The sequence below is a fragment of the Vipera ursinii genome (genome assembly GCF_947247035.1).
Source record: "Vipera ursinii genome assembly, chromosome: 2".
NCBI classification, from domain to species: Eukaryota; Metazoa; Chordata; class Lepidosauria; order Squamata; family Viperidae; genus Vipera; species Vipera ursinii.
This window is the reverse complement of record NC_139513.1, coordinates 23,953,339-24,025,427: the sequence shown is the minus strand read 5'-3', so window position 1 is coordinate 24,025,427 and position 72,089 is coordinate 23,953,339. Positions and strand designations below refer to the sequence as shown.

Genomic DNA, 72,089 nt, shown 5'->3' with positions numbered 1-72,089 from the left:
AGTGAGTCCTTCCTTCTCATTAGGTGGCCAAAGTATTTGAGTTTCAACTTCAGGATCTGGCCTTCTAAAGAGCAGTCAGGGTTGATCTCTAGGACTGACTGGTTTGATCACCTTGCAGTCCAAGGGACTCGCAGGAGTCTTCTCCAGCACCATAGTTCAAAGGCCTCAAGTCTTTCGCGCTCAGCCTTTCTTATGGCCCAACTTTCCACAGTTTGTCTAGTCTCTTTTTAAAAATCTCTGGCGATGGGAAATCCACAACTCTTGTAGGCAAAATATTCCATTCTTATTCTTGTACACATCATCAGGAATGTTTTTCCTATATTTAAGCACAATCTACACAGCCGCAACTTATACTCATTATTTCTGGTCTGAATGTCTGTCACCATGTAGTTTCCTTGTCATTTCCCTTTATGTACTTGAACTAATTGTCTCCCTGAAGTAACAGGAATTTCCCACCTCATTAATAGTGAATTAATTAAGGAAAAGTATCTTGATATGATTTTAAACACTTTTTCCTGGGTTTCCCGCCACCTGAACTAATATGGCATTTATGAGAAAAGACAGGATAAGATGTTGATGATGAGATGATAATGAAGGCAACTCACTTTTTATCTCTTGGTTGCCTATGGAGATTCTCAGTCATCAGGTCATAGTTATCCAAAAGGTGCTTTTTCATGAGGCAGCTGGACCCATTTGCACTACTCAGGTGACCCTAACAATACATGTTGTGATTCAGGGTCAGCCTGTGGGTTCGGCAGTTGGGTCGGATGACTCAGAGGAGGAGGAGGGGGGTGTTGAAGACCTTGCTGAGGGGGTTGAAGATCTTGCTGATGAGAGCCCTCAGCCAGCCCCTCCCACTTGGTCACCATGGAGACCCAGCTGTGTGAGCCTGACAGCGTGGATGAAGATGACCCACAGCTGGCCCTGTTCAAGGATGCCCGATGCAGGAGGCAGTCAATTAGGAGTAAACAGAGGAAGGCAATGGGGCTTCTCGGAAGGAGGCAGAGAGAAGCCACGCCCTGAACTCTATATAAGGGGAATGTGTGGGGAGGGCTGGTTTGCTGAAGACAAACACGTGGATAGTTCGTGTTTCTTAAAGCTCCTGTTTCTTGGTTCGTGTCTTGTTTGTTTTTGTACCTATAAATTTGGCAGGCGTAATTCCAGCCTCTTGCCATTTGTAAAGGGGTCGTCCCTGCTTTTGCTGCAGGGCCGGTAGCAGGCTGGTACAGAACAATACAGATAAACCTCCAGGTGACCTGAATGACTCTCTAAAAGAATGCAAATGACCAACTATCATTGGAGTATAATAATTGTGATGATGATGATGATGATGATGATGATGATGATGATGATGACAATGACGACGACGATGATGATGATGTTGAAGTTGGAAAGGACCTTGGAGGTCATCTAGTCCAATCCCCTGCTCAGGCCAAGCCTTCCATTCCCCATCACCCAGTCAGAGCGCAAGAAGCTTCTTGGATGAAAAGCAAAACATCTTCAAAGAAAAACAAAGTCCAGTTGCCTTGTGAAAAAGCATCTCTGGGTTATCTCTTAACTGTTAACATCTTTTCTTTCTTCTATTCCTTTCTTGGCTTCTCCATCATCTCTCCACATGCAGTGAACTCCTCTGGCAGATAAAATCTGGTTTCAAATAGCATTAGTCACTTGTGCAAGCGGAAAATTGTGCAATTGCTGTCACCTTCCCTCCCCTCACCCCCCCCACACAGACCATTATCAATGTACTGTAGTCTCTCCAGTCTTTCTGGGGAATTTGCTTGCTCAACAGCAAATTCTTAGACATGCCTCAGCTTGTGTAAATACTTTTCAGGAACACCTTGAGTTATGACTCTAATGGAGCCTGCCATTGTGTGATCACTCTGATTTTACAACTTTTCTGTTTTGTTGTTAAGTGAATGCTGTAGTCATTAAAGTGAAGGCTCTGGTTATTAAGCAAACCAGTGGTTAGCTACAGGTGGGGTTTCACCAAAAACTGGAAGTTGTAAAATGCAGTCAGGTGACCATAGGATCCTGCAAAAGGCCATAAATCCATCTCTGTTGCTGAGTGCCTGACATGTGGGTCATGTGACTGTGGGGGGGAGCACCCACTAGGACTTTGGATTTCAGTCGTAAATCCTCTTTTTTGGCTCCGTCATAACTTCAAATGCTCACTAAGTGACCAGTCGTAAGTTGAGGACTACCTGTATTGCAGGCAAGAAAGAAGCCAGCTGCCACAAAAGATAAATCTATTGCAGAACATAGCAGTCACCACTTCTCTCTCTGCATGTATGTATGTGTGTGTGTGAGAGAGAGAGAGAGAGAAAGTGTGAATGTTTCAGGTTTTAAAATCCTCCTTGACCTTTCTTTGGGTCATTTTCTTCAAGGACAGAGAAGGCAGCTGGAATTTATTGACATAATAATTCTCAATAGTCTGGGAAACACCGCTCCTTGCTCTATCAGCTTCACTCCTAACAATTGACATTTACTGCACTGTGGTCTCAACAACTACTTAGAAATAGTTCAGAGTTTCTAAAACTTTATACAAATCAATGTTCAAGTACTGTCTGTATAGTAAAATATAACAGAATAAGAGAATTGGAAGGGACCTTGGAGGTCTTTTAATCTAATCCCTTACTCAGGCTTGAAACCCTATACCATTTCAGACAAATGGTTGTCCAATCTCTTCTTAATAAGTCCAGAGTTGGTACCCACAATTTCTGGAGGCAAGTTGTTTCACTAATAATAATAGTGATAGTAATAATAATAGTAATAGTACTAGTAAGGTTGGAAGGTACTTTGGAGGTCATCTACTTCAACCCTCTGCTCAGGCAGGAAACCCAATACCATTTCAGACAAATGGTTGTCCCGTCTCTTCTTAAAAACTTCCAGTGTTGGAGCATTCACTGCTTCTGGAGGCAGGTTGTTCCACTGATTCATTGTTCTGTCAGGAAATTTCTCCTTAGTTCTAGTTTGCTTCTCTCTTTGGTCAGCTTCCATCTGTTGCTTCTTTTCCTGCCTTCAGGCACTCTGGAGAACAGCTTGACTCCCTCTTCTTTGAGGCAACCCCTGAGATACTGAAACACTGCTATCATGTCCCCCCTCATCATTCTCTTCATTAAACTAGACATAGCCAATTCCTGCCACCGTTCTTCATATTTTTTAGCTTCCAGTCCCCTTCATGGATTACTGCCTTGTCGTGGTGAAGGGGCTTGCGTAATTCAATGAAGCTATGAGCTATGCCATGCAGGGCCACCAAAGACAGAAAGGTCATAGCCGAGAGTTCTGACAAAACGTGATCCACTGGAGAAGGAAATGGCAACCCACTCCAGTATCTTTGCCATGAAAACCCTATGGACAGTACCAAAAGGCAAAACGATATGACGCTGGAAGATGAGCCCCTCAGGTCGGAAGGCGTCCAATATGTTACTGGGGAAGAGCAGAGGGCTAGTACTAGTAGCACCAGAAAGAATGAAGCAACTGGGCCAAAGCCGAAAGGACGCTCAACTGTGGATGTGTCTGGTGGTGAAAGGAAAGTCCGATGCTGTAAAGATTTTTTCTCCATAGGAACCTGGAATGTAAGATCCATGAATCAAGGAAAGCTGGACGTGGTCAAACAAGAGATGACAAGACTGAACATCGACATCTTAGGTATCAGCGAACTAAAATGGACAGGAATGGGTGAATTTAATTCAGATGACCATCAGGTATACTACTGCGGGCAAGAATCCCTCAGAAGAAATGGAGTAGCCTTCATAGTCAATAAAAGTGTAGGAAAAGCAATACTGGGATACAATCCTCAAAATGACAGAATGATCTCAGTTCGAATCCAAGGCAAACCATTCAATATCACAGTAGTCCAAGTCTATGCCCCAACCACCGGTGCTGAAGAGGATGAAATTGACCAGTTCTATAAAGCCCTACAGCACCTTATAGAACTAACACCCAAAAATGATGTCCTTATCATCATGGGGGATTGGAATGCTAAAGTAGGAAGCCAAAAGACAACTGGAATAACAGGCAAGTTTGCCCTTGGAGTACAAAATGAAGCAGGGCACAGGCTGATAGAATTTTGTCAAGAGAATACGATGGTCATAGCAAACACTCTTTTCCAACAACCCAAGAGACGGCTCTACACATGGACATCACCAGACGGTCAACACAGAAATCAGATTGACTATATGCTCTGCAGCCAAAGATGGAAAAGCTCTATACAGTCAGTAAAAACAAGACCAGGAGCTTACTGTGGCTCAGACCATGAGCTTCTTCTTGCAAAGTTTAGGCTTAAACTGAAGAAAGTAGGGAAAAGCACTAGGCCACTGAGGTATGAATTAAATCCTATCCCTGTTGAATATACAGTTGTTGTTGTTGTTGTTGTTGTTAGTTGCGAAGTCATGTCCGACCCATCGCGACCCTATGGACAATGTTCCTCCAGGCCTTCCTGTCCTCTACCATCTTCTGGAGTCCATTTAAGCTCACGCCTACTGCTTCAGTGACTCCATTCAGCCACCTCATTCTCTGTCATCCCCTTTTTCTATTGCCCTCAATCTTTCCCAGAATATACAGTAGAGGTGACAAATAGATTTAAGGAATTAGATCTGATAGACAGAGTGCCTGAAGAACTATGGACAGAGGTTTGCAACATTGTACAACAGGTAGCAACCAAAACCATCCCAAAGAAAAAGAAATGCAAGAAAGCAAAATGGCTGTCTGAGGAAGCTTTGCAAATAGCTGAGGAAAGGAGGGAAGCAAAAGGCAAGGGAGAAAAAGAAAGATACGCCCAATTGAATGCAGAATTCCAGAGAATAGCTAGAAGAGATAAGAATGCCTTCTTAAATGAACAGTGCAAAGAAATAAAAGAAAACAATAGAATAGGGAGGACCAGACATCTTTTCAAGAAAATTGGAGATGAAGGGAACGTTTAATGCAAAAATGGGCATGATAAAGGACCAAAATGGCAGGGACCTAACAGAGGCAGAAGAGATTAAGAAGAGGTGGCAAAATTACACAGAAGAACTATACAAGAATGAGCCTAACGTCCCTGATAATCACAATGAGTTGGTCACTGACCTCGAGCCAGACATCCTAGAATGTGAAGTGAAGTGGGCCTTAGAAAAGCTGAGCAACAACAAAGCTAGTGGAGGTGACAGTATTCCAGCTGAGCTATTCAAAATCTTAAAAGACGATGCAGTAAAAGTGCTACACTCAATTTGCCAGCAAATTTGGAAAACTCAACAGTGGCCACAGGATTGGAAAAGATCAGTTTACATTCCAATTCCAAAGAAAGGCAGTGCCAAAGAATGTTCAAACTATCGCACCATTGCATTCATTTCTCATGCTAGTAAAGTTATGCTTAAAATCCTACAAGCCAGACTCCAGCAGTATGTGGATCGAGAACTACCAGAAGTACAGGCAGGATTTCGAAGAGGCAGAGGAACTAGAGATCAAATTGCCAACATACGCTGGATCATGGAGAAAGTTAGAGAGTCCCAGAAAAGCATCTACTTCTGCTTCATTGACTATGCTAAAGCCTTTGATTGTGTGGATCATAACAAACTGTGGCAAGTTCTTAAAGAGATGGGCGTACCAGACCATCTTATTTGTCTCTTGAGAAACCTATATGTGGGCCAAGAAGCAACAGTGAGAACTGGACACGGAACCACTGATTGGTTCAAAATTGGGAAAGGAGTCCGGCAAGGCTGTATACTGTCGCCCTGCCTATTTAACTTATATGCAGCGCACATCGTGAGAAAGGCAGGGCTAGATGAATCAAAAGTTGGAATTAAGATTGCCGGAAGAAATATCAACAACTATGCAGATGATAGCACTCTAATGGCAGAAAGTGAAGAACTAAAGAGCCTGTTGTTGTGGGTGAAGAAGGAGTGTGCAAAAGTTGGGTTGAAACTTAACATTAAGAAAACCAAGATCATGGCATCCGGCCCTCTCACCTCCTGGCAAATAGATGAGGAAGAAATGGAGGTAGTGACAGATTTTATTTTCCTGGGCTCCAAGATCACTGCAGATGGGGACTGTAGCCAAGAAATTAAAAGACGCTTGCTCCTCGGGAGGAAAGCCATGGCAAATCTAGACAGCACACTAAAAAGCAGAGATATCACCCTGTCAACAAAAGTGCGTAGAGTCAAGGCTATGGTCTTCCCAGTTGCAATGTATGGCAGTGAAAGCTGGACCATAAGAAAGGCTGAGCGCCAAAGAATTGAGGCCTTTGAACTGTCGTGCTGGAGAAGACTCCTGCGAGTCCCTTGGACTGCAAGGCGATCAAACCGGTCAGTCCTAGAGGAGATCAACCCTGGCTGCTCTTTAGAAGGCCAGATCCTGAAGCTAAAACCCAAATACTTTGGCCACCTAATGAGAAGGAAGGACTCACTGGAGAAGAGCCTAATGCTGGGAAAGATTGAGGGCAATAGAAGAAGGGGATGACAGAGAATGAGGTGGCTGGCTGGAGTCACTGAAGCAGTAGGTGTGAGATTAAATGGACTCCAGAAGATGGTAGATGACAGAAAGGCCTGGAGGAACGTTGTCCATAGGATCACGATGGGTCGGACACGACTTCGCAGCTAACAACAAAGTCTCTGTGTGTCTGTGTGTGTGTGTGTGTGTGTGTGTGTGTGTGTAGGGAAGAAGGGAGAGAGAGAGAGAGAGAGAGAGAGAGAGAGAGAGAGAGAGAGAGAGAGAGAGAGAGGGTTAGGAATAATTTATTTATTTATTTATTTATTTTTATTACATTTATATCCCGCCCTTCTCCGAAGACTCAGGGCGGCTTACAAGCTTAGCAATAAGGTGGGGTCGGGGTTAGGGTTGGGATTTGGATTAGGATTAGGGTTAGAGATGGGGATGGGGTTTTTCCAAATAACATTTTCAATATTTAGCAAACAGCATAATGTCTGGGTTCCTGTGTTTAACAAACAATAATAGATATAGTTAATTATCATAAACAATGTGTTATTTAATCGCTCAATATCCTTCTCCTTGCTAATATATATTCAAAGTTACATATCACATTTCTTTCTCTCTCTCTCCCTGCAAATTTCTTAGCAAGGTTTCAGGCGTGGTGTGCCCTTGCCTCTTTGCTGGTGCTGAGAGAGACTGACTGGCTCAAGGTCACCAGCTGGCTTTGGACCTAAAGCAGGACTAGAACTCACCGTCTCACAATTTCTAGACTGGTACCTTAACCACTACTGTACACCAAACTGGCTCTTCCTCCCCCCACCAAAAACCAAAAAAACAAAAACGCATCCCGATCTTATACCAGTTTTCTAAATACAGTAAATATCAGTGAAATAGTTCACCAGTACTAAAGCAATTTGTTTGCTGTTACTGGCAAACCTATTCAGTGCCAGTAAAGACAATACCCATCCGCACACAAGGGCTGTACTAATTTCAGATCTTTTCCCATGATTCTATGCTTTTTTGGAAGCGGAATGCCGTATCTACTCAGCACATGTTCCATAGGAAATATGACAAAGAGAATTTTGCAGCATTTCCTCAAGAGCTGCAGGGCAGATGGTTTCCTATTGGCAAAAACTTCTGCTTCATCGTCTGTGGCGACTCTCAGTCATCCAGGTCATGGTTATCCCAAAGGTACTTTTTTAAAAGGTGCTTTTTTCAAAAGGCAACCAGACTTTCTTTGTTTTTCATGTTAATGAACTGGAGGAGCCTCTTGGATGAGAAGCGAAACATCTTCAAGGAAAAAACAAAGGAAGTCGACTTGCGTTTTGAAAAAGCGCTTTTGGGACTTCTGCTTCATCCCATTTCCAGCTCCTAATCGTTTTCCCTCCCTTTTTCTTCTGCAGCCAGAGGTACCTTGCCCTCAATTTTCTGTTTGCCCCAATTGCCCCTCAATTTTTGGAGTGTCCAGAGGCCACAAGAGAGCCCACCCTGTCCTTGCATGGCTTCCAGCGTCTCTGAAAATGACACAAAGGTAGGGCTTGCTTTTGAGAATAGTTGTTATTGGGTGTTGATGAACACTGGTGTATCACCCAAAATGTGTGGTGTGATGCCTTAGACACGCATGTCACAGGTTCACCATCACCGATCTAGAAGCACCTTGAGAGAGAGAACTTTTCAGATACAAGTGTGGATGGAGGGAAGACTTGTGAGACTGGGAAGATGGATCCAAACAATCCTCTAAAGCAGACATGTCAAACACAAGGCCCGGGGGCCAGATGCAGCCCGCGAAGTGGTTTCACTTTGGAACTGTTGGTGAGACCGTTAAAAGTCGTTGGCACTGTTGTGTCTGTAAATAGTTGCAAACAAGGAAAATAGTAGATTGCAATAAAGCAGGGTTTAGAGCGGGAGATTCCGGTGCAATCATTGGTTACAATAAGCAAGAAGCGGGAAAAGAGACTCTGATGATTGGTTACAGTTCAAACAGTTCCACTATAAAAGCTTGCAACATTTGACAGTTGCCAGTTGACTTATGTGTATTCAATAAACTCGTTCATTGTAAAACCACTCTGAGTCCTCGTCTATCAGAACCAAACAATTGGCGACGAAGGTGGGATAGACAGAAGACCAGAGAATTGGCGAATTGTTGCGCAAAGGTGGCAATTTCGAAAGCGTGTCACAGTCAACCGAGCGGCCGCGGCGGAATAAAGAAAAATTCTCCGAATGGCGCAAATAGGGTCATTGAAAGAATTCGACCCAAACTTTCCAGAGGATTGGGAAGAATACATCGGACAAGTCGAAGGGTTCCTGCTAGTGAACGGAATCACAGACGACCGGAAAAAGGCGGCAGCATTATTGACAATCTGCGGCACACCGGTTTATCGAATCGCTGTTGGACTGTGTCAACCGCAGCCGGTCTCGAGTGTGCCATATGCTGACCTCCTAGCCAAACTAAAGGTTCACTTCACACCTAGAAGATCTGAACTCTTCTGGCGGCGCATTTTTGAGAAAAGGAACCAGAGACCGGGCGAATCCATACAAAAGTTCGTTGCTGCCGTCAGGGAAGCCGCAGTACGATGTAAATACGACAATTTAGAAATAAGAATTCGGGACCGAGTAGTACTGGGCTTGCGAGACGAGCAGCTGCAAAACAGAATAATCGCCAAACCCACCGGCGATCTACAGGAAGTGCTGGATGAACTTTTAACGTACGAATCCACCGGGTATCGCGACCCCCCCCGCAGTAGCATGGCAATGTCGGCCGAGATCAACCAAGAAGGCTATGTGGACTGCGGGGAGGTGGACCAGCAGTGGGAAGAAGACATCGCTGAAGTCTCCAGACGATTCGGAAAATTGGCGCCAAAAACATCCCGAAGTGAGGGGCCTGAACCTAACCGCCGTCACCAATCCGCAACACCGCAAAGACAAGCGATAGGGGCCCAACGACCATGGAGGGACACCACAACCAGACCGCGCGACAACGATAATCAAAACCGGTGTGGCAGCTGCGGAGGCAACCATCCCCGCGCCTCTTGCCAATTCCGTACCGCAAAGTGTAGAGCGTGTGGGAAGACCGGCCACATCCAGGCCATCTGTAGGAGCCGTGCTCGCGACAACCGCCTTCACGAAGTCGATGTGTGGCCCGAAGGTAAGGTAACCCCTTACTTTAGTGGCAAAGAGACCCCTAGACCCAAGGTTAAAATTCCAACCTAAGGGGAGGTGGCACGCATCAATCGCAGTAGAAAGGGAAAAAATAACAATTTTCCAGAAGGAAAATTAAAAATCATAGTCCATCTGCAAGGGGTTCCTTGCAGAATGGAAATAGACTCAGGGGCTTCATTGTCAATAATATCCAGTGAAACCCTTGGTAGGATTGAACAAATAAGTGGAAGGAAAATTCCACTTAGTTCAACAAAAATTCAATTAACCGATTTTCAAAAACCCCCAATAAAAATAAAAGGAAAGATTAGCCTCAGTGTTAAATTTAAGGGGTTTAAGGGGGTTTTAGATTTAATAGTCACTGAGGGACAAAGAACTAGCTTAATTGGCCTTAACTGGTTCCCAGCCCTGGGCATTTGGATAGGGGGAATAAACTCAGTGATTAAAAATAAGACCCTCGAATCAGTCTGCAATGAATTTGCAGACGTATTCGATGGATCTCTAGGTAAATACAAAGGGCCCCCAATTAAATTTAATCTAGACCCCTCAGTTAAACCTATCAGGCTTAAGGCCCGAAGGGTGCCTTTCGCCCTGAAGGAAAAAATCGAGGCCGAGCTCGACAAGCTTGTAGGCCAAGGCGTCTTAGAACCCGTTGAGGGTGGTTTGTGGGAAACGCCGATTGTCACACCCCTCAAACCCAACGGGGATGTGAGAATCTGCGCTGACTACAAGGCCACCCTGAACATTGGAATGAAAAAACATGCTTACCCGGTCCCGACGGTGAAGCAGGTCCTCGCCACGATCCAGGACGGCGCCATGTTTGCCAAGCTAGACTTGGCGCATGCGTACTTACAATTGACTGTTTCTGAAGAGGCTGCTGAAGCACAGACGATTGTTACCCACAAGGGGGCGTTCCGAGTCCACAGACTGCAATTTGGTATTGCAGCAGCTCCAGGCATCTTTCAAGAAGTGATGGAGAGGACCTTAAAGGGCATACCTGGTGTATGCCCTTACTTTGATGATGTCTTGATTGCTGGAAAAAATGAGGAAATGTTAGTGGAGCGGCTTGAACAGGTACTGGGAAGATTCAGGAGGGCTGGATTGAAACTAAAAAGGGAAAAATGTTGCATTGGGGTTAAGTCCACTGATTTCTTGGGGTTCAGGATAGACAAAAATGGAATCCATCCTACCCCTGATAAAATTAATGCAATCAAATTAGCTCCTGAACCAAGGAACAAGGCTGAACTACAAGCCTTCCTTGGCTTAGTAAACTTCTACCATACATTTGTGCCACACAAGGCTGCCATTGCAGAACCCCTCCATAGACTATTAGATAAAAAGACTCCTTGGCAGTGGCTGAATAAACATAGAGTTAGTTTCCAAACTTTAAAGGACATTCTGTCCAGCCAATCAACAGTAACCCATTTTATCGAAAATAAACCAATTTATCTAGCATGTGATGCTTCACCTTATGGTGTGGGGGCTGTTATCAGCCACTTAGACAACCAAGGTATACAAAGACCAATCGCATATTATTCCCGGACGCTAACCAAAGCAGAGCGGAATTATGCTCAGATAGACAGGGAAGCATTAGCAATCGTGGCAGGAGTAAAAAAGTTCCACGACTACCTTTATGGTAGGAACTTTACCATACTGACTGACCACAAACCCCTATTGGGACTGTTTACCACAGATAAACAGACTCCCCAAATCATGTCACCCAGAATGCTGAGGTGGTCCATTTTTCTCTCGGCATATTCATTTTCTCTCCAATACAGACCGGGCAAGGACATGGGACATGCAGACGCCCTTAGCAGACTGCCATTAAATATAACCGAGGAAGACCCTGCCCCTGTGGGACAAATAATGTCCATCCTGGACATTCAGGAATGGCCTTTAACCGCTAAAGATATAGCTGTGGCAACAAACAATGACCATACTCTAAAAAGAATAATGGCCTGGGTCCTGAGTGGGTGGCCAAATGCCAACCCTGATGCCAAGTACATTCCTTATTTTAGAAGGAAAGATGAACTGTCAGTTCATTTGGGATGCTTACTGTGGGGAAACCGTGTGGTCATTCCCGAAATCCACAGATCAGCTATTTTATTAGAGTTACATGAGGGGCACCCAGGAATAGTACGTATGAAGGCGTTGGCTAGGAGCCACTTGTGGTGGCCAGGACTAGACAATGACATTGAGGAATGCGTTGCCAATTGCTATTTGTGCCAACGCTCTAGGCCAGAGCAACAACACACTCGTACGCATAAGTGGGAGTTAGCTAGGAATCCTTGGTCCAGGATTCATATTGACTTTGCTGGACCTTTCCAAGGGTTAACATTCCTGGTAGTAGTGGACAGCTTCTCTAGATGGCTAGAAGTAGTACCAGTCAGTTCATTAACCTCAGGTAAAACAATACAGGTATTAAGGGGCCTCTTTGCCACTCATGGGTTACCTGATGTAATTGTGTCTGATAATGGGCCCCAATTCACCTCTGTTGAATTCCAGGATTTCCTCAAGGCCAACTCGATTAAACACAAGACATCAGCACCCTTCCACCCATCCACCAACGGCTTGGCTGAACGAAATGTGAGGACCACTAAAGACGCCTTAAAAAGAATCATTCGGGGCGACTGGCATCAAAGACTGGCCGAATTTTTGCTGACCCAACATACGACCCCATGTACAGCTACCGGCAAAAGTCCAGCTGAAATGAGGTGGGGAAAGAGACTAACCACCAAATTGGACAGATTACACCCTGACAGACTTCTACCAAGTGCAGAACTGGACATTCCAAGTAGATCATTCAAAGTGGGGGATTTAATCTGGGCCAGGAACTATGCACAAGGGGACAAATGGATCCCAGGGGTGGTTACTGAAATATTGGGTCCCCTGTCTTACACTATTGAGGGGGAAGGGAATAGGATCAGCAAAAGACACATAGATCAGCTGAGAAAGAGAACTATAGGTTGTTTGCCAGCAGATGGGGATCAAAGTATACTTGGGGGGAACAGTACATCTAGATCCAGTGATAACAACACGCCAGATAGCAGGGTAGCAAATAACTCATCCCCTGGTAATCAACAACAACAATTTAGTCAAATTGATTGGGAAATACCCCTTCGGAGTAGGCCAGCGACAGCTAACATTCAAACACAACCAAATCCACAAAACAGCAACAGGGAAGCGTCAGAGTCAGGTAGCCAAGAGTCCAGGCCCAACAGAGGCAATCAGCCAAGCAGACAACCAGAAAGAAGTGTCCCTAGCAGCCAGAGCAATAGATACCCTTCAAGAGTCCATAGGCCACCAAAATATTTAAAGGATTTTGTACATAAATAACAACAACTGGGGGGTAAGGGGTGTTGTGTCTGTAAATAGTTGCAAACAAGGAAAATAGTAGATTGCAATAAAGCAGGGTTTAGAGCGGGAGATTCCGGTGCAATCATTGGTTACAATAAGCAAGAAGCGGGAAAAGAGACTCTGATGATTGGTTACAGTTCAAACAGTTCCACTATAAAAGCTTGCAACATTTGACAGTTGCCAGTTGACTTATGTGTATTCAATAAACTCGTTCATTGTAAAACCACTCTGAGTCCTCGTCTATCAGAACCAAACAGGCACTGTTTGAATTTGTTCTACCAGCAGCAAGATCTGACTGCTGGCCCAGTGATGGATTCTACTGCAAATCAGGGCTGTTTCCAGAGGAGGCAGAGGAGGAGAGGACCTGGAGCTTATGGAGCAAAGGAACCGGATGAGGCTGTCGGCAGGCCCAGAGGAAGAAAGAGAGGCTTTTGGAGGACTTGGTGGTGGCGGCGGCAGCAGCGTGCTCCAGGGGCGAAAAGAAGCAAGGCCTCTTTAAGGAAAAGGTGGAAGAGTCAGGATCAAAAAAAGGAAAGAAGGCAAGGTTGTCAGAATACAAGCGAATTTGAGGGCTAATCCACATGGAGCCCCATTTCCATCTGTCCTGTTTGCCATCGTTCACTCCCTAGAGACTAAAATGGACAATGTGAAATTTGAGCGGGCCATGAACAAGGATTATATATTGGAGGTGGTGACCCTTTGAGAGCTGTATGCAACGAAATTTCATTTTGATGTATGTCGATTGGTGTACATTCAAAGTGACAATAAAGTTATCATCTTCATGTGGGCCGCAAAGCCATCCTGGAAACAGTAAGGGAACGGCCCCAGCTGTCTTGGCCCCGATCCAGGCTGGCCAGGAGCCAATGTACAATTTTGTGGTGGTCATCTATGCTGAAATACATTCAGTCTTAGCTCCACAAGGCCATCTGGAAACAGCGAGGGACCGGCCCGTGCCATGTCAGCACTGCCACCTTGGCGCATGCTGGGGAGGTATCACCCTTTGTGAGGAATGAAGAAATGCACCATCGCTTGGAAGTGGCCATACCCACCCGGCCCCCCAAGGGCAACCGCAATGCTGATGCGGCCCTCAATGAAATTGAGTTTGACACCCCTGCTATAAAGAATAATAGGGACATAAAGATGGAATATTGTTTCTTCATTCATTCAAAATTAAATATTTTAATGTTACGTGTGATAGGATTCCTATGGGGGAAAATGAGCAATTTGCTTATATCCTATTTGTGGAAATCAGTGGAGTTTAGAAATGCTTAATTCGGTGGCACTGTGTTTTTATTTCAATATTGGTCTCCATGTGATGTTCGATTTCAGTTTATGTTTCTTCCCCTACTAAGTCAGGGCCGCTTGTGGTTATTTTCACTAACATAAATGAAACTAAATTTCCGGTTAAATGTTCACTCTTGATTTTTCTTAGAAATGAATTCTGCGCTCATACAACAAAGGTGCTATCATACTGACACCTCTCGCTACTAAAATAGTTCTTTGTTTTATTTGCTTAATTTTCCTTTCACTGTTATGAACTCGGGAGATTCCCTGCAGGAGTACATTTCTTCACATATTTTTTTTAATGAAAAAGCAAAAATCAAGTGTGCAGTTCAGTTCATAGGAAGTGTTGTGTACTGGGTTCGTTGTGCAGGAATGAAGACGAGGCAAGTGAGTTCAGCAAATAACATGGTTTATTGCTTGCAGGATCTGAACTGGAGAACTGGGCTGCAGCTGCAGCAATTTATAGCCTGGCCCCTAGGCGGCAGCCAAAAGGTTTGAAGTAACCTATTGCCGCCTAGGGGCAGCCAATAGCAGCACTGGAGACAGGGTGTCTGATGTGCTGGGAGCTTAGCTAGCTTTAGCTTACAATCAAGCCCAATACATTACAGGAAACTTCTCCAAAGGGCTTGGTGTAACCTGGAAAACATTTTTACTGCAGCGCCCCAGAAATCCCTCTTGGCTTATTAAACTGTATGATACTGTCCCTTTCTGGGAATTCATCCTTCACCAGCCACCAACATACACAGGTGGTCCTTGACTTATGACCATAACTGAGCCCAAAATTTCCATTGCTAAGCAAGACACTTATTAAATGAGTTTTGCCTCATTTTACGACCTTTCATGCCACACTTGTTAAGTGAATCACCGCAGCTGTTAAGTTAGTAACAGTGAACCTAGTTCCCCCACTGCTTGTCAGAAGATCCCAAAAGGTGATGACGTGGTCCTGGACAATGCAATTGTCCCAGATATGAGCCAGAGGACTGCCCAAGCAGAAAGGTATCCGTGGGTGTGCTACAATCACACGCAAATGCATCTCTTTAAGATTTGACCTGATACTGTGCTGCCACAGGGGCCAAAACATAACATATTTCAGTGGGCCAGCTGGCAGTTAACTGTGGAAAGGACCAGATCAAAAGTTAAAAGAGCAATTTTTGTAATTCATCAAGGGATTGTATGAATTGGTCAAATGAGTGAAAAAGAAAACTGTGTCTCAGGAGAGAAGAAGGCTGAAATGCATTTCTGAAGAAGATGCTCAGCATTGAGAAGGCTGGTTAGATCTTCTAATCTAGAGCCCTGGTGGCACAGTGGTTAGAAGGCAGTAAAGGTAAAGGTTCCCCCGCACATGTGTGCTAGTCGTTTCCAACTCCAGGGGCCGGTGCTCATCTCCGTTTCAAAGCCGAAGAGCCAGCGCTTGTCCGAGGACGTCTCCGTGGTCATGTGGCCAGCATGACTAGACGCCAAAGGCGCACGGAACGCTGTTACCTTCCCACCGTAGTGGTCCCTATTTTTCTACTTGCATTTTTTACATGCTTTCCAACTGCTAGGTTGGCAGAAGCTGCGACGAGTAACAGGCACTCACTCTGTTGTGCAGCACTCGGGATTTGACCTGCCAAACTGCCGACCATCTGATCAACAAGCTCAGCGTCCTAACCCACTGAGCCACCGCATCCCTTAGAAGGCAGTACTGCAGGCTAATTCTGCTGACTGCCAGCAGTTCAATTCTCACCGGCTCAAGGTTGACTCAGCCTTCCATCCTTCCAAGGTCTGTAAAATGAGGACCCAGATCATTGGCGGCTCTGTAAACTGCTTAGAGAGGGCTGTAAGTCTAAGAGAGTAGGTCTAAGTGCTATGGCTATCTTTCACAATACCCATGTGCAATCATATGAACTTTGGGATAACAGCAACTGCTAGCACCAAAAGTTTTAGGTTCCTCAGAAACCAGCAAATATATGCCCAAACGATCCTGGCATAGGATGGAGAAAGATACAGTGTCCAATGGGTTAACCTCACTTCTTAAACAGGACTTGCTGTTTCCTGATAAAAACTATTTTTTTCCTTCCACAAACTTCTGAGCCAAAATGGTGCCAGCCTCTGAGTCTCTTGCTTCTAAAAAAGTCTTCTCATTTCCTGTTGTTGAATTTGTAGTACTATTTTTGTGTGTCACACTAAAACTGGTGTTATGTGTTCTACTCTACTCCCAAGCTAGTGAGAAGTCACACCACAGCAAAATATAAACTCCTTGTATTTATGGCTTCAGAACTATAAAAAACTTAGTTTGTGGTGTCCAATTCTTTCCCCAGAAGGAAATACCCATTATGTACACACATCAAGTATGAGAAGCCCAAAAGCACGTATATGGCTAACATTTTGGCAGATTGCAAATGAGGCAAAAATGTTGTAATACAGATCTATAAAGGGCTTTGTTTTGACTCAGAAATGCTTTGGAATAGAAACACACATGCGTGCAGCTCCATTATAGTGTCCAGTATTAAAAATGCTTGCAACACTGATCATTGCTGCGCTGTCAGTGAGTCTGTTACTATATACCGAATTGCTCAATAAAATCAAAATGTAAAAAAAAACCACACAGAGAGAGAAAGGAAATGTAGCTCAAAGCCCATTTTGTCAATTGCAACATGCCTGTCATCGCTGTGAGGTAGTCCAGACAAGAAGCACACCTAGGAGTACCAGGTGTATCTTTTTTGTAATGTTACATTAACAGAATCTTGTAAATCTGAAAATATATCTCTTCCCCCTTCCACCCTCTCATCTTTATAGTCCAAGAAGTTTAAGGAGGGTCCCTTCTGAGATGTTTGCCATGCCCCATTCCTTCTGCGGGCTTAGCTGCCTATTATCTGACCATTGCCTAACTAACTTGTGACTTTTCCTCCTGTCTCCCAAGACCATTCTCACTGCCATTTAAATGCCCTTCCACACTTTCACTAATTATGCAGAGAATGCTGGAAGTGAGAGTGAAAATTGCTTTCGGTCTGTTAAATAACCTTGTGTACTTAGAATGATTCTGCTCAGGGTTGCTGTAAAACTTCCCCAAAAGATCTTTATAACCTGTAATTCCATTCTTCTACGGTATGAGTTTTAACTACCCCAAGAAAGAATTTGTACATACAGTGGTACCTCGATACTCACTGTTAATTGGTTCCGGGAGGCACGATGAGTACTAAAAACAAGTACCAAACATTTTTTCCCCATAATGAATAATGTAATGAGTCACAAGGCAGCCGACACTGACGTGTTCTAGCTTGTCAAATGATGAGCACCAGGACAAAAAATTTTTGCATCAGAAAGCATTGAGTATCAAATGCAATGAGTTTCAAAGCAGTTGAATGCCAAGGTACCACTGTACAAAGGTATGTATATGTATGTGTATATAGCCTTCCAAAAGGGCCTGAAAACCTTGATCTGGCAACTGGCTTTGGGCCCCAATGGGGATGTTCCACTTTGGGGTGGTTAGTAGATATGGGGAAAGTTCCTTCTCCATCCCATTCTTGTATTGGTCCCTTAATCTCTTGTCAATCTTTAATGGTCACCACGATGTAAAAAAAATGTTGAGACTCTAGAAAGAGTACAGAGAAGAGCAACCAAGATGATCAGGAAACTGGAGACTAAAACAGTGGTGGCGAACCTACGGCACAGGTGCCAGAGGCGGCACTCATAGCCCTTCCTGTGGGCACCTGCGCCATGCCTCGGAGGTGGCAAATGTCCCTCTTCAACCAGCTGCCCCCCACAGGTGTCCCTCCCTACGAGCGAAATTGAGGTGACCACACTCACCTTGGCCACACTCACCCAATCTTCCATGACCACCACAGACACACCCACCCACACCCACGCAGTAGGCCACGCCCACCTGGCACCCAGTGATAAATAAGTGGGTTTTGGGTTGCAGTTTGGGCACTCGGTCTCTAAAAGGTTCGCCATCGCTGGGCTAAAACATACAAAGAACAGTTGCTGCAATTGGGCGTGTCTAGTTTAATGAAGAGAAGGACAAGGGGGGACATGATAGCCGTGTTCCAGTATCTCAGGGGTTGCCACAAAGAAGAGGGAGTCAAGCTATTCTCCAGAGCGCCTGAAGGCAGGACAAGAAGCAACAGATGGAAACTGACCAAAGAGAGAAGCAATCTAGAACTAAGGAGAAATTTCCTTCATAACTTCGGAGCAAGCATCTGAGGAAGTAGACTGAAATCCTCAGAAATACATAAAGTGATAAATAGACCAATTTTCGAGGTATCACAAGATTCTTGTTTGCTTGGCTGGCTGCAAGAGACCAATATTTTGGAACATGAATTGGAAACACATAATAAATAAAAATAAACATGGCTACATCTCCAGAAAAAAGTTATAATGTTAGCGAAACACTAGAGGGTACCATAACACCAAGCACCAAGCGTAAGGAGCACATTACATTGGACCAACAGAGCCATTATAGTAATAGCTAATTCCCCAATTTATTTTGACAGCTTACAACACTACACTGGTCTACACTGGTGATTACCCTAGTAAGTTGCTCTTGTGCTAGATACTTAAAGGTGGACGGCCATTAATTCATTGGATCAGCCAAAGGTGGTCATATTAGCCTTCTTTATCCAGCTGTGCTGATTTAATTCCTAGAATACGTATAATACTGAAACCACTATAATCAAGTTTTCTTAGGATCACAAAAGCAGTCTCACTGTGGACGCCACTGCTGGGAGTCTTACAAATTCTGGTTCAATGTAGGCTATCTGTAAAGTACCAGAATACACTGCTGGGCTAAGGCAGTCTGGTAAACTCCAGAGAGCAGGAAGTGGTGGGTGGTTGCTTAACAATTGTTGAAGTGTTCCCCTGTGATTTTCTGTAGCTGCATTCACAGAGACGTCATAGTGGTTACTGAATGTGCCCATTTCCTGGCTTCACACAGTACGCTGAATCATAAATTAACCAACTGATCATAGATTAGACACCTTCCAGAAGCTCATCTACGCTATAATTAAGCTTACTATCATATATGTTGCAAATAACGTTAAGTGAGCTCTGCTACAAATGTTGTTTTGGGGAAACTGGAATGGCTTTTTATAATCTTGGACATTTGTTACTTGTACTTCCAATTATGTTTAGTTTTAATTCCTGCCCACCACCCAGAGACATTTGTCGTAAGACGGGCAGCCATATAACTTGTTTAATCTAAATAAATAATACAGCCACTGCGCTTTTAATTAAACACTGTTAAAGCCTGGGTTGGGAATATAATCTCTAAGAAAAAGAAACCAGCTTATGAAACATGTAGAATTACATCAGTCAACTGGCAATGCCCTACAAATGTCCTCAGAAGATGAGTAAGAATTCTGGAATCTGCAGCATCAAGATTTCCCGATCCTGAAGGGATGCAAGCCCCATATGGGTCATCATTATTCAAACCATACCAAAAATGCATATCACTACTTTGTTGGCAATCATTTCATACCCTGCAGAACTCAGAGCAAAATGTTAATTCTTCTCTTCATCTTCCATTGGTCCATAAAATCAGATGTCTCTGCTGCCTCCAAGAAATTCCGGCTGTCAATTCTTTTATTAAAAGCCCAAACTTAACGTGAGAGATAGAATCAAATCGCTCTCTTCAATCATCTACAAAATGTTTTGGTGTACTCCAAATCTTTTGCACAACATGCTTAATTAGACCCTTTAAGACTCTCTCTGGTTAGTTTCAACTTTGGTTAGCTTTCTGTGGTTTAGCACTTTGTACAAGCCCTACTCGCTTAGTTCGTTTATAATTCAGAGTTTTTTAAGATCTCAGAAAAGGTTTAATTCAAAGACTAAGTTGAAAAAAACCATGAGGTGAGTACAGCTGGGGAGCTCAAACTGGAAAGTACTGATTTCTATTTTTATTGCCTATATTTTGAAGGCCAGGTTTCCAGATGAAAAATATCTAATGTGATCTAAACGCAAGTCCATGCAATAAAATGCTAATCTAGCACAAAATATATGCAAGCAATTGATCAAAGATGTTGATTAAAAATTTCGAACAGCACACACCAAGATGATCAACAATAAAGATTTTAAAATCCATTTGCAGTAGGAAACCAGTCACTGAAACATGGAATAATGCAGTTGTTAGAAGAGGATAGAAAAGTAGCAGAGAAAATGAATGAATGTTTTTCTTGTCTTCATGTGTAGGACACAAGATGGGCATCTACACCTGAGCTGATTTCTTCAGGAGGAAGACTAGACTGTTTGCAACAAAGTGAGGTACAGTTTGGTTTTTTTTAAAAAAAATGTAGCTAACTTTTGCTGTATTTGCTAAATTAGGCAGATCCTGGTTACTCATCATGATATCACTATCAATTGTAATACACTGCTATGTCCTGTCCTGTCCTGTCTTGTCCTGTCCTGTTCTGTTTTGATTTTATTCCAATATTTAACTTTGATTTTGGTCTGTGACCATAACAAAGATTGATTTAAAACTGCAACAAAAAAGAAGTAACAAAACATGAAGTTGTAAATCAAATGGACAAACTAAAAACAAGTTCTCTGAGACCAGATGCCATCCTCCAAAGAATTTTTGATATGAAATTAACATACTTTTCACAAAAATATGTAACCTATCTAGTTTTCCAGGGATTGGAAAAGAGCCTCTGTGACTGTGTTTTTTTAAAGGGATTAAATAACTTTTAAAAGAAACGCTGGGCCACTTTAGCTAACAACCGTGCTTAGAAAAGTGGCTAAAAATATTATGGAAGAGAAAATAAGGAAATTCCTAAACAGTTTTGCTGGGAAGGAACCAGCATGGCTTCTGCCAAAGTTAAGTTTTGACTTACAACTTCCAGACTTGTTGATGTTGTCAACAAGTGTGCAATCAAGAGTGACCCAACAGCTCTTATTTACTTCCAAAACGCCTTTGACTCATTTGGTCCCTTCTGACTCTATAATTATGATCATCATCATCATCATCATCATCATCATCATCTTGGGAAGGCTATCTGACTGAATGTGCCAAAGGTGCTTTTCCAAAAGGCAACTGGATTTTCTCTCTCTCTCTCTCTCTTTGAAAATGTTTTTCTTTTCATCCAAGAAGCTTCTGAACTGAAGCTGCTTGGTTGAGAAGTGAGATGTTTTCAAAGAAAAAAAAGAGAAAGTCCAGTTGCCTTTTGGAAAAAGCACCTTTGGCACATTCAGTCAGATTGATTGATTGATTGATTGATTGATTTCTCAAGAAAGAAAGTGCAATGATTCCTTGATTGTTGCTATTTCTTCTTCCTGCTTTTTGCAGAATTCAAGGCAAGCTCTCCCAAGATAGCTCCTCCATGAACAGGCTACGTCCCATTAGGAGCTTTGTTACTTTGTTTGTTTGGGGGGGGGAGAAGTACCTTCAGAAAGTACTTTGTGCTTAAGTGTACTTGAGTTGTAAGCAATCTTCCTGGATTCTTCGAACAACTATGAAAGACGGATCTTCATTAGCTCTCTGTCCTGCTGATGGACTGCACCAAGAAAGCCACAGCTCCAGCTCAGTGTGGCAACGTCGGGATGCAAAACATGGTTTGTAGTAATGCTGGCCCCGGATGGCTTGGAAGATATGCAAAATCTAACATGTATTCAGAAAACAGTGTCCATAGATCACGTGGTGAAAGCCCTGGATGTTTGCTTTTACAGTTGCTACATTTCTGGTAAATATAGTATTTAAACGTGGGATGCATATAAGTAGTCCTCAATTTACGACCACATTTGGGAACAGAATTTCAGTTGCTAAGAAAGCTGGCCACGCCCAATTTTCCCTTTTTTGCCCTCTTCGTTACACAAATCACTACAGTTGTTAAGTGCATCACATATCCGGTTTCTCCCATTGACTTTGCTTGTCTGACTCCAGCTGTAAAGGTAAAGGTAAAGGTTCCCCCGCACATGCGTGCTAGTCGTTTCCGACTCTAGGGGCCGGTGCTCATCTCCGTTTCATAGCCAAAGAGCCAGCGCTTGTCCGAGGACGTCTCCGTGGTCATGTGGCCGGCATGACTAGACGCCAAAGGCGCACGGAACGCTGTTACCTTCCCACCGTAGTGGTCCCTATTTTTCTACTTGCATTTTTACGTGCTTTCGAACTGCTAGGTGGGCAGAAGCTGGGACGAGTAACAGGCGCTCACTCTGCTACGCGGCACTCGGGATTCGACCTGCCAAACTGCCGACCTTCCGATCGACAAGTTCAGCGTCCTAACCCACTGAGCCACCGCGTCCCTCGACTCCAGCTGAGAAGGTCCCAAATGGCGATCACACAACTCTGGGATACGGCAACCAGCATACAGGGAGTGCAGAATTATTAGGCAAATGAGTATTTTGACCACATCATCCTCTTTATGCATGTTGTCTTACTCCAAGCTGTATAGGCTCGAAAGCCTACTACCAATTAAGCATATTAGGTGATGTGCATCTCTGTAATGAGAAGGGGTGTGGTCTAATGACATCAACACCCTGTATCAGGTGTGCATAATTATTAGGCAACTTCCTTTCCTTTGGCAAAATGGGTCAAAAGAAGGACTTGACAGGCTCAGAAAAGTCAAAAATAGTGAGATATCTTGCAGAGGGATGCAGCACTCTTAAAATTGCAAAGCTTCTGAAGCGTGATCATCGAACAATCAAGCGTTTCATTCAAAATAGTCAACAGGGTCGCAAGAAGCGTGTGGAGAAACCAAGGCGCAAAATAACTGCCCATGAACTGAGAAAAGTCAAGCGTGCAGCTGCCAAGATGCCACTTGCCACCAGTTTGGCCATATTTCAGAGCTGCAACATCACTGGAGTGCCCAAAAGCACAAGGTGTGCAATACTCAGAGACATGGCCAAGGTAAGAAAGGCTGAAAGACGACCACCACTGAACAAGACACACAAGCTGAAACGTCAAGACTGGGCCAAGAAATATCTCAAGACTGATTTTTCTAAGGTTTTATGGACTGATGAAATGAGAGTGAGTCTTGATGGGCCAGATGGATGGGCCCGTGGCTGGATTGGTAAAGGGCAGAGAGCTCCAGTCCGACTCAGACGCCAGCAAGGTGGAGGGGAAGTACTGGTTTGGGCTGGTATCATCAAAGATGAGCTTGTGGGGCCTTTTCGGGTTGAGGATGGAGTCAAGCTCAACTCCCAGTCCTACTGCCAGTTTCTGGAAGACACCTTCTTCAAGCAGTGGTACAGGAAGAAGTCTGCATCCTTCAAGAAAAACATGATTTTCATGCAGGACAATGCTCCATCACACGCGTCCAAGTACTCCACAGCGTGGCTGGCAAGAAAGGGTATAAAAGAAGGAAATCTAATGACATGGCCTCCTTGTTCACCTGATCTGAACCCCATTGAGAACCTGTGGTCCATCATCAAATGTGAGATTTACAAGGAGGGAAAACAGTACACCTCTCTGAACAGTGTCTGGGAGGCTGTGGTTGCTGCTGCACGCAATGTTGATGGTGAACAGATCAAAACACTGACAGAATCCATGGATGGCAGGCTTTTGAGTGTCCTTGCAAAGAAAGGTGGCTATATTGGTCACTGATTTGTTTTTGTAATGTTTTTGAATGTCAGAAATGTATATTTGTGAATGTTGAGATGTTATATTGGTTTCACTGGTAAAAATAAATAATTGAAATGGGTATATATTTGTTTTTTGTTAAGTTGCCTAATAATTATGCACAGTAATAGTCACCTGCACACACAGATATCCCCCTAAAATAGCTATAACTAAAAACAAACTAAAAACTACTTCCAAAAATATTCAGCTTTGATATTAATGAGTTTTTTTGGGTTCATTGAGAACATGGTTGTTGTTCAATAATAAAATTAATCCTCAAAAATACAACTTGCCTAATAATTCTGCACTCCCTGTAAATATAGTGGGGTTGTCAAGTGTCCATGTTTTGATCACCTGACTGTGAGTCATAAGCGTGAGGACCGGCAGTAAGTCATTTTTGTAACTCCCAGTGGTCATTAAGCAAATAGTTGTAAGTCAAGTACTACCTGTATTTAAAGCCCCTACTATGACCATCACAGGTGAGGGAGAACCTGGGAGTTGTGCTTGAAGGCCTGACAGAAGAAGTTGGTGTGATGTTGTGAATTTTATCAAGTACCCAGCACTTTTTAGTATTTACTATCTGGCACAGAGGTTGTCAACCTTTTCTTCACCATAGGAATCCCCCACCCTTTACATATGCTTTGTGGCCACCAGGGCTTTTTTTGTCATAGAACCCTCAGAACGGAGTTCCAGCACCTTTTTTGGATGGAACCTTGTAGGGTAGGCAAGGCGGGTTGTATGACATGTGTGAGTTCCGGCACCTTTTTCTTTTACAAAAAAAGCACTGGTGGCCACCGACCCCAAGACTCAACTCAAGATATAAATCATAACATTTCTTCAAGCCTTTGCGGACCCCCGGGATGACATTGCCGCCGCCCCCCCCGGGTCTGCGGACCACAGATTGAGAACCAACTAGACTAGCTAGCAAGGGTGCTTACACCTCAGAGGAAATGTAACACGTGTGACACACCAGGACTCCCCCAACCTGATCTTTTCCAGCCCAGTAGGGCTGTCAACAAAAGTGCGTATAGTCAAGGCTATGGTCTTTCCAGTTGCAATGTATGGCAGTGAAAGCTGGACCATAAGAAAGGCTGAGCGCCAAAGAATTGAAGCCTTTGAACTATGGTGCTGGAGAAGACTCCTGCGAGTCCCTTGGACTGCAAGGCGATCCAACCGGTCAGTCCTAGAGGAGATCAACCCTGACTGCTCTTTAGGTCAGTTCCTGAAGCTAAAACTCAAATACTTTGGCCACCTAATGAGAAGGAAGGACTCACTGGAGAAGAGCCTCATGCTGGGAAAGGTTGAGGGCAAGAGAAGGGGACGACAGAGAAGGAGGTGGCTGGATGGAGTCACTGAAGCAGTAGGCATGAGCCTAAATGGACTCCAGAAGATGGTAGAGGACAGGAAGGCCTGGAGGAACATTGTCCATGGGGTCGCGATGGGTCGGACACGACTTCGCCACTAACAACCACAACAACAGGACTACAAGTCCCATCAGACCCAGAGCGGCTGTGGATGATGCAACCCGGCGTTCTGTGCCTTGTGTTTGCGCCAGGGTCTGCGTGGAGCGGTGGGATTGGAAGGCGTCCACGGATTCCGGCCGCGGACGGGCAAAGAAGAGGCAGCCACCATCGGCTTTTACGGATCAGAGGAGGCCCGTCTGATTCTACGGGGGGGGGAGGGGCAGCATCTCCTCGTCGGTCTCCGGTGTGTAGTGGGGAGGGGGTGGGGGAGGAAAGGAAAGAGGTTGGGGGTGTCGGCTTTCCGGGGTCCCAGAGCCGGAGAAGCCCTGTAATAATAGGAAACAACATCTCAAATGAAACATTTGCGACAGACCCAACTCCTCCCTTCCTGTCTTCACAGCCTGCCTGCCTCTTCCCCCCCCCCACCCGCCACCCCGCCCCGCCCCGCCCCTTTTCATTGTCCTCCCCTTCTGTTTATACACAAAGACACCCCCTCCTCATCCTCCCCTTTCCTCTTTCTTCCCCTTCTCGGGCTCCGACCTCCCTTCGCTTTCGATCTTTCCTCCCCTTCACATTCCTTCCTTCCTCTCTTCTCTCCTCCACCCCCCTTCTCTCTCTCTCTCTCTCTCTCTCTCTTTTTTTTTTTTTCTCTCTCTCCCGTCTCCCTTCTCCTCTGAAAGGATTTGAGCAGCCGGGCGGAGGTGGAGTTCGGCGGCAGAGGATTAGGAGTGGATGCGCTCAGAGACCGGCAGAGATTTCTTTTTTTTTTTTTCCCCACCACCCGCCCCATCGCCCGCCCGCCCCTCCGCCTCGAACCGGCGACCGCGTCTTCTTGGAAAGCGGCCGAAGAAGGGAGGAGGAGGAGGAGGAGGAGGAGGAGGAGGAAGAGGATCGGAGAGCGCCCCAACCCTTCACCTCCAGCAAGAACCCTGACTCAGATCCGCCTAGATCCCTCCCTTCCTTTGGACAGGCAAACAGAATAAAAAATAAAAAGGGAAGAGAAAGCGAGGCGGCTGGGGGAAATTTTTTTTTTCCCAAAAAAAAGTCCCCTCCATTCCGAGCCAACGGCTCGGCTGGAGCCAAGACGAGCTTCCTCCAGCCATGGACCGAGCGAAGGATCTAGTAGTCTCTCGCCCGCCTCGGGCTTCCAAGATCCAGCTGGCTTGAAAGCGTACGTACGCGCGCAGGGATCCCTCGCTTTGCTCCCTGCTTCGAAGGATCGGGTGTGTGTGTGGGGAGATTCCTAGGGGGAATCGAGGAACCAGGGCTTCGGTCGGGGGGTTCTCCTCAGTTGGCGTGCTGGATCTCCATCTGCTCCGCCTTCAGATCCCGCCCGATTTCCCTCTGGATCTTTGGAAGCATTCCTCCAGAGGCGGGAAGAGGAGGGGAAGAAAGGGTCTTGGGCTCTCCCTCGCCTGCATGTACAGTACACGTGTTGCTCCCTTTCTGACGTTTCTGCGGATCCAGTCCTAATTCTCCGGAAGCGTATTTCCCCCCCCCGCTCCCTCAAAAAAAAAAGAGGGGGGGGTCTTTCATCTTCTGCATCGCTTGTGCGCATCTGGGGACGGTGGGACACACCAACGTTTTAAGAAGATTATTTTAAGGCTTATTTTCCAAATTCCTGGACGTATCCGTTCTTGGAAGTTTCTGGTTGCACGCGATTCCTTTTCCGGGAAAATTACCAAGCGGCATTAATCTTTGAGGCTCCTAGATTCGAAGTGAAGACTGGCCATCCCCATCGTCTGGTTCTCTGCCTTGGCTTTCCAGAATATAAAAGTTGGCTTGTGGTACCAAGGCGCACTTAAGCGTTGTTGCCTTTTGTTCCATCAATGGTTTTTGTAGATCTTTGAACAGCTGGAATTAACGTGAAATTCCGAAGCTCGGATTCTGGTAATTTTAAATTCTATTTATTTTGTTCACCTTCCTTTCGCAAGCCCCTTTCTGTCCCAACTTTGGGGGTTTCTTTGGACCCACCCAAGAATCTCTTTTCTTTAACACACGGTCACTTTCATCCAAATTTCCTTTTCAAAATTCTAACATTTATCACTGTGTTGCTCCGTTTCTTGTAAATACATCGGAAGTCTGATTTCTGCCAATTTGCCAATTATGGGCTCTTGAAACCACCTCCCAGTCTGGCTTCCGATTAAAAACATGTCCCCTTTCACTCTAGAGGTCTGCGCAAACATTTGTGTCTGAAGTGCCAGTTTTATTTAAACAGACAAGGAGAAGGAAATTCACTCTATTCCTCCTGGATCACGGTTGTTTGCAATCAGATTTCCTCTCCCGGGGGTGAACAGCCTCCTTGCTGCAATCCTATACACCCCTTGGCCTGTGAGGTTATTCTCACCGCATGCTTATTTCTGAGCTGATGGCATAAAACTGCACCGTAAATAAACCTGCCCCATTGTCGTCTTCTTGCAATAACCCTTGCCTCTTCATATCGCTGCAGAAGGCTGTTTTATCTAGATTGCTTACTCAGGCATAGCGATGTCCCTAGCGTTCTTTTTTTATTATTAACGGCCATTAAGAAAGGTTAGATTAGAACACCGATAGCAATACAAAACACAGGGAAGGAAGCTGTCGTGGTTTTTTGTTTTTTTTTTAAAAATTGTCTTATAGTTCCTCTTCCCCTTTTTCCCCCATGCTTTTAACTGCCTTGAGCTGGCCATCAAGAGGGGGGGGGTCAAATCTTGTAAACAAACCTAATCACCTTTGCCTCTGCTTCCTCGCAAAGAGGCCTGGATTCATTGTGTAAAGAGCCCGGGTGTCGAACTGTCACCTCCCCAACACACCAGAGACAGTGTGTGTGTGTGACATGAGTTGGAAAGAGTGAGCAGATGAGAAGAGGGAGGGGGAAGGGAGAAAAACATCAAAGGTTGAGCCTGAAGGAAGCCCCCCCCTCTCTTTCTCTCTCTCATTCTCTCTCTCATTCTCTCTCTCTCATTCTCTCTCTCTCTCTCTCTCATTCTCTCTCTCTTTCTCTCTCTCTCATTATCTCTCTCTCATTCTCTCTCTCTCTCTCTCTCTCTCTCTCATTCTCTCTCTCTCTCATAGCTAAAGGGACTTCATGTTGCAATGTCTTCTGACAGATCATCTTCCTCTTCCTGATCCTTCAAGCTACTACTACTCTTTCCCATTGTCTTTTTTCTGAATGTTTTCTTTTGCACTCTCCCACCTTTCTTATCTCCTTTTCCAATCCAGCTCTCCCTCATTTCACCTCCCATCTGTCACTTCCTCCCTCTGGTCATTTTTTAAAAATTATTATTATTTCTGAGCCTCCATTTTCTGTTCCTCTAATATTGTCCTTCCTCTCCTTTCCAACCGCTGCCCATTTCTCTCAACCCCCTTCTACCCCTTGACAATTCTCTCCCAGATCCTTTCCTCTCTCTTTCTTCACTTCCCTCTTTTACCCCATTCTTTCCCTTGCCTCTTTTGTTTTGGGGTTGCTTTTCGTGTCCTTTTAAGTTGCTCTCCCAAGCCACTTCCCCCCCCCTCTGTGTTTTCCCTTGCTTTGTACCTTCTCACCCCCTGAACGTATCCCACCCAATCTTTTCTTTTTTTTCCCCCACTCCTTTTTAAATCCCAGATTTCCCTCCTGTTTCCTGCTATCTCACACCTCCACCAAAGATGTCTTCAACTCCTCCGCTGCCAGAATGGAAACTCCAGTTACTGGAGCGTCGGCGAAAGGAGGAAGAGGAAGCTCGGCGGCGGGAACAGGAGCAGCAAGACCGTATGGCTAAGATGCCAGCTTGGAAACGGGAGATCATTGAACGACGCCGGGCCAAGCAAGGTTCCAGCACTTCTTTTTCTGAACCAAACGGACCAGGAGAAACGGAGAGTGGCCCAGCCTCTCTGCCTGCTGCAACGTCATCCTACCAAGAGGGGGAGCCAGAGAGTTCTGTGCTACAGGAGAAGATTGGCCCAGTCCACCAAAATCCTTTCATTCAGCTGGAGAAGCGCCGCCATCATCAGGAGTCTGGCCCTCCAGAAAGTGAACTTGCGAATACCAAAGCCAAACAAATAGTGGATCTGTGTGGGCAGATTCCAGGTGTCCGGACCCTACGGGCAGACAATGTCATTATAATAGAAACAGCCCATGGGGCACCACCGGCGCAGCTGGCTAGTGACCGCCACTCAGGAGAAGCCAAATCAGGCAGCATGGAGTCCCTCAATGAGCTGTTGGCCCGCCGTGGGGGCAGCGTGACTGAGATCCGTGCAGGCGAGGTCTTCATCGTCAAGTCGGCTTTGAGCCGCAGCGTGGAGGATCTCAACGCCGTGGGCCGAGCTGAGCATCGGGCATCGCTGCCCGAGCAGCGCCGAGGGCGGGTCAGCAAACTACTCAGCCGGTTCAGCCAAGAGGATGGTGGAGGGGTGGTGATGCCATCACCCCCGGTGAAGTCCCTCAGCACTGAGAATTTAACGGAAAGCACCTTTGGAGGAAAGAAGCCAGCCCATTCTCCAGCAGACTTTGCCCCATCCCGGCTGCCTTGCATCAGTCGCCTCCCCAGCCCTCCCTGTGACCTCCCGGGACTGACGTCCCCAGGGCCTTGCACTGTGGCATCTTATCGAAGCCAGTTCGAAGCTAAATCAAGCGGTGGGGAGGGCTGGCCAGATAGCCCTCCAAGGCGCTCACCCAGTGGGAAAAGGTGGGGAAGGGAGGCTGTGTCCCCAGACAGAGGACCCAGGGCGGAGAGCAGTGATTTGGAGGTGGCAGTGGAAAGCCACCCAGCTGAGGACGATGTCCAGGGCAAAGCCTTGGCCAACCTGCACCTCCACTCCAGGAACTCCTTCATGGTTGTGCCACTGCGGGCTTCAGCCTCCCCTCCCCCAGAACCCAAACAGGAAGCCAGCCCTTCTCCTCCTTCAACCAAGCCCCCAGTCCCCACTTCCTGCTCTTCACCCAGCTGTGAACAACTTCTCCCGGACGCCGTGGAGGAGCCGCCGCCCGAAGCCGAGGCCATGAGACGGAGCAGCAACAGCAAAGTTAAGGAGGATGTCAGGATGGGAGGCCTGTGCCGGGTCTCATCCCCCCATCCAGCAATGCAGCGTCGCAGTGGCAACACCATCACAATCAATCCTCGGAAGGTCTCCGTGTCACCTGTCATGGCTGTGGAGAATGGCATCGAGAGCTCTCCGCCACTGGCTACGATGCCCATGAAGAAACGCTACCCCACAGTGGAGGAGATCCAGGTGATTGGGGGCTACCTCTCCCTGCAGAGATCTTGTCTTGCAAAGAACGACCGACATCGGAAAAAGGTAGGCATGGTGCTCCTCCAAGCCCCTCTGGTCAGCTATTTGCTATTTGCAGCTGTTTGCATTTTGTAAACATCTGCACTTTTGCATTTCTCTTGTTCTATCTATGGCCTTTGGGTGGCCACAACTTTTTCAGGTGCTTGCTTGTTACCCCCTCCACAACCACCATCCTGTGATTGCTATCGCCTTTTCCTGCATTCTTGTTCCTTTATTCCTTTATTTCACTGACACGGTTGGAGATATTCACCTCAAAAAGTGAGTATTTCTAGAACAATTCCTAGAAAGGATGCAGAATTCAACTCAAAGCTGGTAACCCAACTACTCTTTTTGCCTTGTTAGAACTTCATATTTTTAATGTAATACAAAACTTTGGCTTCTGTAAGGCAGATCCCCATTCCTCCCCTTTTACAGATGAGCAAAAGAAGCAAAGAAAATTGAGTTTGTTCTTGGTTGGCACACAGGTTCAGGACACACAAGGCTTTAAATCCCTGTCTTTCACAGACTCAAACTCAGTGCTTTAGCCTACAGTCCCTAAATTTCCATTGACAATGTACTTGTAATACTAACCTTTCCTTTTATGTTAACTACAATAGTGCAAAATATTTCTTTTGTCTGTTGAAAGGTCCTTGGGATACCAAGCAATTTCACACCCGGCTACACACAGTAAAACAATTATCTAGTACCTCTGATCACTTGTTCTACAGAAGTCAGTGAAGTTGCCTCCAAACTGAAGACTTGGAGATCCAGTGGAGTGGAGTGGAGTGGAGTGGAGTGGAGTGGAGTGGAGTGGAATAGAATAGAATAGAATAGAATAGAATAGAATAGAATAGAATAGAATAGAATAGAATAGAATAGAATAGAATAGAATAGAATAGAATGGAATGGAATGGAATGGAATGGAATGGAATGGAATGGAATGGAATGGAATGGAATGGAATGGAATGGAATGGAATAGAAGCTGGAAGACCTTGGAGGTCTTCTACTCCAGCCCTCTGCTCAAGCAGGAGAACCTACATCATTTCAGACAAGTGATTGTCTAGTCTCTTAAAATCCTCCAGTGATGGAGCGCCTGTTCAAGGATTCTGTGAGGTGTTCCTTCCACAGTAAGAACAAAGGTGGAAGAAGCCATACAGAAAACCAGCACCATCATCCCAAAATTTCATGAATGATTAAATCTTCATCCAGACACACTGCCTTTTTCTTCTTCTGTGCAATTTTGTCCCCAGTTGCTCTCTGTTTATCTCTTCCCACGGTTCTTCCTTTTAATTTCCTCCTTACCTTGAGTTGTCAGCAATGCTCAGAGGAAGACAGCTACATCCTGTAAATTGCATTAAGGTTTCCTAATGTACAATTAAAAAAACATTCTGGATTTGAGGCTTAATCCATAGTTCTTGGTAGGGATGTTTTAATTCAAGCTGCAAAATACACTTTGGAGCTTCCTTTGTAGAGTTTCAGGGTTCACACAATGCCTAATCAAAATGAAATAACCAATGTAGGCAGGTAGAATTATTTTATTCATTTGCAAATTAGTTTTGCAGGCCAATTTTTAATGGCCTTTAGACATATGTGATATTTATAGACAGACCTCAGGAGTGGGAACTGAAGGCCAGCTCCTTTGTTGTGTTGACTGCATTTTTCAAGCATGCTTCCAGAATACAAATCTTGGCTTACTTCAAAGAGTGATCAATATCGTAGTTGTAGTTAATGTTCAACCGCTTGTTCATCCGAAATTTCATCAGGTGTTGGCTGTGACCACTTGAAAGCAATTCCTGCTAAAAAGTCACTCATTCCTATTATGGAATGAGACTTTAAGGATGTTGGAATAACCATGATCTCTGTTCCTATACATGAAGCTGGCTAGTACTTTTCTGGCTAGTACTTTTCTACCATAGAAAGTCTTCAGTGAACCATGTGTAAGGAAGTAAGCCATAAACCCAGAAAACAAAGAAACCTAGGAGAGATGTCATTGGCTACAGCCAGATAAGGGCATAATCACAGTATTCCTTCACACCATTGGCTATTCCATTTAAGGCAAATTCTGACGCCTCCTGCAGATGATTGGTCATTACTGTATTTGAATCTACCATTAACACCAATGTCCATTTAGGATAGTTTAGAAGAACACATGTGTAACCATGATTGGTCTATTTGAACAATAATAAAATGTGATTGGTTGCTTTTGCTATAAATAAACAAGGTCCACTGCTCCTCGTGGTTCAGAGTTCAGGGTGCATCCCAGGAGCAGCGGGGCCCTTCCCCCGAGAGATCTCTGTGTCCTTCTTTCATGGGCGCCAACCCTGGGCAGGAGCAGCCTCTGCCCAGCTTTACCAGCAGCTAATTTCTCAACCCGGCTGCACAAACAGCAGCTTCCCAGCAGCAGCAGCATCCCAGCAACAGCAGCTTCCCAGCTTCCTTGCATAAGGGGACCTCTTCTCCAATGCATTTATTCATTAGGTTTATGTGCTACTAAATCTATATAGATTCACAGTGATTCATGGCACATGAACAAACTTAAAATATAACTTTATTAGTTAATTCTAAACCAACAACAAAATATAATACCACTTCAACATTTTTTCTGAGCAATATATATACCTTAACATTCCCACATGTACTTGTACAAAATGATAGAATAGAATAGAGACATTATCTAGGAAAAGAAAAGTTTGCATTTTCTGAGGAGTATGTCAAAGATGGGAGTCTTTTGAAGCTACAATACTTTTTTACAACTACATATGACATTCGAGCACTGATTTTCACATATTCTGCTTAGAACCAAGCATTGGGGTGGAGATTGAGGTCTAGAAACTCTGTTCGCTGTTGAGCATGGCAGGATAAAGAAATAGTGAGGAAGGGTGATTTGACTTCCACCGTACAGTGTCTCCCCTTAACTTTGGTTTCCTCCTATCATCTGCTTGCTAAGTGCTTGCTTAGAAACTTTCCCAATTTTCAGAGGAAAATATGGTAAAATATGAATAGAAGAAGAATGAAACACCTGCGTAACATTACTTTTTATCTGCCGGTTCTCCCATTTAAGATCGCAGTGCTGCTTTAAAGTGGTCGTGAAAGTCTAAAGCAGAGGTCCCCAAATTTTTGGGCACCAGGGACCGGTTTCACGGAGAGAGGTTTTTCCGGGGACCATGGTTTAGTGTGCTGCCTGCATCCCACGGATGGGGCTTTGCTTGTTTGTGTGGATCGGTTGCTGGTATGCTGCGGTCCGGTACTGGTCCACGGACCAGGGGTTGGGGACCCCTGGTCTAAAGTTTCTTGACACAGCCCACTATCAAGCATTTTGTTTTTCCCTCAAAGCAGAGCAGATGTGTTAATTTTTAGGATGATGTATAGAGTGGGCCTGTTACCAATTTTTCTGCCTCCAAAATGAAAGTGGAATGGCAAGAAACGTGTGTAGGTGCCAGCCGGACTATTTAGTAAGAAGATTGATTGAGGTGTAGGGCTGGCAAAGCAGAAGTATATAAAAAGCCAGATGAGGAGAGAATGTAAAGAGGTCCCTAGAGTAAGCGATATAAAGTCAGTAGAAGGCATGGTCAGAGCAGTGAGCCAAGGAATTTATTTATTTATTTATTTATTTTTGGGACTTGTATGCCACTCTATCTCCCGAAGGACTCAGGGCGGCTAACAACAATAAAATACAGCAATACAAAAGTTAAAAAGAATTAAATTAACAGCCCCAATAAAATAAATTAAAATTAAAATTAAAAATTAAAAAAAAACATTTTAAAATCCCTGTTGTCAGTCCAGGTCAGCCTGATGGAAAAGGAATGTTTTAAGGCCGTGGCGAAAGGACCGGAGATCCGGGGCCATCCGGAGCTCAAGGGGAAGTTGGTTCCATAGGGCTGGTGCTCCCACAGAGAAGGCCCTCCCCATGGAGGTCACCAGCCGACATTGTCTAGACTCTAGCTGATGGCACCCTGAGGAGGCCCTCTCTGTGTGAGCGTACTGGGCGATGGGAGGTCGTTCCTGGCAGCAGATGGTCCTGCAAATATCCCGGGCCTAGGCCATGTAGGGCTTTAAAGGTAAGTACCAGCACCTTAAATCTCACCCGGAGGACAACCGGTAACCAATGCAAAGGAATGCTCCGTAGCAGCAGCCATGCATTGACTTTTTAATGGAAATAAGATGAAACAGAGAAGATCCACTATGAGACTTCCAGATAGAACTTAAGATGGGAAAAGCATCCTCGTGTTGAGGTTCCATTGTGATTTTGAGAGACAAAGGGACGTGTGATCATTTGCACTCCCTGTCTGCAAAAGGCATTTTGGTGGAGTGAAGATCAGTCATAACTGGACACCGTCTTAATTAGCTGGAGATTGCATTAGCATCAACAAAGATTCCCTCAGTTTTCATCCAGGTCTGGTTGCCCTCTGTTAATTGTACAGGATAATATGACATTCCCGCTAAAGCAGGGGTGTCAAACTCAATTTCATTGAGGGCCGCATCAGCATTGCGGTTGCCCTCAGGGGGCCGGGTGGGTATGGCCAGGGTGGGTGTGGCCTACTGGGTGGGTGTGGCTAGAGTGTGTATGGCCTACTGGGTGGGCGTGGCCAGGTCTACATTGTTCACATCAAGGGTGCCTATGGGGGCCTGGGCAGGAGTGGGACAGATCTGAGGGTCTCTGGCAGGAGGAGGGTCTCTGGGCCAGGGCCAAGGCAGTGGGGGCCGTTCCCTTACTGCTTCCAGGATGGCTTCGTGGGCCGCATGAAACCACTTCGCGGGCCGGATCTGGCCCCCGGGCCTTGTGTTTGACATGTCTGCGCTAAAGTGTCATATCTATGGAAATTCTCAGTCATCCAGGCCAAGGTTATCTCAGCTTCTTGAATGAGAAGCGAAACGTCTTCAAAGAAAAACAAGAAAGTCCAGTTGCCTCTTGAAAAAGCACCTTTGGGACATTAAAGTATTGTGTTTAGCAACCTAAGAATCAGAATAGATCTGGAAAGGACCTTTGGGGTCTTCTAGTCCAACCCCCTGCTCAAGCAGGACACCCTGTACCATTTCAGACAAGTGGCTCTCCAGTCTCTTCTTAAAAACCTCCACAACTTCTGAAGGCTGGCTGTTGCACTGGTTAATTGTCCTCACTGTTAGGACGTTTCTCCTTAGTTCCAGGTTGGTTCTCTCCTTGATTAGTTTCCATCCGTTGTTTCTTGTCTTGCCTTGTGGTGCTTTGGAAAATAAGTTGTCCTCGTCTTCTTTCCGGCAGCCCCTCAAATACTGGAATACTGCTATCATGTCCCTCCTAGTCCTTCTTTTGTCTAGACAAGCCAAACCCAAATCCTGCAACCGTTCTTCATGTGTACAACCTAGGTCCAAGCACGTCCAATTGACCTCTTCCTTGAGCATCCGTCCAACGAACGTGAGCCTGAGGATGCAGAATTTGCTGCACCAAGTTCACTGTGCGAAACGGGTTAGTGGTCAGACTGGCCTTGAGAACATCATGGTACTGTTTGCACACACATTTCCACAGAAGTCTTAAGTCCTCCTCCACAAAAGCCTTTTCATCCTAGCAAGTCTACCCCATGCTCTCAGGTCACCACAGATGCCCCAAGCCGAATAGAGGCAGCCTGTCTTTTCTGTCCATCATAAGACAGTTATTTAGTTAAATCATTAGCAATTGAAGGAATTTCCCCGAGACTTTTTGGTTTTCTGCAGCTGGCTTTAAAAATGCTCCTCACTTTCTGGACCCTTGTTGTAAATCTCTCCCTCCCCCTCCCCCCCCCACTTTTAGGCTTATGAACTGAGTTCCTTCTCAATCCTTCCATTTTTATTGCCAAGAAAACGGCATACACATGTTGATGAAGTCACTGGAATCAAGCAGGACTCAAAGGAAACTTTGCATTTACAAGCCATGTTTAATACCCACGATGATCAGTGAATGAAAAGGAGGTGGGGTGCCCAGAGTAACTAGCTAGCAATTTAACTAAATATAGGCCTTATGCAGATCTTTTGTCAGCTTTTCATTATCACTCATCAAGGAGATCCCTTCTGGTAATTAGTTGGCTGGAACATGGGCTTCTGTGTATTATACTACACTCAGTTAATAAGTGTAAATGGATTTTAAGATTCTTGGCTTTTCAAAAGGAACTTTGAGCGTTATATTTAGAAGACAGGGAAGTGGTCGGAGAGAAAGATTTAATAATAGGAAGAAGAAGAAGAAGAAGAAGAAGAAGAAGAAGAAGAAGAAGAAGAAGAAGAAGAAGAAGAAGAAGAAGAAGAAGAAGAAGAAGTTGGAAGGGACCTTGGAGGTCATCTAGTCCATCCCCCTGCTCAGGCAGGAAACCCTATACCATTTCAGACAAATGGCTGTCCAGTCTCTTCTTAAAAACTTCCAGCGTTGGAGCATTCACCACTTCTGGAGGCAAGTTGCTCCACCGATTAATTGTTCTAACTGTCAGGAAGTTTCTCCTTAGTTCTAGGTTGCTTCTCTCCTTGACTAGTTTCCATCCGTTGCTTCTTCTCCTGCCTTCGGGTGCTTTGGAGAATAGCTTGACTCCCTCTTCTTTGAGGCAACCCCTGAGATATTGGAACACTGCTATCATGTCACCCCTCATCCTTCTCTTCATTAAACTAGACATACCCAATTCCAGCAATCGTTCCTTATATGTTTTAGCCTCCAGTCCCCCAATCATCTTTGTTGCTCTTCTCTGTACTCTTTCTAGAGTCTCAACATCTTTTTTACACCGTGGTGACCAAAACTGGATGCAGTATTCCAGGTGTGGCCTTACCAAAGCATTGGTCATTTTAAGGAGTACAATTAGGCATATTCCAGGCTAATGGCTGACGGTCTTGAGTATCTTGGAGATCACCTGTCAAGCACAGAAAAATCAGAAGTCCAGGTAGCTCAGATGAATAGATACAGGATTATTGTATGCTGAAACTGTACAAGAATCTGAACTACTAATGGTCAAACTTGGTTGTAGATAAGAGTCAAGGCAGTGGTGGGATTCAAATACCTGAACATCTGGTTCTCTGCATGGATGCAGGCCTGGGCTTCTGGAAGTGACATCCATGCACTTCCTGTGGGCTGTTCTAGGTCTGGGAGACCTCCTGCAGGCCTCTGAGGCCCCTAGAATGGACTTCCAGAGGCAGCATGGGTTCAGCCAGTTCTCTGAACTCAACAAAATTTAGCTACTGGTTCTACTGAATGGGTGTGAACCAGCTGAATCCCACCACTGAGTCAAGGGAATTCAAAGTGGGCTGGATTTAGATTGCTTGTGGACACGAAGGTACTTGAGACTAATGACCCGTTTGACTCCTCCCTCAGGATCAGCCTGATCATCTACTACACCACCTTTCCATAACAGTTTTCTCCTATCCTACCCAAATAACTGGGAAGTACCCCCTGATAGTCCTCCCTACTAGAAAGAATGGAAATAAGGGCCCAGCGGTGTTCATTCTCCATAGTGGTCTCTCTTCTCTGGAACAGCTTTTTTTCTGGAACACGTATGGTCCCCACCCTCCTAGCCTTCTAGAAGATGATGAAAATCTCTGGCTCTTCCAGAGGACATTTGGGAAGATTGATAAATCATGATGCCTGTCATCCCTTTGAAGAAGGCCAAATCAAACAACAAGTACCACCGAGATTCCAAAAATTCTACTTTATTATTGTAGGTTATATTAAGAGAATTTTGAAACCCTGTTCAGAACCTTCAGTGCCCTTCTCTAAAGACAAGGTCAAGGTAGGCGCTTTCGGAATCTCTTTTTCACATTTTCTACTTTCCCAGCCACTATTTTTTCTCTCCTACTTCCTCCTCAAGGCCGGAGCTCAATTTATTGAAAGTAGCATCTCTCAATTTCATGGTTTTTAGTGTTGTGGTTTCATTAACGTTGGAAGATCTGAAACACCAGGAGAAAGATGGATCATTGTGCAGAAAACTTATCTATGTGGTTGCTAGGATTTGAAACCAACTTGATGGCATATAATCAGTCTAATCATAATTTAGTTTTAGATTTGTATCTTGTTAAATCCTATAACACTGCCTAGAGTCTGTCTGGTTTCAAATGGTTAGATAAATTTTAGAAATAAATTAGAAATTGGGTTACATGTGAAGCTAATGCTATGTGGCCAAGTAGAGCTGCAGATTGGCTAGAAAAGTGCCTATTTAAGTTGACATTGTCTTTGATATGTAAAAGTCAGCTTAGGAATTGTCATACGTTGGTGATAGTGATATGTCAGAACAAAGTTTTCTGTGCTAAGACCATAGCTATGGTTTACTGGTAAGGCTCTGAATATCCCAAATGTGCCTTAAATGCAATCATTTATTTTTTATTTTATTTATTTTAATTCCATTTATATCCCGCCCTTCTCCGAAGACTCATGGCGGCTTACAAGCTTAGCAGTAGCCTTCATTCTATGTATATGCCTGCTTATTAGGGCTTTCACACACCCCCTAGCGGCATTATTACAAAGTCAGCTTAATTGCCCCCAACAATCTGGGTCCTCATTTTACCTACCTCGGAAGGATGGAAGGCTGAGTCAACCTTGAGCCTGGTGGGATGCGAACCTGCACTAATAAGCAGGCATATACATAGAATGAAGGCTACTGCTAAGCTTGTAAGCTGCCCTGAGTCTTCGGAGAAGGGCGGGATATAAATGGAATTAAAATAAATAAATAATAAAATAATTGCAGGCAGCAAACTGATGCAGAGATGTAGAATTCTTCCCACAATCAGGAGGAGGAAAAAACACACCCCACAACAATGTTTTCCTCATATCAGCTTGTATGAAAGTATTGCATATATACAGACAAGATTCTGTGAATTCCAGCTAATCTTTCTTTGAAGAAATTCAGTGACTCACACTCTAGAGGTAGATACAGCCGCCAGATCCATATCTTCTGAGAATTCTTCACTACCATAAATAAATTTTATTTTTTCGTTCTTACATCATAAATCATACGTAAAGAAGCAGTACAATTTTGCAATTCATTTTAAAGGGAAAATCAACCAGCCAAATTATTTTTTTAACTTGCTGCAACAGGTAGTGTAGAGCTGAAACAGTGGCAGCTGGTAAAATTCCACTGCTGATGTAACTGACGGTGTCAGAACTTGGCAATCAAGCAAATGTAGTTTGATGTTGCATTTTTCCTAGCAAAGTCATGAATGATCACCTATTTCTGTCTTCAGATGAAGCTTTATTTTAAAAAAGGTTGAAAGTAATTGCTATTCAAGAAAAAAAATATGCATCCATTGGCCAGGACATTAAAGAATGCAATTCCTTTGGGTAGTTAGAACTGTGAGCTTTTCCGATCACATTCCTGAGAATTTGGGTAAATGATACCTGAAGGAAGAAAATTTAGATCAGGGGGGTCTTCCAACTTGGCCCTTTTATGACTTGTGGACTTCAACTCCCAGAATTCCTCAGCCAGCGGAGGAATTCTGGGAGTTGAAGTCCACAAGTCATAAAAGGGCCAAGTTAGAAGACCCCTGATTTAGATGATACTGTCCTCAGTGGTTTCTCTCTATGATGGATGAAGTTTTTGCTTTATTTGCTTTTCTGCATGAAGTGGAGTTGTGATGCAATTGCTCTTTCAGGAAAAAAAAAGTTTATTCTGGTATTTGAGATCACAGAACATAGAAATGAGAAAGAAACCATAGTTAACAGTTGTGGCTTGGGTTTGAAGCGACCAAAATGAAAGTTAGATTACCTCTTACTCTTTAAAGGGAGACATGCTGCTTTAAGGATCAACCCCTAATGTCAAACTGGACGGTCACAAACTCTTGAGTTCAAATGGATTAATTCCTCCTGTAGAGGTATAGAAGTCATCCTCGATTTATAACCATTTGTTTAATGACGGTTTGAAGTTACAACACTGAAAAAAGTGACATGACCATTTTTCACACTTATGACCACTGCAGCATCCCCATGGTCACATGATCAAAATGTGGATGCTTCACAACTGGTTCATATTTATGACAGTTTCAATGTCCCGGAGTCACGTGACAATCTGTTGTGAGCAAAGTCAAAGAGGAAGTCAGATTCACTTAACAACCGTGCTACTAATTTAACAGCTGCAGTGATTCACTTAATAACTCTGGCATGAAAGGTCGTAAAATGGGGCAAACCTCACTTAACTGTCTCACTTAGCCAAATAAATTGTGGTCATAAGTTGAGGACTACCAGTATTTATCATGCAGTTGGAATTGACTGGAGTCCCGTTCAGGCGTTATTTTCCCATGTTCCGTTCTCATCATTCTGGGCATGCAAATGAAAATCGGGTTCCTCTGCCTTCAGCTTCACTGTTGGCAATTGGGGAGCCGAGCTCTGCACAAGATTGGTTTGAGGGAATGTACAAATTCAGGGTTCCCGGCAGATGTTGGCTTCCTGCAACAGACAATCGGGTTTTGAATATGGAAACTCCCTCTTCATTTGCGTCATCTGCCTGAGTTAGCGAAGCTGAGGGGCAGATTACCACTGCTCTATGTTGGGCATAGAAACCTTTTAACTGCCTCTTAAGTGCCTTCCTGGGATTGCTTTTGCATAAGGAGTGAAAGTCTCCTGGATAGAATTTGTTCCTGTAGTTTCAAGAAAAACAAATTCATAAAAAAGAAAAGAAAAGGAAAGAATTGAGCTGGTGGCTTAATTCTACTCTTTTGAGTGACCAGGCATTAATTTCATAGACCAGTGGTTCTCAACCTATTTTTTTTTCACTACGGACCCCCACAACACTTAATTCAAGTTTTAAAGCACCAGATTTAAGGAATGAGGTTGGGAACCGCTGCCACAGATGCTTGATCTGTTCTTGCCTTTGACAGTCAAGCCTTTTCATATTCCTTCTCTTTCATCTTGACATCAAAGCGATGTGTGTTTTAGAAGCAGGGCTGGATGGGGATTTTGTGAATTTGAAGTCCACAGGTCTTAAAGCTGCCAAGGTTGGACACTCCTGATTTAGAGCATTCCTTTTAATAATGAGAGTCTAACATATTATGATTTATTACATAAGTCAACCTAGCAGCTTTGGAAGGCGAGTGAAAAAAGGCCACAATTCCACACTAGGTGAAACCTGCTCCATGCTTATAGTTTGCCTACTCTGGTATCAACTGACTGTTGCATAGATAATAGCTTTCTTTAATTTTATTATCATGCATCTTGTTCTTAATTTCTACATTTAGAAGTGAGAATCTTCCCTAGATCTTGTTCTGCGTGAATGAAAATGGGTTTCTCCACTCCATCACATACATTTAAAAAATGTGCAAGCCATTCCACCTTAGTCTGAGTTATTGCTTTTCATTAGATCTTCAAGGTAGTATCCATAACTCTCTTGCCTCTATTTCAATGACAGCCTGAGCATTACATTGTCCTGGTTTAATGTCTAGCCAGAAAAGCTTAGCTCTGTCCTCCAACAGAACAAATAAAGTAAGCCTAGGCATTTTACAGCCCCTGCCCATGTTCAGCCCTTTGGCAGTCCCTGTCCAACTCACGTGGGTTGCTTTTATTTTTAAAGATAATTTCTATTTTTTTCCAAATTATGTATCTATATACATGCATGGATAGGGACGCGGTGGCTCAGTGGGTTAGGACGCTGAGCCTGTCGATCAGAAGGTCGGCAGTTTGGCGGGTCGAATCCCGAGTGCCGTGTAACAGAGTGAGCGCCTGTTACTCGTCCCAGCTTCTGCCAACCTAGCAGTTCAAACACACGTAAAAATGCAAGTAGAAAAATAGGGACCACTACGGTGGGAAGGTAACAACGTTCCGTGCGCCTTTGGCGTCTAGTCATGCCGGCCACATGACCACGGAGACGTCCTCGGACATGCGCTGGCTCTTCGGCTTTGAAACAGAGATGAGCACCGGCCCCTAGCACGCATGTGCGGGGGAACCTTTACCTTTACCTTTATACATGCATGGACCTTCACAGCCCTATTGGTTTGGCCCTCCACGCCAGTCCGAATTTCTCATGTGGCTTGTTGGGAAAAATTATTGCCCACTCTTGGAATAGAGGGAAACAGCTATTGTATCTCTGCCTCAGACAATCACCCCCCTTTAATGGTACCCTGAGTTTAGTTGCCTCTCGAAATAATATCCATCATAGGAAACAAGAATTTTCAGCAAAGATTGACAGGCTTTCTGAGACTCAAACACAGCTGATTATTTCAGGCTTAATAACCACCTTGCTTAGCAATGAAAATTCTGGTCCTGATTGTGGTGATAAGTTGAGGACCACCTGTATGCATTTCATATTTAAATACTGTATTCCAATATTGCAAAACCAAACAGGGTTTTCGCACTGTACAGTATAGATGCTAAATTTTGAATATCTGGCAAGCCATCCAGGGGCAGCATTCTTCCAAACCACATTTTGCATCCTGGAGTCGCTATTTGTGACTTTCCCAACTGGCTCCCGATAGGCAAAGTCAATGGGATAAGTTGGATTCATTTAATCACCATGTGATTCACTTAACAGCTGCAGGCATTTGCATAACAACTGTAACAAAAAAGGTAGGAGAACTGGGCATGACACACCCAATAGGTCCCATTAACATCTGATCTTGGGTAGCCATTAAAGGGAAACAGAAAAGCCTAATTTTTGATCCGCAAGTCTTGATCTTCGTCCTGCCCCACCCTTGGCCTTTTCCATCTCTCTGACTTTTCTTATTCTGTCCAGTCTCTTTTGTGGCATCCCTTAGGAAAATTCCAGCCTTTCAGTTCCCTCTTGGATTCTTTTTCCTTTCTTCCCTCACAAATAGTCCTTTTATCTAAATGCTTGCCCAAAACAGCCAGCCTTCGCTGGATTTCCCCCTCCTGCCTCCAGGCTACATTTCATTGGCGTGAGCTATCACCGCCTGGCTGGTGTCCAGAGCTGACACAACAACCTCTCAGAGGAAGCAAAGCCAGCTGACATCAGCTGAATGCAACTTTTTGCCCATGGGTCTTCTTCTTCCTCTTTTGAGCAAGCAAAGCTACGGAAATTCATGGGCTCTGACTTCTGGCCTGGGCCGAAAACCCCAGTCAGGAAAAACAACATTCAACAGGCTTGTCAGAGGGCCTGGATCAGCTCACGTGCTGAGGGAAAAGTCAGCCCGTGTGTTTAGCAAAGATGGAAAATACATGAACAAGGCACTGAGTGCCCTAGGAGGATCTCTGGAGGCTTCTAGTTAGCATAAAACCTCAAAGGCAGCAGTTGGTCATTTCGTTCTTTGGGATACTCTCTCTCTCTAAGGATCATTTCGGCTGGATTAAAACACATGTAGAATTGAGTCAGACCTGGTTGAAGGGTACAGGCTTAGGTATGGAGAATTTCCATGGAACTGTTGGGAATGGCAGCTCCACTTCAGGTTGTGAATCATTTAAAGAGGAAGAACAAAAGTGGAATGTCTGAGGTCTTTTATGTCATAGCATCTAGTTGAGCTGCTTGCTTGAGAAAGGAAGGGAAGGAAGGAAGGAGAAACTGGAGATGTGGTTGCCTTCACACTTTGAAGGCTTTGGTTCAGACATGTCAAACACAAGGCCCAGGGGCCGGATCCGGCCCGCGAAGTGGTTTCATGCGGCCTGCGAAGCCATCCTGGAAACAGTGAGGGAACGGCCCCCACTACCTTGGCCCTGGCCCAGAGACCCTCCTCCTGCCAGAGACCCTCAGATCTGTCCCACTTCTGCCCAGGCCCCCATAGGCACCCTTGATGCGAACGATGTAGAGATGGCCACGCCCACCCAGTCGGCCATACACACTCTAGCCACGCCCACCCAGTAGGCCACGCCCACCCTGGCCACACCCACCCGGCCCCTTGAGGGCAACCACAATGCTGATGCGGCCCTCAGTGAAATTGAGTTTGACACCCCTGCTTTGGTTCATTCCACAACTGCAGGGCCATGAAGGAGGGAATCAACCATACAAAAGAGCATTGCATACTTTACATTTAGCGTCAGCGTCTCAAATAATTCTGGGTCTTGGGTAGGATAAACTAATGCAAGAACTTCCATCGTGACAATGGAAGTGGGAGAAAGCAGCTGTTCCATGTATACATCATTAGCATCTGATACTGTGCCAGCACTTTTAATTCTTTCCAAATCCAGAATCACTTTCATCTCAAGAGGCACACTGGATATTGTACTATGCACATTATTTTTACTTTTATTCATTTACCTGGGGGTTGTGTATTTTTTTTCCGGGTGTCTTCTTCTCTCTTCTCAACTGAATTGAACAGGTGGCCAGAGGCGTTAAAACCAGGATGCATTGTACCTTTCCTGTTTTGATGTCTTCAAGTCAGTGTTTGCAGGGACTTTTCTTCAAGATTTCAAAAGAGGCTCTTAAGGCTGAGGCAGCGTGGCTGGCCCAAAGTCATCCAACAGGCTTTGCACCTGTCTGTTCTAGTATCACTAATGATTTGGTAATATACACTCATGTAGCACTTGTTAAGAGTTACCCTGTAAAAATCCGGACAACCACCAGATGATAGGAAAGTGTTACAGAAATGTTTAACTATTTGCTGCCGTCTAATGATCATTTCAGTTACTGCAGCCCAGATCTGGTAGTCTCAAATCATGGTCAGTGAAACCAACCAACTACTGTCTTCTTGATTTCCTCATTACCATAGTAGCCTTTTAAATAATTTTTTAAAAAGTGCTCATTTTTCCTGGATAACACAGGCCTGTAGCACATTATTAGTTACAACATTATGAAATTTATGTGTTCTAAATTGTTCAGTTCAATCTTCACCAGCTCTATTCAGTACTGAGTCCCACTGAGCTTACAAGAACTTATTTCTCAGTGGCTACATTAGCACATCATACTTAGCTGGTTTGTTTTAACTATAGATTAATAACAAACCAGCTAAGTGTGATGTGCTAATTTAGCCACTGAGAAATAAGTTCTTGTAAGCTCATGGGAATACTGAAAAGATCTGGTGAGGATTGAACTGAACAATTTAGAACACACAAATTCCTTAACACATTACAGCTAGCTGGATTCAGAATATCTATTACAGAAGGCATGGTTGGGGAAACTGTTGAAGTTTACCTAGTCCTGCCCAGTATAAGACTATATGGCTTCTGCATTCCCAGGAAAGGCCATGTTGCCTTTGTTTAATGGAATATGCAGGCAGTCCTCCACTTACGACCATTTGTTTAGCAACTTTCAAAATTGCAACAGCGCTGGAAAAAAATGGATTACAGATGTTCCTCACACTTATAAATCACTGTTGCAGCATCCCCATGTGATCAAAATTCCAGTGCTTGGCAACTGGCATGTACTTACAACTGTTCCAGCATCTCAGACTCATGTGATCACCATTTGCAACCTTGCAGCTGGCTTCCCACAAGCAAAGTCAATGGAGGAACCAGATTTGCTTAAGGACCACATGATTTTCTTAACGGGATTGTCTTGCTTAACAACTCTGGCCAAAAGGATATAAAATGGGGTATAATTCATTTAACAAACCCTTGCTTAAGCAATGGAAATTCTGCTTGTAAGTCAAGGATTACCTGTAATGTAAGGATTGGAATAAACCACAGATTTACACCCCAGGAAAACAAATTACGGCGGTTGGGTTCATAGGCTAAGCAAAAGAACAGGAAGGTCATATGATGGCTTAATGTACAATCTAGGAACTCACCCTGTATGCTACTAACTAGGAAGAATACACTGTTTGTATCTAACCATCTGAGTCTATGCAATTGGTTCATAGGTGTACTATAGCTAGGGCTATAGATCTGGACTCCAACAATCCAGCTGATCAATAGGTGGCTTTGAGGGGATCTCTGCTGCCATCTAGTAGATTTCCAGATGTTTGCATGACAAATCTGCAGGGTGTTTTTAAAACAGCTATCTATCCTGCTGCTCTAGCTTCAGATGACATGCTTAGCCATGGAGAAATCACAGACTCGAATTAAAGGATCTGGTGAGATACAGCGAAGGAGGGAGGCCAGGCAACCCATTAATCTTCTAAGTGGCTTACTAGGTCATGTAGATATGTTCACTGAACCTGGCATGATTTATTCTCAAGGAACCGTTATAGCTTATTATTTGCATAATAATATAATAATATAATTACGGCTTATTTTTTGCCCTCGTTATCCCATTCATATATCCAACCTTGACAGAAAGCACGGATGTGTGTGTGTGTGGGGGGGGGGTATAACTATCCCCAATGAGCCTATTAAACTTTACCAGGCAAACACTGCAATTTTAATCTCTCCTTTCTTCCTGGCACAGCCCTTCTATTGGCAGATAATGCATCCAAGACCCCAGCAAATAAGTTAGTTTTCCTTCCTTTTTTTGTCCGGACAGCTATTTCTGCCAAGAGAGAATTCTTCTTTTTGTTCTGTAATTTGGGTCTTAAGATATTGTCTGCTTCTCAGCCTGGCCCGTTTCTTGCCAGCTTCTGGCTTAGCCATGTGGCGACTGAGTGAGCACCGGGAGGGCATTTATTTGGGTGACAGAAACCCTGTGGCGGGATGGAATTCCTCACCGTTACTAACAGAGGCATAGTTCTTTTCACTTTTTCAAGCCGTTGCAATCTCTGGGAGCTTTATCTGCAGAGGGGACTTGCTCCCTCACAGAGGAATGACATTCTTTGCCTCTGGATGCCATTCTCATTCCTGGCTGCTAAAGATTTTCTACGGTTAGCAGAAGTGAAGGAGAAAGGAAACCTTTTATGGCATACGCCTGTGCTTTTCGCAGCTGCTTGACACATAGAAATCTAACAAGAGAAGCTTTTTCCAACACTTAATTTCTAGCTTGGAAAAAGCTCAATCCATTAACTTTCTCTATTGGGCTGCACATCAAGATACAGTAACGGGGCAAGCCCAAGGGAATATAAAGTTGGCTGCTGTTTGTTTTGGCACGAGTGGTTTTCTTTATGCCCATAATGAGATAGTTTATGGCCTAGAAAACCTGTATTAGCTTTTTCATTTTTTTGTGCAGAAGAGTAATACATCTTTCAAATTTCCCCATCCTGATTTTGACTATTTCCCAATTGTAGGGTGCTGTACAAATATGACTTGTAAATACAAAGGAAGTCACTTTCATATATCACATTTATATATGACAGGGGTGTCAAACTCCCGGCTTGCGGGCCGGTTGTATCATGCAAAAAAAATCACAATATGTTGGAACACATAACATGACGCGGCGAGTTTGACACCTGTGATATATATAATAGAGGTCCCCAACCCCCAGGCTGTAGCCCACTACTGGGCTATGAGCTGTTTGGAACTGGGCTGCAGAAGTGGTGGGCGAGCATATGCATGCGTGCATGCATCCCCACTGGCGCAATCAGCAGGCGAGTGCGTTCGCATGCAGACCCTTTGCACAAGCAGCGGGCCCGTGTGCCCACCTCTCGCACAAATAGAGCTGCACATGCACACACTTGCCGGCCACTCGTGCAGAACCATCCCCTCCCCCCCGACACATACCAGTCCACAAAGCTGGAAAAGTTGGGGAACTCTGTAATATGATATAATGTCAACGTACATTACATGTATATACTATACTGATATATAAATATGATCATGAGTGGCGTGCTGCCCTAGCGTGAAGACACTCATCTCCTACTCAGAAGGTTGCCCAACTCTGTCCCGAATTAAGGGATTACAGGGTCATAAAAAGAGAGTTATTGATCTATAGCTGTAAATGTGATTGTATATCATTTGATATAGTCACAGAACAAGGAGATAGATAGATGATAGATAGATAGATAGATAGATAGATAGATAGATAGATAGATAGATAGATAGATAGATGCTGTTCGCATATTTGCAGCCAATATTTGGTTGCTTTATAAACATGAGGTTAAAGTGGCACCAGTGCAGAACAGTAGGTCAAGACCCCCTCTTAAAAATAAGAGGATTTTAGTCACTGTCTTTTTCTCTTATAATCATCAGTAAAACTGGGTGGATGGGGATAGGGAACCAGTGTAAAAATTAGGTTAGGTTAACGTATGTCTGAATTTATGATGCTTTCAAATGGCAGGTGCTGGGCAAACTGGATTCAGACTAGGACTGTAGTGGGGGCAAAAACTTTTGATTACTCTAAAATAAAGCCCAACTGTAAGGACATGAGAGGCTGCCCAGTCAAACAATGCTGGAGATGAATGAAAGTGAGATCCTTCTTTAATGGTCAGGCAATTATTCTGTAGGGAGAAGGCAGCAAGTTTCATTTCTAGCGTGTTCGGAAAACTGGTCTACAAGGTTGTTTGTTTAATCTGGAGACTGCCCATCTCACTCAGAGTTGCATTGGGCACTTGTCATACAATGAAGTTAATTTACCAGTGGCTTAATGTTGCTTTTTGGTTTGTGGCTTAGAGTAATGGGTGACACAGATAATGTTGACTGGCAAATCATGGTTTATATCTTAATATTATGTATGAACCAGGCTGGTTCAACAAATGTGGCTGAACATAATTTGTGAAGCCAAGCACTGTAAGGTAACATGGGGAATATACAATATATGGCTAGTCAAAGGGACATGAATGCTCAACGTTATTGGAGAAATCTGCTAAATTCTTTCTGGTTTTAGCCAAATCAGATGCCCCAAAGTCCTTGAAATCAACAGCTAAGAGACCCAACATTTGCCTGACTTCATAGTACTCACAATTAGGCTATAATGGGGAGTTTCCTTCATCCATCCCAAATGTGCTTTTTCCAGAGGCAACTGGACTTTGTTTTTCCTTGAAGGTGTTTCACTTCTCATCCAAGAAGCTTCTTCAGTTCTGACTTCTCATCCAATTCTCATCATTCTCATTCTTCAGAACAGAAGGAGCTTCTTGGATAAGAAGCGAAATGCCTTCAAGGAAAACCAAAGTACAGTTGCCTCTGGAAAAAGCACCCATGGGACAACCATGACCTGGATGATTGAGCGTCATAGACCTTCCTTCATCTAAATCTGCTAATCCTAGGAATATATAGATGGTCAACATCAGAGAAGTCCAGCTTCTGCAGGTATGTTCTTGCCTGGGAGAAAAATGTACAGCTTGATTTGGAAGAAGCATAAGGAGTTTCCACTAGCAGAAGCTGCCTGCTGTGTTTTTCCAAAGGAAGTCATTAACCAATACTGTGGTATGAGTTTACAGAGTTGCCAGAGTTACAGTAGAAGGCGTCTTTTCATTCTTCACCTCTCTATGCCAAATGCCTTTAAGCCAGGGGTGTCAAACTCGCAACGTCACCTGATGTGACGTGACTTTTTTTCCCCATTGCCAGATCTGGGGTGGGCGTGGTTTCGGCATAACACATCTGGGCCATGGGCCGGCAGTTTGACACCCCATTTGGCTCTCCTCTAATGATCCATCCCTTCTCCAATTTTATTTTATTTTTATTTTTATTTTAATTCCATTTATATCCCGCCCTTCTCCAAAGACTCAGGGCGGCTTACAAGCTTAGCAGTAGCCTTCATTCTATGTATATGCCTGCTTATTAGGGCTTTCACACACACCCCAGCGGCATTATTACAAAGTCAGCTTAATTGCCCCCAACAATCTGGGTCCTCATTTTACCTACCTCGGAAGGATGGAAGGCTGAGTCAATCTTGAGCCTGGTGGGATGCGAACCTGCACTAATTGCAGGCAGCTGGTGTTACTTAAGGAGGCATTAGCCCACTGCTCCACCAATTGCCTGAACCTGAGGGATATTCCTGTTATTAATTTGAGATTTATTCTTCTAATTTAGTAGCCACATCAGGGTTCCAGGAGGCCTGCAGAAATATATTCCAGAGGTACATGGGTGCAAAGGAAGGGGTTCCAGATCCTGCAAGGCATTCCCATGGAAACTGCATTTAGTCTCACTTTTTCCATGTGTGTGAAACTGAATCTCTTTCACCAGATGTTGAGTTGCTAAATTGTTTTAATATTACTTTCACTGTTAACTTTAATCTGTGTTATATTTTGTTAAATTTTGTTAGCCACCTTGAACACTCGTTAAAATAGCAGGGCATAAACAAAATAAATAATCTAGGGCTGATTCTGTTAAATCCAGAAAGAATTCTGTTAAGGAAAGAATGATAACCCTCCTTATGAATGAGGCCGTTGGTCTGTGCCTTTTTGCTCGCTTTTGTCTTGGAAAAGTAGTTTCTGCGGAATTTATAAGTCTGACATGCCATTTCTTGTAGCAGCAGTTTTGTGCAATACATCCCATCCTAGGCAATTCTTCTTTATACATAATTAATAATGTGTTTTCAATTATTTCTATTTGATTTTCATCTATTTGCAAAGCTAAATCACTTTTACCCTAAGGTAATTGATGATGACTGATGTAGACTGAAATTTTCTCCTTTTCTCCCTCCTTTCAATAAAAGCACATTAATAACCAGGGCTTGGTTCATACAATCATGGCCATCGCTTTTGGGCGGCCTCATTTTCACAAATGTCCCTGATGGCTATCTCCCATATAGAGTCTGGTCAGAGAAACATGGAATAGTCAAATCTGAATTAAAACCTACAATTTTATATTTCAAATAACAGGATAAGCTGGATCTTAATTAAAGGCAATTCTATTTTTAATATACCTTCCCCAAACAAATCTAATTTTATGACTGAATGTGATGGCCTGATTCACATAATATGATGTGCATCACAATGTGCTAAACTTTAAACCATCCAACACAAAATTTCCCCTAAAAGAGAGCCAGTTTGATCTAGTGATGAAGCAGGAAATGGTAAGTTCTTGTCCTGCCTTAGCCATGAAAACCAGCTTGGTGATTAGAGTCCAATCACCAGGACACTGTGAGTTCTAGTCCCGCCTTAGCCATGAAAGCCAGCTTGGTGATTAGAGTCCAATCACCAGGAGACTGTGAGTTTGAGTCCCGCCTTAGCCATGAAAGCCAGCTTGGTGATTAGAGTCCAATCAACAGGAGACTGTGAGTTCTAGTCCCGCCTTAGCCATGAAAGCCAGCTTGGTGATTAGAGTCCAATCAACAGGAGACTGTGAGTTCTAGTCCCGCCTTAGCCATGAAAGCCAGCTTGGTGATTAGAGTCCAATCAACAGGAGACTGTGAGTTCTAGTCCCGCCTTAGCCATGCAAGCCAGCTTGGTGATTTGGGGCCAATCACCAGGAGACTGTGAGTTCTAGTCCCGCCTTAGCCATGAAAGCCAGCTTGGTGATTAGAGTCCAATCACCAGGAGACTGTGAGTTCTAGTCCTGCCTTAGCCATGAAAGCCAGCTTGGTGATTAGAGTCCAATCACCAGGACACTGTGAGTTCTAGTCCCGCCTTAGCCATGAAAGCCAGCTTGGTGATTAGAGTCCAATCAACAGGAGACTGTGAGTTCTAGTCCCGCCTTAGCCATGAAAGCCAGCTTGGTGATTAGAGTCCAATCAACAGGAGACTGTGAGTTCTAGTCCCGCCTTAGCCATGCAAGCCAGCTTGGTGATTTGGGGCCAATCACCAGGAGACTGTGAGTTCTAGTCCCGCCTTAGCCATGAAAACCAGCTTGGTGATTAGAGTCCAATCACCAGGAGACTGTGAGTTCTAGTCCTGCTTTAGCCAGGAAAGCCAGCTTGGTGACCTTAGGCCAGATACTCTCTCTCAGCCCCAACTCATCTCACAGGGCTGTTGTTCTAATCTAGGAAGAGGAAAGTATGTTGGATATGCTCACGGCCTTGAATTATTTGTAAAAATAATAAAGGTGGGGAATGAATGAATGAATCAATAATCATATTATATTATATTACATCCAGTCACTTGGGTGACAGTGTCAAATCATCCAGTTGTGGGGGCAGGGAGACGCTGTGTAACTCACCAGAGCCCTGTCCTGTAGAAGTGGGGCAGGGTGGAAATATTGTAAAATAAATAAAAATTTAAAAGTTTTGCTTTGGGTCAGCATCACCTTTTTCTCCCTTTCTCAAGAAGCAGTGGGTGGAATCTCATCAAGGAGGGAAGCAACCTAGAATTAAGGAGAAATTTCCTGACTGTTTGAACAATTATAATCAGTGGAACGGCCTGCCTCCAGACATTGTGGCTGCTCCAACACTAGAGGTTTTTAAAAAGAGATTGGATAGATATTTGCTTGAAAATGGTATAGGGTTTCGTGCCTGAATATGGGGTTAAGACTAGAAAACCTCCAAGGTCCCTTCCAATTCTGTTAATCTGTTACTCCCACTCAGACAGTTGATGTCATCTTTCAGTATCAGCGTGTCTTGTCCTAGAAAATGTTCCAGGACTCTTTGCAGATCATTTTAATAGCTTTGTCTTTGCAAAAAAATATCGAGGTAGCCTGCTATTTTTGTCCTATTGCCTTCGAACAATCTTAAGATAGAATACTCCAGATCTCAATGACTCCGTTGCTAACTCTTTATGTTGGCTATCCCATCTTCAGCGCATATGTTTTTGCTCCTTTGTATATCCTTTGTATATATTTTTGCTCCTTTGTATATCCAGCTCCATCTTTATCATCAGAAGAGGCTATCCTAAAAGAACAATTTATTTCTCTACTTTATGGCCAAAGGGGGGATTAACTGTTAATCAGAGTGCTGGAGAGTTGTCATCTTTTGCCACTACTCTTTATGAGCTGTTTGTGGTGCCAGCCTTTAGAGGCACTTGTGTTCAGCTTCACCTGGGAAAAATCTTTGCTGGCTTATTTATGCACATCAAATTTGTTCAAATACAAGTATACTTTGGGCTTCTTTTTTTCAGAAAACTGGAAAGCCTTCCAGTAAATAATACGGTAATTTGGAAATGACATGCTTGCAAATGCTCTGTGACCAGAAAAAGGAAGTATTTCTTCATCCCTGGCACATTTTGTTTAATTTCTTACCCAGCTGTTCAGGTAAACAGGCAATTGATTTGCTGCACAGGAAGTAAAGGGACAAAGCTATCATTTGCGCTCCTTTACCAGCATGTAGGTTTCCTGAGATTTCCTTTTTACAGGAATTGCATCATTTGCACAATGGCATCATGGCGCATGTGATGTCATCGTGGCTTGTACAAAACACGTTGGGAAACAAACTGAGAGAAGATTCTGGGATGGGAGTCAGTAGTGTAACGAAGTAATTTTAATTCTGGGCTTAATGCTTTTGTGGAAAATCCTCTTAATTTGGGAATAGATATTTTGTTTTACAAAAACTCTGGGGAGGAAGGAAGGAAGGAAGGAAGGAAGGAAGGAAGGAAGGAAGGAAGGAAGGAAGGAAGGAAGGAAGGAAGGAAGGAAGGAAGGAATTGTTAGATGTTTTGTGCCAGCCATGGCAGTTCCCCAAAAAGGTCATCAGATGGGAGCAAAGAGGCTTCTTTGCTTCCACTGATGGGTCAGGGGTCCTCGGCCCCTGCAGCCCCATTGGCAAGAGAGTTTTATGGTTAGGGAGGGGCTGAGACCCCCCCATAAATACCTCTGCTCAAGGGGCTGCTCTCTCTTCTTGTTCTTGTCTCTTCTAGTCTAGTTCTGTTCTTTTGTTCTCTCTCACACGCAGGCATGGATGCCTCCATGTCAAGTAATTCTTTCTCTCTAATCTATCGTTGAATAAAGCTTCATATGATTGCATCTCTGCATCCTGCCTTTCACTTGGAAGCACCTTAACGATCCATCGACCTCGTGAGACCACCTCACAAGTTGGTAGCAGAGGATGGAAGGAAGGAAGGAAGGAAGGAAGGAAAGCATCTTTACAGATAGTCGTCTCCATATAACCATTTGCTTAGTGACTGTTTCAAGTTACAATGGCATGAAAAATGTGATTTACAAATGGTCCTCACACTTATAACTGTTGCAGCATCCTCACAGGTACAGGATAAAAAATTGGGCATTTCGTAACTGGCATGTGTTTACAACAGTTGCTGTATCCCGGGGTCATTTGCAACTTTTCCAGCTGGCTTCCGGCAAGCAAAGTCAATGTGGGAAGTCAAATTCGCTTAATGACTGCATGAGTCACTGAAGAACAATTGTAGTGTTTTGCCTAACAACCATGGCAAAAAACAATCGTAAAAATGACCTAACAGCTGCCTTACTTAGCAATGGAAATTCTGGTCCCGATTGTGATTGTAAGTTGAGAACTATCTGTGATTATATACATGCTTACCCTATGAACTGTTGACTATAAAAACTTTTAAATATATAAGGAGGGAAATCTATACATTTGTGCCATTTATATTATTTTATTCAATGGATTTATAGGGCCACCCAACTCTTGTGACTCTGGACCATGTCAAGAGTCTGGTATTGATGAAGGGCTTATATGCTGCTTTTCATTTGTCACTCTCTGGTGATCACCTGGGCCAGGAATAGGCAACCTTGGCTCTTTTATGACTTGTGGACTTCAACTCCCAGAATTTCTGAGCTAGCCATGCTGGCTCAGGAATTCTGGGAGTTGAAGTCCACGAGTCATAAAAGAGCCAAGGTGTTCTGAACCAGCCCTCTTCTGGCCTTGTAAAGGCAAACCCCTATTTAAGAAGAAGAGACTGGAGAGCTTCCAAGGCTAAAAGGCATCTGCCAAGATTTAATTACGCAGTTAACAAAAACACAAGAGCTTGTCTTCTCAAGCGGAAAAGTTGCTTTCAGCAACCAGCCCCTCCCCAAACACTCCTTTTATAGAGAGCTCAGGGCGTGGTCTCCCTGTGCCTCCTCCCGAGGAGTCTCACAGCCTTTCTTTGTTTGTTCCTGCTCGACTGCCTCCTGCGTCGGGCGTCCTTGAACAGGGCCAGCTGTGGGTCATCTTCCTCCGCACTCTCGGGCTCACGCAGCTGAGAAGAGGTCCCCGGCTGAGGACTCTGCAAAGCCTCCAAATCATCATCAGCCGGTTCGTTTCCCTCCTCCCCCACATCTGAGTCATCCGATACATCGGAGCCGGCTGTCGGACCCACAGGCTGGCCCTGAGTCACAACACAAGGTTGCCTACCCCTGATTTCTTTGGCTGCCTGGCCCCAGATCTCTCCCTGTCTCAGAAAATGGGGGGACGCTCCAGATCCAGTATTTTTGAAGTGGGACTGATTTCAGAATTCTGACTTTTCTCAGTTGGCAATAGTAGTGGGTTTGTATCAGTAGCAGCATAAGGGGTAAGTAACATCAAATACATAATTTTTACGTTGCTCCTTTTTAGTTTCCACTGGCACAATCTATTATCTAAATCCAGTTGAGTAAAAAATATTCATGATTCCAAGGGATGATCTGCTGATTTCCAACTTGTAGTTTCCTCCTTGATTTCCTGCCCTTTAGAAATGACAGTCCTACTCACGGTTGTGCAATTTTACCTTCTGGGTAGCTCTTCTTCCTTCTGTCTCCTTGGTATATTTTGTTTATTCTTTCGTCACAATGCATTAGGGCTGAGTGAGCATTGCTGCACGAAGTAGCATGGAGAAAATGCAAAGCAGCACATCCTGGGTGGTATGGCAGGCAGTGAGTGGGTGGGGGAATGCACACTCTTGGTTGAGATTGCAACCACTGCTTTCCTGTTCTATTTCTTCGCCCATCGTGGCTTAATTTGTTCAATTGTGCAATTGTGTTTGAATCCACAGGAGTCAACAAAGAGGACAGTCCCCCGGTCTCAAAATTTTATTCTGCTTCTATATGGTTCACATTCTCTTATCTTCCTTTGGCTTTGTTTGCTTTAAAGTTATATCTATTTGAGGACAATTAACCAGTGGAACAGCTTGCCTCCAGAAATTGTGGACGCTCCATCACTGGAGGTTTTTAAGAAGAGACTGGACAGTCACTTGTCTGAGATGTATAGGTTCTCCTGCTTGAGACAGGGGAGCGGGGGCTGGACTAGAAGACCTCCAAGGCCCCTTCCACGTCTATTCTGTTCTAGGGAGCATGTCTTACCTACAGTATACATTTGACTTTGCCTTTTAACGAGTATGATGGGCAAGAAAGATTACCACTTTATATTATTTATTTATATCCCGCCTTTATTATTTTTATAAACAATGTAAGGTGGCAAACGGGACGCGGTGGCTCAGTGGGTTAGGACGCTGAGCTTGTTGATCAGAAGGTCGGCAGTTTGGCGGGTCGAATCCCGAGTGCCGCGTAACAGAGTGAGCGCCTGTAACTTGTCCCAGCTTCTGCCAACCTAGCAGTTCGAAAGCACGTAAAAATGCAAGTAGAAAAATAGGAACCACTACGGTGGGAAGGTAACAGCATTCCGTGCGCCTTTGGCGTCTAGTCATGCCGGCCACATGACCAGAGAGACGTCCTCGGACAAGCGCTGGCTCTTCGGCTTTGAAACGGAGATGAGCACCGGCCCCTAGAGTCGGAAACAACTAGCACACTGAGCCACCGCGTCCCTATGCATCTTTACCTACTCATAATGAAATTCTCAGGATGATATATGTATGCCTCTTTCCTTTCAGCTGTCCGAGTAGAGAGATGTAGAAGTTAATAGTCTATCATGGCCCCACGTGCAACTTTTTACAACTCTGAACCCCATAATAGATCTTGGCCAATTGAAGACTCCCAGAATTTCCTTGACCAGTGGCCCCCAACCTTTGTGGCTTGGCAGCCCGGTGAGGGGAGAAAGGGCCCCTCAGCTCCAAATAGACTGTGACCCAGGGGTTGGGGACCCCTGCCCTAGACAGCCGGACTGGCTGGGGAATTCTGGGAATTGAAGTCCACAGATTTTCAAGTGGCCAAGTTTCAGAAACTGCCATCAAATTTTAGACAATTGATTAGTCCCAATAGGGTGAAATTTGTCACTCCTAGTGATCCTCCTAGTGGTCAGTGTACCTCCAAGTGGTCAATATACCAATGAAGAATGGACATCTCAAACATTATCAGTGAGATGGATAGGTTCACTTCACCCAAGAGTGGGTGGGACAGCATGGCAGGTTCTGGGCAGTGGTGGGATTCAGCTAGTTCACACCACTTTGGCAGAACCGGTAGCTAATTTTTTGTTGCCCAGACCCAGAATGGGCATCCACACAGAGAACTGGTTGTTCACATATTTGAATCCCATCACTGGTTCTGGGCTTAAACTGTAAAATGATTTCTTTGGTTTTTATTTTTTTTTTAAATTTTACCAGCTCTACCTTATGAACTATGATTTATGACTTAACATCTGTATGAATCCACTCAGTTATGGTTTATGCAAACAGTCCATAAATTATGGGCTGGTTACTAGACTGCCAGTTCTTCATGCTGGCCTGCTTTGGTCAGGACTTGGGGAGAATTAACACCTGTGGATTGTACAAAATACTGTAGGACAGTGATGGCGAAACTTTTAGAGACCGAGTGCCGAAACTGCAACTCAAAACCCACTTACGTATCATCGGGTGTCGGGTGGGCGAGGCCCATTGGGTGGGCGTAGCTGCAGTGGTAATGGCAGATTGGGTGGGCCTAAAAAGTTCAGTTAATCAATTCCAACTTTGCGAGATCTTTTTTTCCCTGCGAGAAGTTGAAATTGATTGATTGAACCTTTTTTTTTTGTTTTTGCACATGGCGGTGGAAGCCTAAAGCGAAAAGGTTTTATCAAACCCAGCTGAAGGCCTAGGACTGAGGCAATGGCGCGCGTGCCCACAGAGAGGGCTGTGCATGCCACCTGTGGCATGAGTGCCATAGGTTTGCCACACTTGGGAGCATCTCCCAAGTCCTATTACAGCTTCATAGCAGCCCTGTAAGATAGACTGGGTCTGAGCGATGTTGATTATTTATTAGATTTTTATACCAACTCCATTACTTTATAAGTAACTCAAGGCTGCGAACATACCTGATGTTTCATCCTCCTCCTGTTTTCCCCACAACAACAACCGTGTGAAAGGGTTGGGCTGAATGACTCACCCAAAGTCACCCAAACAGAATTCATGCCTAAGCAGGACTAGAAGTCAAAGTTTTCTGGCTTCTAGGCCAATGCTTTAACCACCACACCAAGCTGCAACTGTTCTTGAAAGTTATAGACTAAACACAGCTCTTCTGTGTTTGCATATTTTTTATGTTTCTGTTAGATAATCCCTAAGCAGTTTGGTCTGCCGCCATATCATCCAGTTCATAGCCATTTAAATTTTTTTTCTACTCAACTATTTCCACTTCACAGTTGTTCTGAAAACAGGAAATTGGTCGTTTTTTGTGGGGTGGGGAAGAATGAGGGCAGGCTGGCGGAAATGAGAGACGCAGAGGCCTCTACGCAGAAGTAAAGCTCAGGAAATGGGTTACTGCGTTTAGCGAAGAAGGAAGGAAAGGACATAGAGGTATGCCAGAAATGTCTTGGTGTAACAACATTAAGAGCAGGGCAAAAGGACAGAATACGGGATTCTGGGATTCTTGAAATTCCCTACTGAGAAAAGACAAAAAGTTTCTTGTCTTCACTGCCTTGAAAACATCTGAGGCCATGTGACTTTGAAACCTAGAGTGCTCTATAAAGGCCTCTCTCTCTATCTTTTGTACTTTGTATGATGATGTTAGCAACTTGGCATGTTCTCTGACCTGGGGTGATCCCTGGTGGAAGGATTTGGAGATAAAGATAAAAAGAAAGTACTCCACTATGAAAATCAGCATAGTCTAGACTGGGTTTCACAAGCCATGATTTCCTTAACCAAGTTATAGGTAGTCCTCGACTTACAGCTGTAACTGAGCCTGCAATTACAGCCGTAGCCAGTTGCTAAGAAAGTCCTCACATGTGACCATTTTGTAGTGGTCATTAAGCAAATGCCACAGTCACATAAGTGAGCCCATTGCCCGCAATGGATTTTTTTTTTTTGCCAGAAACTGGTGGAGCCTTGGTGGAGCAGTGGGCTAATGCCTCCTTAAGTAACACCAGCTGCCTGCAATTAGTGCAGGTTCGCGTCCCACCAGGCTCAAGGTTGACTCAGCCTTCCATCCTTCCGAAGTAGGTAAAATGAGGACCCAGATTGTTGGGGGCAATTAAGCTGACTTTGTAATAATGCCGCTTGGGGTGTGTGTGAAAGCCCTAATAAGCAGACATATACATAGAATGAAGGCTACTGCTAAGCTTGTAAGCCACCCTGAGTCTTCGGAGAAGGGCGGGATATAAATGGAATTAAAATAAAAATAAAATAAAAATAAATGCAGAGAACAAAGTCAACTGCGATCTGCAGGACAGTGCAAAGTACCTTTTGGGGGTGGGTTAGGGTTTGTCATAACTTTCAACAATTGCTAAGTGGGACTCTCTGCATGTCAGTAAGCTAAAATTGATTGTGTTCAGGGATATCCACAACAGGGCAGATGCAAGCCTGCAATCTAAACCCCCACCCTCGTTTACCTGCCTTATGATACATGTAAAAAAAGGGACAAGCCTTGATGATCAAAGATGGTGGTCACCGTCTTGACTTTTTTTGAACCTCTTGCAGGCACCCCTGGCTGAGCCTTAAACAGCGGCTATCTCGATAAACCAAAATATCCTTCAGTTCAGTCACTGTGGGAAGAAAGCTGTGTTATGCTTGGCGTTATTGTGATCAATTAAAATGACTGAGGTACTTATCTACTATCCCAGCTTCCGCAAATAAAACCAGGGATTTCATGGTAATGTCTACATTTAATAAGGGCCTCCCATTGTTAAAGTAAAACTGCTTCGTTAAAAATAAACAAAAAGTTCTTGGTGACTTTTGCGCATAGATGGTCCTTGACGTAGGGCCGAAGCTGAGCAAATGCTTAGAATGTTAGATGATTTTTGTTCAGGAATTTGGTTAGCTCACTTTCTGAGATATTTCCTTTTGTTGTTAATCCCTCAGATCTTCCCTGTCTCCCAGCAAGATAGAACTGGGCTGTTTTGAACTGTCGCTCCCCCTACTGCACTATGCTTTCTTCTCTCTGAAGGTCTCTTATACATTTGCAAATCCCAGGGTCTCCACATCTTGCTAGAAACTCCCTAATGTGGATGAATGCTGCTCAGCGGTCCACGTTGGAAGGGAGGAAGACATCTTACAGATGTTTCTCCAACAAAGGCTTGTGTGGTGCAAGCACCCTGCTTCCTCCCGACACACCCTGGCTTTCTTTCCCTTTGCTTTTTCCCATCCCTCCACATCTGGCTGTGCAGTTTTGCCAACGGGCATCTCCACCCCAACCAGCATCTCTGCTCTCCCCCCGCCACTCGCCACCCACAGCAGCTGCTCTGCCCCACCCGCAGGTCTGCCCCCCCCCAAGGAATGCAGCAGGTCTGAGTCACCCGCTTAGTCTCTAAATAAGGGCAGAAGCGCTTGGTCCGGGGTGGGAGGGCCAGGACAGCTGCCTGAGGCCATATCTTGGGAGAAGCCAGGACCTCCCTTCCTGCACATGCTGTCACAGCCAAGGGAAAAACCCAGATGAGAGTCTGATACTACTCCCGGAAGAAATGCTTTGCTATCCAAAAGCTAATGATGAACCAAATGCCACATGCCCATTTTGTACTGGTAGTTACAGTCTCTTGCTGTACTTTAAAAGAAGTTTCCATGTGCCAATCTCAACTGCTGGTGACTACATAAATATAATCTCGGCACCAATAAATGGATTCTTCTTCTTCTTCTTCTTCTTCTTCTTCTTCTTCTTCTTCTTCTTCTTCTTCTTCTTATTATTATTATTATTATTATTATTATTATTATTATTATTATTATTATTATTATTATTATTATTCTTTCCCCTTCCCCCTCCCCCCTTCCCCTCCTCTTTTCCTCCTCTTCTCCTCCTCCCCCACCTTTCCCTTCAACTCCATAAAGCCATTGTCAACTCCACGCTTCCTTCATCTTCCCTCCAAATGCCAATTCCGCTCAGTCAACCAGAGTTGTGCAGCAACCAGAGCAACAGCGCTGGTGGCCAGAGCCCAGTTTGTCCAGTCAGCAGCTATACCAATCCCAACTCAGCTGTGAAAGTTTCCAAAAATTAGATTTGACATAGAGGATCCTGGAGTGATGAATGGAATTAAGTTGGGGGTTATGATGCTTTGGAAAGAAGGATCAAACTCATCTCCTACTTTCTCCAAACTAGTGTAGTTTAGGCTCAGTTGGGACTGTTCAACTTTTTACTCTTTTTCTAAAATTGCTACCCTTGGTAGCTAACGTTCACACGGGGAGCCTACCCAGGATAAATAGTGGTTTGCTGAATTAATTCAGTTTTCTCAATTCACGGAATACGGAGAACAACACTCCATTCTGCCCAGGCTACATTTAAAGAATACCCCGGATTAAAACATGGTTCACGTGTATTGTGCAAACAGAGTTAGTGTGTTAAACAGTGCCTTGAGTCTTGACCCATTGAAATGGAATGCAGCACAAACCCTTTTTTGCCGATTTCTTCTGATCAAATGGGTGTTAAAGGGGAACACAAGCCAGACAGTTTCTCCACAGCCTTTTTTCCCTGTACCTTCAAGTACATTGTGGGACAAGTGACTATTTCAGATCCTAACTTAACGTACGTTTGTGTGACCCAAGGCAAAAAAGTGTTCCTCTGACATAGGTTTTTCGGAGACATGGTAAGAAGCATGTCAACTGAATCATTCATTCGTGTATCTGTAAATATATTGTACATATGTGCATACACCACCCATAGGGAATAAAAGGGGGGGGAAACAGTGCGTAGAAGAGCAACAAAGATTAGAGGACTGGAAGTTAAAACATAAAGAACAATTGCTTGAATTCGGTATAATTAATTTAATGAAGAGAAGGACGAGGGGTGACATGATAGCAGTGTTCCAATATCTCAGGGGCTGCCACAAAGAAGAGGGAGCCAAGCTATTCTCCAAAGCATCTGAGGGGCAGGACAAGAAGCAATGGATGGAAACTAGTCAAGGAGAGAAGCAACTCAAGGAGAAATTTCCTAACAGTTAGAACAATTAACCAGTGAAACAATTTGCCTCCACAAGTTATGTATGCTCCAATACTGGAAGTTTTTAAGAAGAGTTTGAACAACCATTTGTCTGAAATGGTATAGGGTCTCCTGCCTGAGCAGGGGGGCTGGACTAGAAGACCTCCAAGGTCCCTTCCAATTCTGTTATTCTGTTGTTAATCCTTATGGGTGGTCTATGTCTTCCTCAATTTGGGTCATCTACCAGAGTCTGGGAGACCGAGGATTCTGCGTAGCATCTTAGCTGTTCCTAGCACTGCTCTCTACTGGACAGAGAGCTTAGAACATAGAAAATAAAATCCTAGGGCTGGAAAGGACCTCCAAGGTCTTCCAGTTTTGAGGTTGTTCCTGAGATCTGTTGGAGCCAATCTCCCAATTTAGGAGTCACAGCCCTGAGTGTTCCTACCACAACAGGGACCACTTTGGCCTTTTCCTTCCACGTTCTCTCTCGTTCTCGCTTCAGGCCCTGGAACTTCTCCAGCTTTGAATACTCCTGATGTTGCTGTCAATTGGCACTGATTTTTGATTATAATATAATACTAATTAGTAATATAACATATAACCAATTAGTTTTAGTTAACACCCAATGATTTCTGTCGACCTGTTGTATTTTTTTAAAAAGAAAGTGGTGAAAAGGGGTATTAGATGGTGGGGATTATAGAAGAAAAATCAGAACAGCAGTGCCTTTGATTGACTTAGAGGGGAAAATAAAAGATTCAGTAAAAGGGGGCTTTGAGTTTGTCAATCATTTCAGGGCCTTTGCACTCACTGCAACATTCAAAATCACAACAGAGGACCACAAACACCCTAACTCCATGGCTTGAAACCCAGATCTGTTGAGGATTATGAGAGCTGTTACCCCACACATCTAGAAGACCTGTGGTTGGGAAGATTGATTTATGTTTCATTAAGACCGTTGCTAAGGAATTCATGTTTCTTTGGACGGTTCTGTGGCTTTAAGTGATAGCATTTTATTCATATAAAAACAAATAGAAAGATCTTCCTAAATTTTTGGATTTCTTGTAGGGATAGCATAGTATTACACAAAGAGTGAGGGCAGACTTGGTATCAGATTAGGAAATATACATATAAATACATGTAAATATAAGGACCTAATAACATATCCGTTGGATAGTTTTGCTGGCATTTGAAGATCAAGTTGCTGTTAAACAGAGCAGAGTTGTCCGAACCAGCCTCTATTGCCCCTGCTGTCAATGTGATCTACAAACCAATCTCTGCCTCTCCTCCTCCGCCTTCACCTTTACCCTTGTCATTAATAGACTTCACTTAATTGGGATTAACTTGGGATTAATTCCCATGGGAACTACCTGAGAAGTAGATAAGGTCAAAGATTGCCTCTTCTGAATTCTCTGCAGCAGGGCTGGGAAGAACCTGGACTGGAATGGGGAAGGGGCCAAGGCAGGAGCCTTCATACCATTTCAGGTGGCCCTCCACTTATGACCACCACCGAGCCCCAAATTTCCATTGCTAAGGAGGATAGTTGTTAAGTGAGTTTTGCCCTATTTTACCTTTGACCTTTCCTTCCACCGTTGTTAAGTGAATCACTGCAGTCGTTCAATTAGTAACATGGTCAGTAAGTGAATCTGTTTTCCCCATTGACTTTGCTCGTTGGAAGATCGCAGAAGGTGGATCTCAGGACCCCAGGACACTGCAGTTGCCACAAAGACATACCAGTTGCCAGGCACCCAAATTTTGATCATGTGACCATGGGGATGCCACAACCGTTGTTAAGTGTGAACAATAAGTCATCAGCTACTTTTTTCACCGCTGTTGCGACGTCAAATGGTCATTAAACAAATAGTTGTAAGTTGAGGACAGTAAAGGAAAGCGAAGCATGGAGATAAGACCTCACCTTTCTTGGGCAGAATTGGAGAAACCCTGCCAGCTTTCCGATTAAAAATAAGCTTCCTGAGTTTGCAAACCTCAACCTGCGCAACGAATCATTTATAGAGTACATTTGAAAGCTGCACAAATGAAGTGCTTGGTGTTTTTTTTAATTGCGTCTTTTCTTTGCATTTTTTTTCTTTGCGGCTTTTCTTATATCAACCCTGGGAGGCAAGTGGTGCCAACAGATCTATTTCCAATTCAGGGACTGGGGCCATGTAGGCTGAGAATTCTGGAAGTTGACATCCATAAATCTTAGTTGGGGAAGGATCCCCCCCACCTTCTGTCAAATTTTGCAAGTGGTATAGGAGCAAGCTCGGCAAGATTATTACCTTCATGCCCTTCTTTCATAAGAGATGAAAAACAGGATCTTCAGTTAGACCTAGGAAAATCCCTCTTATGCTTGGCTTCTCTAATTCAGCATGGAATTAGACTTATAGGGCAAAACATTTTCTCCTGCATTTTTTTCTTCTGCCACCCACCTCTTCACGTTGCTGAGTTTTTAGCTTGCCAAAAAGCCACATAGTCTGGTTTAAACTCTTACCTCATGCACAAGAAAAGATGGAACTCCAGATGGAATCTGCTACCAGGACCTTCAGTACAAACCCTCATTCATTAAAAGCATTCATGGGACACAGGAAATGTCTGCTGTACATGCTCACAGGCACTCTTTGTTACTTCGCATTGTTTCTGAATGCCTGCTCTATAAGTTGTTGCCACCGAAGTAGGTCAGGGGTCTTCAAATTTGGCCCTTTTATGACTTGTGGACTTCAACTCCCAGAATTCCTCAGCCAGGCACGCTGGCTGAGGAATTCTGGGAGTTGAAGTCCACAAGTCATAAAAGGGCCAAGTTTGAAGACCCCTGAAGTAGGTTCTTCTCAACTGCCCCTTGATCTCCGAGGCCAGGGCGAGCCCTTGACCCAAACTTTCCATCCTGTTAGATAGCTTTTATTCTAAATAAGATCAATTCTGCAATCCGCTGCATGCTTATTATGGAACACACCCATTAAGCTTTGTCTCTTGAGATCTGCCCAGAAAGCTTTAAAGAGAAGCTGGATCTTCAGGAGCAGCTAGGAAACTCTGTGGAAACTTCAAGAGCAGGTCTCTAAGATGGAGCTAGATGGACCAATTGACAAACGCAGCATAAGGGAGCTGGCCCACAATTTGAAGGTGTAGCTGTCAGTTTGCCACTCTGATCCCTCGCCCCTACCCACTATTCATTTACTTAACACTGTAAGCTCCTTTGATAGGGTAACTTTGTGTTTTGATTCATATATTTAATATTTATACCTCTTTTATTATTTTTATAAATAAGTCAAGGTGACAAATTTGCCTAATACATCTTCCTCCTATTTTCTCCACAACAAAAATCCTGTGGGGTGGGAAATGAAGATTGGCCCAAGGTCATAGCGCTGGCTTTCATGCCTAAAACAGAACTAGAACCCACAGTGTCCTGGTTTCTAGCCAAGACCTTAACCATTATACCAAACTGGCTCTTGCTGGTGTTTTTTTCCCCAGGTGTTCTTGCTATGTAGCACACATTACTGTGCACATATTGACGTGAACCGCAAATGGGGCTCATCCTGTGGGGAGGCTGGCTTGAGATCAGTTAGACAGCCTATCTAAGCATCTTGACTATCTATCTATCTATCTATCTATCTATCTATCTATCTATCTATCTATCTATCTATCTATCTATCTATCTATCTAATGTAAAGGTAAAGGTTCCCCCGCATATGCGTACTAGTCGTTTCCAACTCTAGGGGCCGGTGCTCATCTCCATTTCAAAGCCGAAGAGCCAGCGCTTGTCCGAGGACGTCTCCGTGGTCATGTGACCGGCATGACTAGACGCCAAAGGCGCACTGAGCGCTGTTACCTTCCCACCGTAGTGGTCCCTATTTTTCTACTTGCATTTTTACGTGCTTTCGAACTGCTAGGTTGGCAGAAGCTGGGACGAGTAACAGCCGCTCACTCTGTTACGCGGCACTCGGGATTCGACCCGCCAAACTGCCGACCATCTGAGCTTGTTGAAGCTCAGCGTCCTAACCCACTGAGCCACCGCATCCCTTTTCTATCTAATGTATATACCATCTAATTCCCTATGACTTTGAGAGATTCTCATGGGATACCTTCCTCTTGTTATTTTTGACTGCTGGGCGTTCTTGCATATTAAGCTAGTGGATGACAAAAAGCATACCTGATTCTAAAGTCACAGAAAAGGAAAGGAACCACTAGGAATATGTGGTCCAATTCTGTGCAGAGAGCATGGACATAAATTAAACCACCCCTGAGAGGTAGCCTTTTAGTCTCTTCTTAAAAATCTCCAAGAATGACAGAATCTATAAGCTCTTCTCTCACACCCAAGAGATACCCTCTGGCCACAGGAGTGCCTATGGGGCAATTTAATATTATTTTCTGAAAGTTTATCACCTGGTGTAGTGTGTGATCTGGGATGGTCAGGCGTCCTAGGAAAGGATTTATTGGCCACAAGTTTGCAACCTTTTTGTTTATATATCCTAAGACACTGCAGTCACTTTTCCTTGTAATCCCTTAAATTTTTTGGGGGGTGGGGGGAGTTTATTCAAATTTCTGCCATTTAACCCAAGCAAATTACAATAAATCTTTTTGAGAACAGCTGAAGAAGCAGGACATGAGAAGGTATTTATTTATTTATTTATTTATTTATTTATTTATTTATTTATTTATTGAACTTATATACCGCCCTTCTCCCATAGGACCCAGGGCGGTTCACAAGGCAATTAAAACAACATACAATACAAAAAGTTAATATCAATTAAAATAGATTAAATTATCCTTGATTAAAAATCTAAAACCCCTATAACTCTGATTTAAAAACCCAATTACAATAAGTTAAAAAATTAAAAATTCTCACTCCTGGCCGGAAAGCTCAAAGAGCCAGGTCTTCAGGTCCCGGCAGAATGAACGAAAATCAGGGGTAGTCCTGACCTCTACGGGTAACTGGTTCCAAAGGGCAGGCGTGCCCACAGAGAAGGCCCTCCCCCTGGGTGTTGCCCGCCGGCAATCTTTTGCCAGCGGCACCCTAAGAAGGCCCTCCCTGTGGGAGAGCACAGGACGAAGGGAACTTGATGCTGGCAGCAGGTGTTCCCTCAGATATCCTGGACCCAAGCCATTAAGGGCTTTATAGGTCATCACCAGCACCTTGAATCTCACCCGGAGGGCAACCGGAAGCCAGGAGTCCTTGATGCTATCTGAGCTTGGTTATTTTCTTGCAGATATTTCATTATGCAAACTAGGTAACATCATCAGTGTTAGCACTTAGGATACTACCTACAGTAGTTTGGATAATGAAAGGTCTGCAAGAAAACAACCAAGGTCAGGGACCCCTCATTTCAACCCTGAGCTACAAATATTCTCCTTTTTTGATAAGAGGGTTTTGCTGCAAGGCAGACATAATTGGCTATCTTGCCTGCATCTTTTCCCTTAATTTAGTTCTCCAGAGGCCACACATACTCAATTACACACTTTCCTTTAATCTTACTGGGCTTTCCAGATGAGCTGTAGTACAACTCCCATGTTCCTATCCTGGACTAAAATGTGCATTTCTGCTATGGCTCTAAATGTAGCTACTGCACCATAAGTGCAGCTCAAACTCATTAAGCCTTTGTTTTCTTATAAGTCATCTTTTCCTTCCTAAGAGATTTAACCCCTGGAGTCTCACAGAATTACCTGTATGTTACAGTATAGCCTCCCTTCAGAGAGTAAAGGGGAGACTACGATTTGCTGGAACTTTAAAGACCATCTCTGTTGAAGAGGGAGACTTAAGGTAGAAGCAGATGTGTACCAATAGCATTCATTTATACTTACAATGGATATCTATCTATCTATCTATCTATCTATCTATCTATCTATCTATCTATCTATCTATCTATCTATCTATCTATCTATCCAACAACTCTGGACAGCTTACAACATAAAAAAAAATGAAAAACATTAAAATCATCCATCATAAAAACACAGCAGATAAAAACATTAGGAGATAAAATCATTGACACAAGATGGTTAAGAAGGGAGCTAGACATACTGGTGGCAGGCGGGGGGAGGCGAGGTAGGGGTGGCGGTGGTAGATGAATTTTGATTTGTCAATCACCTCCAGCACAAAGCTTCCCCATTGGGTCTCCAAGCCATCTGATGTATGATATGATAATATGAGGTAATTTATATCCCATCTTACCTTGAGGAGCTCAAAGCAGCGTAGGTGGGGCATGGTTGGCCTTCCCCAAGGCTTGTTCCATCTAGGCGTCTTAAAAGGGCCAGATCTATGGAGATTTAGCAATTTGTGCCTCTTCAAATTGTTTTCTGGGCAATGTATCAAAGTATTAAATTAATAGACCTTATTTTCACATACATATGTACAAAGATGATTACGGGACTGGAGCTAAAACATATAACAAACGGTGGCTGGAATTGGGTATGTATAGTTTAATGAAGAGAAGGGTGAGGGGTGACATGATAGCCATGTTCCAATATCTCAGGGGCTGCCACAAAGAAGAGGGAGTCAAGCTATTCTCCAAAGGCAGGACAAAGAAGCAATGGATTGAAACTAATCAAGGAAAGAAGCAACCTAAAACTAAGGAGAAATTTCCCAAAAGTTAGAACAATTAATCAGTGGAACAACCTACCCCCAGAAGCTGTGAATGCTCCAACACTGGAAGTTTTTAAGAAGAGACTGGACAGCCATTTGCCTGAAATAGTATAGGGGTTTCCTGCCTGAGAATGGGGTTGGACTAGATGACCTCCAAGGTCCCTTCAATAATAATAATAATAATAATAATAATAATAATTATTATTATTATTATTATTATTATTATTATTATTGTGAAGACTTTCCAACTGATGTCCTACAAATGTGAATTCTTCAGCTCCATATTTTACTCTATTCTCTGTGGATTAAGGGGATGGAAGTCCATCATATTTGTATGGCATCTCAAAGGCATCAAATAAGGGAAGGCAAATCTAGTTTGAAATGGGCCAAGAACCTGATCTTGCACCATGCTGTTCTGGTATTTACCTTCCATCCATCCATCTATCCCTCTTTCTCTCCATCTGCAGCTTAAGATTTCATTCAGTGAGAACCAGCTGGAGAGGACCTTCCAGTACCCATCAGAGAGTTCCCTACTGGAGGAGTTTGGGCCCCCAGAAGAGTCAGAATCTTTGGTTAGCACAAACCCCACCGGTGATGAGGAAGAAGAAGAAGAGGAGTTGCTGCTGCTTCATCGTGGCCTCCCTGGCCTGCTCCGGAGCAAACCACTTATTGTAGGTGAGTATCTGGGATCCCCGGGCAATGCTTGGATTAGAGTGGATTGCAAAATCTTTCCCCAATCACTCTTGACACAGTTTCTGTCTCTTTAGCTGGGTTTTGAATTGTAACTTGTAAGTTACAATTGGAAACTAACCAAGGAGAAAAGCAAGCTAGAACTATGGAGAAACTTCCTGACAGTTAGAACAATTAATCAGTGGAACGACTTGACTCCAGAAACTGTGAATGCTCCAACACTGGAGGTTTTAAAGAAGAGATTGGACAATTATTTATCTGAAATGGTATAGGGCTTCCTGCCTGAGCAGGGGGTTGGGCTAGAAGACCTCCAAGGTCCCTTCCAACTCTGATATTCTGTTAGACTGTTATACAAAGTTGGGCTACGATGGGCTGGCAACTGGTTCTGTTTATTGGAAAAAGAAGAAGAGTCTTGTAGACAACTGCCATCATACAGAGATTGAGGAGTTGTTACACATCTGTCTGTTGTTCGACTGGAAACAGCCGATGTTGTACGTAGTGCTTGAAAGCTTCCCTAGCTACAAAAATCCCTGCATATTTTCATACAGTGGGAACTTTCAAGCATGTTACAGCTGGAAACGTTCATAAATATCAACCCCTTGCTGATAAAAAAAAAAGCACATTCACTGAGCTGAATTCAAGATTCGGTTAAGGAATAATATAATCCATTTCCATGTTAGACAGAGCTTTCAACAGCCTTGAAGGAATATTTGTGTTACGATTCTGATGAAAAAGAATTATATCTGACAGTAAACAACAAAAGGAGAGCAAAGTCTTTTTTTAAATGATCCATCTACAAATATTTGTAGTTGAGATTGGATGAAAACCCTATTTTTCATCCAGATCTCTTTATTTTTATTTTTATTTATTTATATTTAAATTTATATACCGCCCTATTCCCGTAGGACTCAGGGCGGTTTACAGGGAAAATTAAAAGTTAAAATACATCATATACAATTAAAAATGATTAAAACTAAGATTAAATTAATCCCTGAACTTAACTAAAACCCCATTAATTAAAAATTAAAACCCCTCAGTCTGGGCCAGACAACTCAAAAAACCAAGTTTTCAAGTCCCTACGAAATGAGCGAAGGTCGGGGGCGGTCCTAAGCTCCGTTGGGAAGTTGGTTCCAAAGGGCCGGCGTGCCCACAGAGAACGCCCTTCCCCTGGGGATAACCCACCGGCATTCCTTAACCGGCGGTACCCTAAGAAGGCCCTCCCTGTGGGAGCGCACAGGACGATGGGAAGTTGATGCCGGCAGCATAAACTTCCCCCCACACACAAAAAAACCCACCCTGTACCATTATAAATAGGTGAGAGACTTGTAAAACCAGAAATGCTATAGTTGGAAGAATAGAAGTAAACAGGAGCCTTAGAGATAATACTGAAGTGCCATCTAAAGGCCTTTTTAACAAGTGCCAAAAGGGGGAATGCAAACTCAGGACTTGTTGTTTTCCTCCTTTGGTAACTATGCTGATATTCTTTCTTTCCCTTTTTCTAGATGAGTCCTGTCGGCGATAGCTTATCGTCTTTCTTTCCTGGTACAGGAAAAGGTGGAATCTATTTCCAGACTGAAGCCGTGTTTCAAAATCCTTCGGCTGGACCTTGAATCTCTTTTTGTCTTCCAATGACTGACACACCAAGGGAAAAGAAACCGGGACCAATAAAGACCTATCAGCCTTTTCCTACAGTTTTGAATGCTGTACATTTCTTCCTTCAGGAGTTAACACAGCATCTTCACCCTTGATGTGGCTCTTCTCTCCACGTTGACCCTGAAAACAGAGCCTCTTGGCTTAGGAAAAACTACCCCACATCTAGATGGCTCCAAACTGAGCGAAATGCAGCCCAATCTAGAAGGGAATCTCAACCAATGTTTTTCCTTCTGCTCCTGTCAGTCAGTGAGGAGCCTGTGGACATGTTTTAAAACTTTCCCTGAGGAAAGTACCATTGAACCTTCAAACACCAAGGGCTAACATCGTTGACCTATTTTACTCCTTACCATCAACCACACAGCATTTGAAAGCTTCAGCTCCGGGCTGAGGGACATTGATGTAACTTTGTCTGGTTGTTGTTGTCGTTGTTTTTCTGCTTTTTTTTTCTTTATAAAGTATCTTGTCTTGTTATGATGTTTAAAGGAAAACAAAGCAAAGCACCATTTGGGGTGGGGGGGGGCGACCGAGGAACGTTACACACTGCTTATCAGTATTCTGGGGTGGGAGGGGGGGCCATTGAAGAGGAAGTCAATTCAACATAGCATGACTCTAGGTGTGAGTAATATGGCATGCAACTGGGCAATGGGGACGGGCCTCTCTGTGTTTTAAATCAAGAGCACTTAGTAAGGCATGGAACTGAGCAATTAGGGAAAGGTTATCTCTGCACAGGGGCAGAGACCGTTGTTCTTTGTGGTGGCATTTTGTGTTTTCTCTCTCTTTGAGTTCAGGCTGAGGCGGTCTTGTGGGACTGCCAGGCTAAAGTATGGAAGTGGAACAAGGGGGGCGGGGGAGGGAGGCAGGGTGGTGGTGGAATGGACAAACAAAGCAGAATCAGGAGAAAAATACAACTTCTGGTTTTAGTCGTATCCATTTCGTGTTTAGAATTCACAACTCATATGGACTTAGATGGGTGGGCTTGAAGTGAAGTGAACGGAGCCTTGAATGTTAAAAAATGAAGTGATGCTTTTAGGGGTGGCCACAGGGGAGGGTACAAAAGGTCTGGATGGTATCCACAACCACACACTCAAAGGACTGCCCCTTCAGTTGGACAATTGTGGCTTCCAAATTGACCTCTCCCCCCCCCCGATGACT

General features: G+C 44.0%; 1 protein-coding gene across 2 annotated transcripts; it reads left to right on the top strand.

Annotated features, from left to right (window-relative positions):
• The first annotated feature begins 25,844 nt into the window (after positions 1-25,844).
• PPP1R18 (protein phosphatase 1 regulatory subunit 18) lies at positions 25,845-71,433 on the top strand. 2 transcript variants are annotated; one of them, XM_083356005.1, is made up of 4 exons: positions 25,845-26,365; positions 28,781-30,450; positions 69,062-69,269; positions 70,787-71,433. In XM_083356005.1, the coding sequence occupies exons 2-4, from the start codon at positions 28,822-28,824 to the stop codon at positions 70,804-70,806; spliced, it is 1,857 nt and encodes a 618-aa protein (XP_083212131.1). In that variant the 5' UTR covers positions 25,845-26,365; positions 28,781-28,821; the 3' UTR covers positions 70,807-71,433. The 2 variants fall into 2 exon arrangements, with proteins under 2 accessions (XP_083212131.1, XP_083212130.1); XM_083356004.1 differs by lacking the exon at positions 25,845-26,365 and adding an exon at positions 26,472-27,084.
• Positions 71,434-72,089: the final 656 nt, after the last annotated feature.

Bases quoted from the DNA above. Each gene is read 5' to 3' on its own strand.
- PPP1R18 (XM_083356005.1), top strand. From the start codon at position 28,822: ATGTCTTCAACTCCTCCGCTGCCAGAATGGAAACTCCAGTTACTGGAG. The intron at 30,451-69,061 runs GTAGGCATGGTG...CTCCATCTGCAG, and splicing joins ACGACCGACATCGGAAAAAG to CTTAAGATTTCATTCAGTGA. The intron at 69,270-70,786 runs GTGAGTATCTGG...CCCTTTTTCTAG, and splicing joins GAGCAAACCACTTATTGTAG to ATGAGTCCTGTCGGCGATAG.